Source organism: Lolium perenne, chromosome 5, assembly GCF_019359855.2.
Source record: "Lolium perenne isolate Kyuss_39 chromosome 5, Kyuss_2.0, whole genome shotgun sequence".
Lineage (NCBI taxonomy): Eukaryota > Viridiplantae > Streptophyta > Magnoliopsida > Poales > Poaceae > Lolium > Lolium perenne.
Genome location: NC_067248.2, coordinates 38,439,784 through 38,511,872, shown reverse-complemented (window position 1 = coordinate 38,511,872; position 72,089 = coordinate 38,439,784). Strand labels below are relative to the sequence as shown.

General features: G+C 44.5%; 2 protein-coding genes across 2 annotated transcripts; both read right to left on the bottom strand.

Annotated features, from left to right (window-relative positions):
• Positions 1–40,088: 40,088 nt before the first annotated feature.
• On the bottom strand, positions 40,089–46,007 carry LOC127298552 (K(+) efflux antiporter 3, chloroplastic). The gene is made up of 18 exons (XM_051328404.1): positions 45,542–46,007; positions 45,363–45,464; positions 45,197–45,277; positions 44,716–44,817; positions 44,490–44,567; positions 44,207–44,275; positions 44,037–44,087; positions 43,164–43,277; positions 42,960–43,061; positions 42,726–42,860; positions 42,260–42,441; positions 42,036–42,171; positions 41,881–41,952; positions 41,695–41,796; positions 41,445–41,606; positions 41,231–41,320; positions 40,976–41,128; positions 40,089–40,891 (listed from the first exon to the last, which is right to left on the bottom strand). The coding sequence occupies exons 1-18, from the start codon at positions 45,878–45,880 to the stop codon at positions 40,658–40,660; spliced, it is 2,304 nt and encodes a 767-aa protein (XP_051184364.1). The 5' UTR covers positions 45,881–46,007; the 3' UTR covers positions 40,089–40,657.
• Positions 46,008–47,622: 1,615 nt separating this feature from the next.
• Positions 47,623–57,162, bottom strand: LOC127298553 (serine/threonine-protein phosphatase BSL2 homolog). Its single transcript, XM_051328405.2, has 21 exons — positions 56,600–57,162; positions 55,903–55,963; positions 55,662–55,740; positions 55,460–55,539; positions 55,283–55,377; positions 55,073–55,172; positions 53,940–54,009; positions 53,276–53,377; positions 53,086–53,167; positions 52,271–52,450; positions 51,048–51,315; positions 50,688–50,931; positions 50,337–50,507; positions 49,912–50,150; positions 49,481–49,565; positions 49,301–49,399; positions 49,013–49,212; positions 48,863–48,938; positions 48,643–48,778; positions 48,421–48,557; positions 47,623–48,325 (listed from the first exon to the last, which is right to left on the bottom strand). The coding sequence occupies exons 1-21, from the start codon at positions 56,982–56,984 to the stop codon at positions 48,239–48,241; spliced, it is 2,976 nt and encodes a 991-aa protein (XP_051184365.1). The 5' UTR covers positions 56,985–57,162; the 3' UTR covers positions 47,623–48,238.
• Between the last annotated feature and the right edge of the window lie 14,927 nt (positions 57,163–72,089).

Here is a 72,089-nt window from a genome sequence, read left to right as displayed (position 1 = left end):
GGTCACTTTGCATGATCATGCCCTAGTTGAAGAAATGTGCAATATGACTAGTTTAACTAGTTGATATTGTCCAAAATTTATTAAGTAATGCATATGAAGTCTTATGCTTCATTTAAATTCCTGTCTCCAATGAATTCATGTGATGTTTGGACCCCTGGCCAAACTCACTTATATGAATTACTTAGAGATTTAAATCATATGTAGTGTTATTAAATGGTATGGGGTATTCTACCTCATTTAAATCTATTTCTCAAATAATGATAATGAATGGTTGACCTGAGTCAACATGATTTCATGTATGATTGTTTGAGAAATTAAATCTTAAAAAGATTTCAATAAGAGAGAAGTGTTTCTCCAACCCTAGATGGAAATTATCATTTCCATGTAGGGAGAAGAAATTATTTTCCTCAAGCCTTACAACCAATGCACCCTAAGTGTAGTTTTTGTGTGAATAGAATAAATGGGTGTAATTACACTTGATGTTAGAATAGCCAATGAATTGTTGAGGTGGTACAATCACCTCAATGGTAGTTGCTAACCTAGTTACCACTATGTGTTAAATCTTATGAGAGGTTTCCTTCTCATTTAAATCTTGTTCTCAAGTATTTCAACATGAGGTATGGACCATGGTCTATATAATCTCATATTGAGTATTTGGTGACCTTAAAATCATGACCCTTTTAGTATTAAATTGTATGAGGTTGGAACCTCATTTAAATCTTTTTCCTACATGATGAGTATGAAGAGGTTGACTTTGGGTCAACCTAGGTCATATTTTGTTCATGAGAGGAAGTTATTCCTCTAATTAATTAAAAGAAAACACCCAAGTTAGTATGAGAGGAAATTATTTTTCTTGAATAAGAAGAACACATCCACCCACTTAATAGTAGTGTGTGATGCTAGTTAAAGTTGAGTGAAGCTTGTGTGTAAGTAGTTTAGTATGTAAGTTTGGTATAATGATTGTGTACCCGTATTCGTATTTTAGACGCTAGTACCGGAGACCATCAGGAAGAGGAGGACTTCTACAACAAGGAAGGAGAAAAGAACTTAGACCCCCACTCTCTACCAAGGCAAGCTATGGTCTATGAGTTTTTGCAAGCTAGTATCACTGATATGGTTTGCACGCTATACTTTTGTTGCAAGCTACTATTCTTGCAAGGTGCCAAGCCCCCTTGGAGCAAGGCACCATGTTGCTTATATTTTCTTATGTGAACCCATCCCAAGTTTTGACTTTGCCAAATTCTTACTTGTTTTCTAAACCAGTTACTTTATAGTTAACTTTGGTCAGAGTACAAGTTGGTTACTAGAGTAGTAAAGTTAGCCAGCTTTTACCTATCCAAACTAGGCCTTTGCAAGTTGACATCACTGCAAGATGATAATCTTGCAGCTTGCAAACCTCACTATGAGCAAGGCCTTACCTTATCCACTTTATACCTATGCTCCTGATTTCCAGTATTGGCTTTACAAGCTTTTATACTTTGGTTGTATCAAAATACTTTTTGATTCATGATTCACTTGGTTAGTCTTGGACTAGTACAAGAGTATCAAACTTAGCCTAGAAGCAAAACAAAATACTTAGCATCCCCTTTGGCATAGATGCTATTGCTGTTTTGAAAGTGACTACTCCATTCGGGAACTGGGAACTGAAAAGATTTCGAAAACCTTGGAATGACGAGTCATTCTATTGAGAGATTTTGAAGGAGTTTTTGAAACCTTGGAATGAAGAGGCATTTTCCATTGAATGATTTTTGAAGGTGAATATGATCTGTGAATGACTTGGTGAAATTTACAAAACACTGATGGTTGGGTTCGGATGCGATACCATTCCAATTTTTCCGTACCCCCACAATACCTGAATCTGGGTAGGGCTTAACTGGAAGTTTGTGTGTCCTAGTATGGGTTCCCTCTAAACAAGCGTCATCGGGGTTATGCCAAAAGCTGCCTCTACCACAAAAGAAACGATACGATATGATGCGAAATGAGGTGAATGTCCGGCCCAAGCCCTGTGCGGTTCCTGTGGTATCTGTCTTCACTGGGAGGCCAAGCTCATGGGGAGAGGTGCCTATACTAGGGTATGTAAATGAAAGGTTATGATTGGTAGTTCGCGTACTGCGTACGATAAATCAGGGCCAGTTACCCCTGATGAACTATTGCAATTGTTGTGGCACAAGTGTAGAACCTCTGCAGAGTTAAACCTATTCGAATAGCCGTGTCCTCGGTTATGGACAGTTGGAAAGGCCATACTGTTCCGTCATCAGAACTTTTTGAAAACTATGAATGGTGAAGGGTGATTTATGATTTTGAACTTGAATGGAGACTTTGACTTGGAATCACAACCTGGTTGTGGGAATGACACTAATGTTCCCACTTGAGTTAGGTAGCACAGCAAGAGTTTTTACAAAAAGGTTTGTGAAACAAAATTTGCTTTACGCAAAAATAGACTAGCGCTTAGCACCCCCTTACTAGCATGGTTAGCACTTATTTTAGTATTAGTTTGCGAGTACTTTAAAGTACTCACGGCTGTGTCCCTGGCTATTCAAATGGCCAGATTATGAAGCAGAACAACAGGGTGAAGAAGATGACCCGCAGGACGCCCACGACAACTAGGGAGCCTTCTGACGTCAGACGTTGGCCTGTGGACTAGAGAGTCCCTTCTACGTTACGTTTCCGCTATGAAACTATGAACTTGGTGAATGTTGATCCCTAGATCGACTCTGTATGTACTATGGGATCAGGTGATCTCTATTTGTAAAGACGACTATGGTATGTAATGAATGATGACTTATGATATTCAACTGTTATGTCTCGCAACAACAATATTCCTGGGATTGCGATGTATGGCATGACAGGCATCTGGACTTAAAAATCCGGGTGTTGACAACTTATTCGTGGTAGCCTATATTGGTCTTCATTATTTATCCCTTGTTGGCTACATCAATTCTATGGAGGCACTTATTGTGAGTTTGGGTTTTCTCAAGGCAAAGGTATGACAAATCTACCCAAAAGCTCTTTGCATGATCATGTGTTGCCTCCATAGTGTGCATATGCTATATGATCTTGTCAAATATCCTTGTTGCATCTGTCCATGGTTTGTAGAATCTAGGGGGAGTTGTTCCTCTAGGATGTGTGCATTTGTATACAAATGCATATTCCAAATATGCACACATCTAGGGAGAGTTCCGTCTACTTTTGCAAATCAAGAACCTTATCACAATATCTTATTCTATATTGCAAATTCTTGTGTTGTCATCAAACTCCAAAAAGGGGGAGATTGAAAGAGCAAGATCTATATCCCGTGTTTTGTGTGTTTGATGACAACACTTGAAAGAATTTAACCGTGCGCAAAGATTGTTTTTGTTAGATTTGCAAGTGCACGGTGCCCTCGCTGAACACGTCATGATCGGAGGACTGAAGCGTAGCTTATAGGTTTTCTGGTTTTGTGTTTGTGTCGCGAGGTAACATGGTTGGCGAGGAAAAGAGGAAAAATCAGTTTCTGCCAAAGCGGTACTACCGGTACCTGTAGCGGTAGTACCACTACCCGACCGGTACCGCTCCGCAGTACCTCTGGAGGTTTTACACTGAAAAGTTCCACAGTGAGCTTTGTGGTACCTCTGTGGTACCTTGAGCGGTAGTACCGCTTGGGAGCGGTAGTACCGCCTCAGTACCGCTTAAGTACCGTAACGCGAGTTACGGCACCACCGTTGTGGTACCGCTTTGGTACTGCACGTGATCCAGTAACTCCCAGAGGCCATTGTGGTACCTCAAGCGGTACCGTAGGTGGTAGTACCGTTGTGTGTCCACGTGGCCAAATCTGTGGGAAATTTCGAATCCAGAGCGGTACTACCGCTTGCCAAAGCGGTAGTACAGCTTAGGCAGAAACTGAACATAACGGTTGGATTAAGGGGACCCTATAAAAAGGCCCCTTCTTCCCCAGCTCGTTTTTAGCTCTTCTCTCTCTCTCCTCCATTGTTGCTGAGCTCAATCCTTGTGGATCTCCCGACCTACCCAATCAATCTTGCCCAAATTCGGAGGAGTGGTGGAGGAGGCCCCGATCTATCAATCTACCAAGAGAGAATTTACCAATTCGTGCTAGTCCTTAGTGGATCTTGTTGTGAGGGTTCCTATGGTGGGATCTTGGAGGAAGTGCACATATGGAGGCTAGCTTGGTGTTGTGCTAGCCCCATAGGTTGTTGGGAGCCTCCTAGTGTTGTGGAGCTCGCCCCAACCTTGTGAAGGAACCACCGCCTCGACTGGTGCCTTAGTGGAGAAGGGGGAGCCCCTTTGTGGAGCTCTCTTGAGGAAGAAGGTGAGACCTTCCTTCGTGGTGTGGCCGCCTAGCCTCTTGTGTGAGGCTAGCACCTCCTCAACGCAGACGTACTCCCTTTTTTGGGAGGAAATGTGGGAAACAAACCTCGCCTCGTCTCCGCGCCCTCCGGTTGTTCCGCTCCTTACTTTTACTATCATGTTTGGTTCCTTTACTTGTTGCACTTGTCTAGGATCATACTAGGATCATCTTGAGCTTCAAAGCTATCACCTTTACTTCCGTTGCACTAAAAATTGAAAAAGGCTAAAACTTAGTGTAGCGTCCATTCACCCCCCCTCTTGTTCGCTACGATCCATTCACTGAGGCACGTGCGCCGCTAAATAATGGTATTTCTGTGGTGCACCGACTCTCCACGCGCTACAAAATGTGACATTTCTGTGGCGCACCAACTCTCCATGCGCCACGGAAATTTAGTGGGCCCCGCGGCCAATTACTGGGTTGACCAATTCTGATTATTTCTATGGCGCATGGAGCTACCATGTGCCACAAAAATTTTCGAACCGTCCACGCACACCCCCTTCCCCCAGTAGATCGCCTTCTTAGTGTTCAAAAAAGCACAGAAAATTATAAAAACTTTAAAAAATCCTTTTAATTGTACTTATATTAAGAGGTGCACTTGTAGGGAAAATTGGAAAAGTCGTGAATTTTGATGTATTTTGCAAAAAAAAAATCATGAAATTTTCAAATGGCTTTTCTGGTTGCATAAGAAGTCAGAAAACTACACATAATATATCATAATTACCGGGAAAAAAATTTACATCTGAATTGCACGCCGAAGGCGGTTCTGAAATTTACATAATTGGCATATTCGAAAATAGTAAAAAAAATTAAGGCAAAGTCAAGATTTTTTCCTGCAAAAATAAAAAATACAAAAAATAATTCTTTGGCACACTAAATACACATGCGTCATAGAATTTTTTTCAAATTTAAAATCCAACGGCGCCCTTTCCCTCTCTCTTTTGTCCTCCTCCTCCACTTCTCTTCCATTTCACCTTCTCCTCCACTTCTAGTTCCCCTTCTCCTCCACTTTCCCTACTCTCCTTCTCCTTCCTCCTCTCCTCCACCTCCAGCCTCCTCCACCACCCATCGACCTCCTCCTCCATACTCGGCGATCTCCTCCTCCTCCACCCACCCACCCACCACTTACGGTCGACCTCCTCCTCCTCCTCCGCCCACCCCACCCACCTCCAGCGACCTCCGGCTAGTTTCAAAAAAAATCCGGCGAAATTCTAGCGGCCCCAGATCTGGCTGCCATTTTTTTAAAAATTCAAAAAAAAATTATGGGCGCACCACCGCTGCGTGCACCACAGAAAATTTTCTGTGGAGCATGCCTGCCTGGTGCGCCACATAAATGTCACTTTCTGTGTCACATGGGTCCGTACGCCAAAGAATTCACATTTTTATGGCGTGGATTTAGTGGCGCACCCTCCGTGCGCCATAGAATTCCAAAATGGTGCGCCACTAATGAGCCTTTTCCTACTAGTGTTGATAGGTAAACCAAATCAGTTAGTGGCATGTTTGCTCAGCGGGTTGGCCTGTTTATTTAGTTAACCAGTCAAACTAAGCAAGTTGAACCAGCCCGCCTACTAAATGGATCGGCTTGCCTACTAAACGGGTCAGCCCGTTTAATAACTTGACATGTAAACCAAGTCAATCGGCCCGGTGTGCGTGCTAACTGGGCTGACCTAGTTAAGTGGTTGACTGATCAAACCAAGTCGGTTGGCTCGGCTCGTAAACTAAGCGGACCGATGTTGACAAGGGATTAACTTATCAATGCCTACAGGTTGTAGACTAGGGTTTAGTTGGAAGTAGAGGGCAAGTAGATCTCGAGGGTTTCAGCCGAAAAGTACTCGACGATTAAGAAACTAGGGTTTGCGTGAAACAATGAATCGATCCTTTCTTTGTCCCTCGACTCCCCCTTATATAGGAGGCGGAGCCGAGGGATTCGTAGTACACAATTTACAGAGTCCGAGAGGGTTTCTGACCCGTCCCGTAATAATTACAAGTTGATATTCCTAATACAATTCTATCTTTCCTTAATACTAATTGGGCTTCTAGGCTTCATATTCTTTGACTCATGGACCTTCAATAAACCCCGGGTACCATCTTCGGCAGGCCCATTGGGGATGCCTATGTCAGATGTTGTCATCTTTACTGGGTCGGACTGCTTAAGGAGTAGCAGGCCTTGTCTGGGCATGTCATCTACCACGAGTAGCTACATCTCTTGCCCCACTCGTTCTTGCAGGATCTTGCACTGCTGCCATAGGTCGTGGACTATTTTGCCTTGCTGATCCTTCGGGAGGCGTGCCTGCAAATGTTGTGCCCATCACTCCAACACCTGCCATGGCCATGTTGTACAATGGTTCCCTTAGGTCTCCAGGAGGTGGCCTGGATGCGAGTATAAAAGCTTGTGTTGCCATGTACCCAGCTTCTGGCGTTTTGGGAATAATGTTCCCCCTTGTGTCTATGGACATGAAGGACATGTCGAGGTTTTGAACTAGATTCTCCCTTTCAGCCTCAGGTATGTTCTGCAGTCGAGATCTTGCTCTGTTACGAGCTGCTCTGTGACTTTCTCCCGAAGTACCTGATTGTCGACTCAAGTCCGCCCTTCGCCTGCTTGACGCGGAAGCTGCGGCTTGCCTCCTGTCTAGCTCAATTCTCTGTTTTTCGAGTTCCCATCTAGTACGAGCAAGTCTATATTGATAAGTTTGTGACTCTTCAGGTGTCGCCGTTATAGTCATTGGCTCTGTGCCATCCATGGCTCTTGCAACTCTGTCCCATACTGCCTGCGGAAACTGTACCATCTCTCGTGTTCCAAGCCCGATATATTTGGTCCCCAAACCTCGCGTGAGATCTGCGGGATCGACGTACGGGTTTCCCTCGTCGTCGAAGTTCTCTGATGTCTCCTCCTGTGGACGACTTGTTTCTCCAATTGCATAGATTTGATGGTATTTTGAATTTTGAACTTTGTCGGGATTGGTGACACCATCATATATATTGGTGAAGACCTCTCGAACAATAGTGGATCTGTCGATGAAGTTGAAGCTGTCGATGTTACTCGAGTCATCGCTTATATCGGAGTCCGCAGATGACTCGAAGGACATGTCGCTGAAGATCTTGGCGAGTTTTTCACTTGCCATAGTGTTGATGAAGCGTGGCGGCGAAATCTCCTCGTCTCCTGTCTCAGTCGACGACGTGGAGTTCGAAAAATTGGAATCGATCTCCGATAATCCCAACGAGATCGGAATATCAAGACGATATGATCCTTCTTTTTCGACGCGGAAGTGGAACTTGCCAAACGTCATCTCCATAGGCTCCTCCAGATATGCATATGCATCCAAACGGGAGGGCGGGTGAGGAACAAAATCTACTAGATCAGTTTTGATCTGTTTACCTCTATCCATCGCGTTGCTTGCTACCGAAGAAGTCGACGATCTTGAACGTGCCATCGAGATCAGCTCCTTGTCGCCTCTAATTCCCACAGACGGCGCCAATTGACAAGAGATTAACTTATAAATGCCTACAGGTTATAGACTAGGGTTTAGTTGGAAGTAGAGGGCAAGTAAATCTTGAGGGTTTCAGCCGAAAAGTACTCGACGATTAAGAAACTAGGGTTTGCGTGAAACAATGAATCGATCCTTTCTTTGTCCCTCAACTCCCCCTTATATAGGAGGCAGAGCCGAGGGATTCGTAGTACACAAGTTACAGACTCCGGGAGGGTTTCTGAGCCGTCCTGTAATAATTACAAGTTGATATTCCTAATACAATTCTATCTTTCCTTAATACTAATTGGGCTTCCAGGCTTCATATTCTTTGACTCGTGGACCTTCAATAAACCTCGGGTACCATCTTCGGCAAGCCCATTGGGGATGCCTATGTCAGTAGCCCCCGAGATTTTTCTTGAATCGAAGAATCAGGGAAAATCTCCAACTTTATAATCATCAAACAACCTTTCAAAACATCATATAGCTTTAGACATTTATATATTGTACAGGGATAATGGTAATTGGGGCTAGTTCATCTGACGGATCAGATACTAGTTAACTGCTCTAGTGGCAATCTGCAAAAACCTACTTCAACATCACGTCCCTGGACATGATCTCGGGATACTGGTGTTAACTCGAGATGCGCCGCTTAAGGTCTTACCATTTGTCGAGTCCCAGTCACGTTTTATTGGGTACTTAACGCGTCCGTTAGGATTTTTCTTATTATCTGTTGATACGGAAAAAAGTAGCAAACCAACATCAGAGATGGTGCCACGCCGCTCAGAACGGATTTGGGGTCTTACCTTCGCAGAGTTTTGCGGTATTCAGAGATTATTCGCGGCTTTGGCGCTCTGAGAATATATTGTCGAGTGCTTTTTCGGCTGTTGGAATAGCACGTTTTATTGAGTCAATGGATGACTTATCTTGTCTTCCCGATGGGAGTATATGGAGAGTTATTTGTATAACTCGAAATATGCTCATTATACTTTTTATAATGTCATCGGGCACGCGAACAGCGTTCCCGATGGGAGTAGCCCCCGAGGCTATAGCCAAGAACTTGTACTTGGTTGTAGGCTCATCGTTTCAATATCTGTTGTCGCTATATTGTCATGTTGCCGAGTTCTTCTATCTTTATCGGGTGCGCGACCAGCGCTCCCAATGGGAGTAGCCCCCGAGGCTATGGACAAATGCTTGCATTTGATCATAGGCTCTCGCCATTTCTATTTTGCCATACCCGAAATCTTCCTTTTTCAAAAGTAGCCCCCGAGCATTTGATCAAAAACTTGTATTTGATCAAAGGCTCTCGAGATTGCCAATAGTCCTTTACCGTCGCCAATTTCCTTAACCTCACAGCCGAGATTTTCACTTGGTAAGGTGACATCAGTGCTGACGATAGCCACGACCACTGTATCAGGAAGACGCGAGTACTGTCCTTTCTCTGACCTGCAGGCCCAAAACCCACGACACGTTGACACGTTATCGTAGTGGGGGACACACGTCCTCCACTTTTTCTGGCACGCGCGCTGTAGCGTCTGTTTAGTTCCATCACAGTAAAAATAATGTTTTACCCCTTAGGCCACGTGTAAATCATCAAGTCCGTTCGTAGATCATCCAACGGTGCGACGTTTTGACTGTACCTACTATAAATAGCCATCGTCTTCCTCCGTCAATCCCCTTCGCTGCGCTGCACCTCTGTTCTCTCTCCAAAAAATCTCCCATTGCACCCCATACTTCCTGAGCTCAGCCATACTCTCCCTCACGCCTTCGCCATTGTTGATGCCACCCCGCGCAAGACTCACCAGGCACAGCACACCGGAATCCAAGATGGCAGCACAAGATCTGGGGACAACGGAGTGGGAAAGGTCGAAGATCTCCAACCAGGACATCAACTTGATGAAGAATCTCGGGCTGATGAACAAGAAAGACACTCTGCGCTTCCCCAGCGAGGAGAGCTACCCGACGCCTCCTACCGGATATCGGGTTAGCTTCGTTGACCACCTTATCCGCGGCCTCTCTGTTCCTATCCACGATTTCCTCCGCGGTCTTCTTTTTGTGTACGGGTTGCAGCTTCACCAGCTGACTCCAATTCCATCCACCATGTCTCTATTTTCATTACTCTTTGCGAATGCTTTCTCGGAGTCCATCCTAATTGGGCTCTGTGGAAACGCATCTTCTGCCTCCATCGTAATGGCTCCCACAACATCGCCTACAACATAGGCGGTGTTGTTATTTGCGTTTGCCCTGATGTCGAATACTTTGACGTCAAATTTCCCGACGCCGTTCAAGGGTGGCGCAAAAGATGGTTGTACGTCCACGAGGAGTGCCTTGACTCAGTGGAATATAATCGCTCCTTTTGATGGAGGTGCCGAAATTCTTCGCCGCCGGTCCTGGGACGCGGAGGCCACTGAAGAGGGGAAAACAGCGATAGAGGCGCTGATGTCTCGTATCCGCAAGCTTCAAAATACCCGTGGCAAGGAATTTTCGGGTATCCTAATTACAGCATATTTCCTTAGGATTAGAGTGCAGCCTTTACAAGCTCGCAAAAATCCCCTCTGGATGTACGCTGGCGAGGAAGATGTCGACCGGCTCTCCAAGGACCTTACTGTAAAGGACTTGGAGAAGCTTGTCCGAAGAATTTCGTCGCTCAGCAAGAAAGATGCTATTCCATCCTCTTGCCGCGTGGAGCCATACAGCGGCACCAACGCCCTCCACAAGGTAAATTTTATCGACTACTATTTTGCCCTTTCGAATTTTTTAACATTTGTCGACTACTATTTTGCTAACACCCCTTATATAACTTCTTGTCGACATATCTTGTCCTTGTAGAATCATCAAGTTCTAGCTTCTCTTCCTCCTCTTCCTGAAGGCGGGGAAGTCGAAGAATGGGCTGTTGTCACCAACGACAACCAGGGTACTTCTCGCCCTGAGAGTGAAATCGCGGGTTCCCACAAATCCGTGGCTTCCTCTGAAAGAGAAATTGATTCTGAGGCTTCCGAATCCACGCGTTCCCTCCCCTCTGCTGCTTCTCCGACGAACAAACGGAAAAGGGATGAGGTCGCAGATTCCGGTGCCTCCAAGGCTAACAAGGCCCCTCTCGAGGAAATTTAACCCGAAGAGGAGGAAAGACCCTTCAACCCTTACGACGATGCCCTTGTTAGCTCGTGAGTTTCCACCAACTATTTCCGTTTACCTCAATAATTTTGCATGTCTTTGTTTCTCATATTTTTCCTTGCTTCTATAGTGGCGACGAGGAGGAAGATCTTCCTATTGACGTGACTGCTCGAACGAGCACATCTCGTACTTTAGTTATCTCCGAAGCTCATCCTGATGCGGATGAGACCTCGCCTCCTTAGCAAAATATAGAGCATCCGACTCCAGTCGCGAGCCCCCGTGCCTCTTCGCCAAAGAGAGCTAGGATTGAACCGGTCAAAGAGTCTAATCTTTTGATTGGTGATTCTGCGACTCCTTCGATGGATGATGTAAGTCCTCCTTTCATTTATGTTTCGAAATTTTCAGCGCTTTCGACTCTCCTTTGGTTTTTGCTTTTGCTGTCGAACTTTTGCTTCCTATGTTGATTTCTCTTTCTCTGTTTTCCCTTTCAGCCTTTGATGAAGGAATTTACCCGTCTTGGTACCCAATTCATCGGGTATCGTGACCGTGCTAAGAAGCTTGAAGGTACTCTTTTCTTTCCTCTTTCCATTGAATAGGTTCTCCTTCGTTATTTTGTCGTGACATTTGCTATCCTTTGTTTTGCTAGATACTCTTGGGGAACCTTGATGGGATTTGTAGCATAGAAAACAAAAAAATTCCTACCGCAAGAATGTAAACAAAGCCAAGATGCAATCTAGAAGATGGGAGCGACAAGAAGATCATGAGACTAACCCTCGAAGATTTCCAAAGCCTACGAGATTAGATCTCGTTGTTGCAGAAGATGATCACTTGCCGCTTTCGAAAGCGCGTAGAAGATCTTGACGGTGCCACAGTCGGGCAGCACCTCCGTACTCGGTCACACGTTTGGTGTTGATGAAGACGTCCTTCTCCCTGTTCCAGCGGGCAGCGGAAGTAGTAGATCCTCCTCAGAATCCCGGCAGCACGACGGCGTGGTGGCGGTGGTGGTGGAGAACTCCGGCAGGGCTTCGCCGTAAGCGCTACGGGAGAGAGGTGTGAGGAGGGGCGGCTAGGGTTTGGGAGAGGGGAGCTGGGGCGCCGGCCTCAAGGGGCTTAGGTGGTGAGTCCAAGGTGTAGGCAGCCCCCTCCCTCTCCTCCTCATTATATAGGTGGAACACCCAAGGGTTTGCCCAAAGATCTGAATAAGACCCCAATTCAAAAACTGCCATATGGACGAAACTTAGAGGGACAGGGACTTTCCCCTTCCCCCCTTGCTTGGCCGGCCAAGGAGGTGTAGTCCACCATGGACTCCACCCTCCCACTTGGTTGGCTGGTTAGGGTGGGTGGAGTCCAACCGGGACTCCACCTTCCATGGTGATTTCATCCGGAAGGTTCTAGAACATTCTAGCGCCTTTCATAAATGTACCGGATCATTTACAAACTTGGAAAGTGACTTACTATATATGAATCTTATTCTCCGGACCATTCCGGACCTCCTCGTGATGTCCTAGATCCCATCCGAGACTCCGAAAAAACTTCGAACTCTATTCCATATTCCATATCTATACCTAATAATAAAGGGAGGATTGTTTCCTTGGTCCAACACTTTTTTTGGACCGATTTGCCCTTCCACCAAATTACATATTACTATCAATACCACCAATAAGTAAAAACGGTTTTTTTGTTTGTCCCACATCCTCCATCGAATCGAAGCAGAGTTGGATCTATATACGCCCACTTTTGTGTGCTGTACAGATAACGAGCCCCGATCGTCCAGAACACAGATACGAAACCATGCTCAAGAAGGATGGCTTCATGGGGACGCACGATGAGGATACAATGAACTACTTCCACAGCATTGATGTATAGTGTGTACTCGGCGCCGGCGACCCAGCCGATCGGCTCCGGCAGCATCGGACATGACCTGAGATCTCCATCATGTTCACGCACCACCAAAAGACCTTCCTGGTCAACCAGGACATGCCACAGCCCCAAAACGCTTGCCGATTTTGAGCTTCATGCGTGGGCTTGACCTCTGTGATGGCCCCTACGACACGCCATTGTCCTATTGTGTGCTTTCCAGGAGGACTTAGGCACTTCGCGCGGTACATGGAGCTCAGAGCCCCCAACGATCGGCCACCACCGGGCACCGTCGAAGTATGGCAGGGGCTGTACTCGCGCACAGAGTCCAGCGAAGATGGGACCAAAGAGTCTCAGCGGGAACTGGGATCCGGCGTGCTCCGCAGTTACAAGTTCTCTTGACTTCAGCAGACGAAATACACCGGTAAAAGGCCCCGAGCTTCGTCTGCATTAAACCTGCTGCTTGCCGCCCGATGCCCTCCAATCACAGTAGTTTCCACTCCTGCTACGTAGTGGAACAAGTTCTAGAACTTGAATTTGCAAGGCAAGATTCGAATTTCTCTGAGCAGATTAGCAATTAATACACAACAGTTAGCCTACTCGACTGAACATTAGTAGAAAGCACGCTCGAGAATCGAGATAGAAACGTAATGCCCCGCTCTGTTGTATATGTGGCATGCACATGTTTGTGTTAATGCCCGTACTGGTGTATACAAACGCAAGAGAGCGGTGCATCAGGCATTCGATTCGTGGGCAGTAGTGCCACGCAATGTTCAAAAGAAACTTAATTTCCGTAGTCCATAGCTTATTGAGTGTTATGCAATCAGATGCAAACATATGAGCAAGTAAATTATAGCTATTTGGTCTAAATAAAACGTTGTTTAATCAGCATCAAATATTATTGACATACCACTAAGATATACATGGGTCCTCTAGATTGGCAATAGACATCAGTTGATAGATTTTGGGGCAAACTTTGCCTCGCGCTTACATTTTTTTACTAATAGTTGATTTATTTCTTTCCCATCCATTCTTGATTTATTTCTCCACCGTTGCAATGTAGGGGTATTTTGGCTAAAGTGAATTTCTTCACGGCATAGAACATATTCAGTAAAATTTAACCCGTCGCAACGCACGGACAAATTTCCTAGTCTACTTAAAACGACATCAAACCTTAAGTGTGTCACCCTACTGTTCGTGAACTATGCAGACATGGTTGAGACTTCTCTCCGACCAATAATCAATAGCGGGATCTGGAGATCCATAATGGCTCGCACATATTCAACGATAACTTAGTGATCGATTGAACCATTTACATACGATACCGATTCCCTTTGTCACGCGATATTTTACTTGTCCGAGGTTTGATCATCGGTATCTCTATACCTCGTTCAACCTCGTCTTCGACAAGTACTCTTTACTCGTACCGTAGTATGTCATCTCTTATGAACCATTCATATGCTTGCAAGCTAATCAGACGACATTCCACCGAGAGGGCCCAGAGTATATCTATCCGTCATCGGGATGGACAAATCCCACTCTTGATATGCCTCAACTCATACTTTCCGAATACTTAATCCCACCTTTATAACCACCCATTTACGCAGTTGCATTTGATGTAATCAAAGTACCCTTTCGGCATAAGTGATTTACATGATCTCATGGTCGAAGGACTAGGTAACTATGTATCGAAAGCTTATAGCAAACTGAACTTAATGACGTGATCTTATGCTACGCTTATTTGGGTGTAAGTCCATTATATCATTCACCTAATGACATAACCTTGTTATTAATAACATCCAATGTTCATGATCTTGAAACCATGATCATCTATTAATCAACAAGCTAGTTATACAAGAGGCTTACTCGGGACTCCTTGTTGTTTACATAACACACATGTATCAATGTTTCGGTTAATACAATTATAGCATGGTATGCAAACATTTATCAGAAACACAAAGATATATTATAATAACCATTTTATTATTGCCTCTTGGGCATATCTCCAACAGTCTCCCACTTGCACTAGAGTCAATAATCTAGTTAACATTTGTAAAGATATAACACCTTGGCCTTCTAGTGCTTTATCATGTTTTGCTCACGGGAGAGGTTTTAGTCAACGGATCTGACATGCTTAGAAACGTATGTATTTTGCAATTCATTTGCGTCTCAACGCATCACTCATTTTCCAAATGAGTCGGCATTAATTGTATATGTTCGGTCTTCTGGTGGAACCTTAATTCCGCTGTCTGAAATATGTCACTAATATTGTCACACACAATATAGCTTCAAAGTTTTGACACTATCAAAACTACACCGAGTTCTCAAAGAACTTTTGGACTTAACATCTTTATTCATTGTCAAAACAATGACATACTCTGCCTTCGTTTGTAGAATCCGTCACAATATTTAGAACTCTTCTAAATCTAGCATTGTGCTACCTTTTAAACAACACTTAGCCTAATTGAGGTTTGAAATTTATTTTTATATGTGACCAAACTATATCGGTGCAACACCTTACAGCGATTTGTTTGTCATTACCCCATACAAAAACTATATATATATATCCTTGGTTCTTCTAAAGTACCCAAGGATATTCTTACTGTCGATCAATGATCATCACATGAATCATTCTGGTACATGTTCATAACACTTTAGAGCACAGAATATCTGATTGTGTACATATTAATCGTGATCTAAAATCACTCATGTGTTTTTACTCATTGAGTGTCAGATACACTCAAGTTTTGTTAAACCTTCACATGAAAAGAACACCTTCTTAATATTTCTATATTGAACTACTTCAATATCTATTCTATGTACTTTGACTTAAACTTATTATGTGTTTCAATCTATCTTCATAGATCTTGACACTAAATACGTTTCAGTCCATATCCTTTCATTGAAGTTAATTCTCAATGAAATATTTTATAATCAAGTATATAATTACATCATTTACAACCAACTATATGTCATCTACATAAAGTATTATAAATATATCTTAGCGCTCCCACTTATTTTCTTGCAAATGCAAGCATCTTCATCGTTTCTGATGAAATCAAAAAACTCTTTGACTATTTCATTCGGTGAAGATTCCAACTCCGCGATACTCACTTCATCCAATTGAAGTTTGTATACCTATCTAGTATTCCACGGACCAGCAAAACTCTTGGTTGTATCTTGTATACACTTTTAATACACACTTCTGTTAAATAATGTATTTTGCCATCCTACTAGCATATCTCATAAAAGAAATATGTAGTGATTACTAGACTAGAATAATCCACATAGACTATAAGCATCGCTACAGAAGATCTAATCTTATCGTAGTCAACTCTTTGAACTTTGTCGTAAACAATCTTTCGACAAGTCGAGCTTATTCGAGGATACTCCATCCAAGTCGATCAATTTTATAGATCCATTTACTTTCAAAAAGTATTCATCTATCTTGGATTTCATGGCGTGTAGCCATTTTAACGGAGTTAGGGCCCATCATAACTTCTTTGTTTGTAGTTGGTTTATCGTTGTTCAAAACCAATCCTTTGTCCACAAATCATTTATTTGATCACAAAGTAAACCATACCTACAAGGTTCAATATGTACTTCGATCTCCATGGCTAAAACACTTTGTAGTCATGGGAGCCATGATCGTCATGGCCGCTTCCGGAACCATTTCCGATGCTGCGCTACTCTGATCATTATGCTCAGGTTCATAAACCTTATCAAGTTCTATTGTCCTCCCACTCAAATACTTCACTAGAAAACAATTTCTTGGAAATAAGCAAGTAACATTAACAAACACTTTTGTCTTTTACTTCATAGTGGGAAGAATTCCCAATCAATCCTCTGGGATAACCAACAAAGACATTCATCCGATTTTGTTGTAAACTTATTTACATATGCTATGCATACCAAAATTTAAGAAAGGACTATTAGGGTTTATACCCATGCCATAACTCGTATGGTGTCATTTCAACGGATCATGATGATGCTCTATTCAGTGTAAAAGGGGTAGTCTCTCAAGCATAATCCACAAAAATATAATGGCGTCATATTATTTTATCTCGTCATTAATCCAACAAGGTTTGGATACATCTCTCGGATACTACATCATCACTATGATACTCCAAGAAATGTGAGTTGTAGAACAATTTCATAGCTCTCTTAGATGTTCGCTAAAACTCGTAATTCAAATATTTCCTCCATGATCCAATCATAGATATTTGATTTTTCTATTACGATGATTTCCACTTCATGCTGAAACTTATTTGAATCCATTCAAATGTTTCAAACTTCTTCCTTATCGAATATATCCACATATATATACTCAATTCATTGTTGGAAGTTTTCATGAAGTAGAAGAATCTCCCGCACACAACTGTGCCCAGTGAACCATATACATCATCATGTATGTTTCCACTACGTTAGTTGCCCGTTCAACTCTTGGCCTATGAACGGTATTTCAGTCATTCTCTTTAGAAGAGATTTGCAAGCGCCAATCGATTCAAAAATCAAATGACTCCAAAAATCCATTTGCATAGAGTTCCTTCATGTGTTCCTTTCTAACATGACCTAAATGGCGGTTCCACAAATAGGTGGAATTCAAATCATTTGCCTTATAGCATTTTAGCGTCAGTGTTATGTATGTGTCTTTCACCATTAAGATTTATAATAACTTATCCATCGTACATGGAGTAATGTCATAATTTGAACAACTCATTGTTTTCATTTGACCAGAGCAAAATAACAATTATTAAGTTCTTTATTATAAATTCTAAGTGCTAGGTAGAATGTCAACGACAAACATAATAACACTTTATTATATTCCAGACGTGCATTATTACCATAATCCTTATCAGTCACTTAGGCCATCGTATTCTTGTATTGCGTTTGTGTTGTATGACATCTCATACCAACCAACCTGGTACAAATACCCAAGAATTTCATTATGTGACCAAACAAGGAATACATCCATAACATGTATATCATCTATATACACCTGAGCTAGACTTTCTAGTCTTTTCTTTCTTTCTGCCAAAATATCTTTTGTAGTTTCTCTTTTAGCTTTCTTCATTCTCAGAAAACACTTCACCTTCAAAAACTTAAAGGTCCATTGGTCAAATACCAATAACCTTGAGGTTCTTACTTTGAAGTTGATCATCATATGACAAGTGTTCCAGATTTCACTATTAGTAACTTTGTAATATGATGAACAATTTCACTCATAATTTTATCCATCATATCATGACGACTTTCCGAGACCATGTCTGTACATGCTAGGCTCGTAAAGTTTAACCTTAGTATTCGCTTATGCAAATCTGTCTTGCACCCGTTGTATGCACACGTAGAATCTATAACACCCGATCGTCACGAGATGCTTCGAAAAGACGAGTCGTAGCAATGGTGCATACTAAGGACGATCACTTCATGGATATGCGAATATTGTTAGTGCCCAACTTAGTTGGATGATTGGGACGCCTGGCGTCTTCAACCTTCGTACATTCCCATAAAACTTATGAGTTTATGTAGTCTCACTAGATTATATTCTATCATCTTGTAATAAGGTCTTAGATATCACATATATCTCATACCTTGCTTATTTCTGAAAACAAACTTTTCAGCTCCTTAATTTTCAAACAGATTTGAACTTCAAGTTTCACGGAGACAAGATGACTTTAGGTACTAATTGAAGCCATTGCTCTTTGAATCAACAATGTGAGGTTTACTAAAATTTTGCAATAGGACTTAATCATTTCTTGATTCTTTAACAATACGGTACCAGTCCGTAAAGTTACTTGTCAGACTTAACAGTATTTCTATCTCAATTACAAGACTAGCGCATGGTAGAAAACGGATGCCAATTCTACAAATTAATTCAAAATACTATTCATACTATGTTTATGATAATTAGTTCATGTTTTAATCTAATTACTAATGAACTCCCACTTAATACAACATCCCTCATAGTTGTTTAGTGGTACAAGATCCATATCCACTACACCAAAACCGATCATCACGTGAGATGATGTAGCTTCAATGGTGAACATCAACATGTTGATCATATCATCCATATGACTCGTGTTCAACCTTTCGGTTTCCTGTGTTCCGAGGCCATGTCTGTACATGCTAGGCTCGTCAAGCAAACCCAAGTATTCCGTGTGTGCAAACATGGCTTACACCCGTTGTATGTGAACGTAGAATGTATCACATCCGATCATCACGAGATGCTTCAAAACGACGAACTGTAGCAACGGTGCATACGAGGGGAGAACACTTTATTATCTTGATATTAATGTGAGGGATCATCTTATAATGCTACCGTCGCGATCTAAGCAAGATAAGATGCATAAAGGATTAACATCACATGCAATTCATAATGTGATATGATATGGCCCTTTAGTCTTTGCACCTTTGATCTTCATCTCCAAAGCACGGACATGATCTCCATCATCAACGGGTATGATCTCCATCATCGTCGGCGTAGCGTCGAGGTTCATGGCGCCGTCTTCATGGTTGTTCACCTCATGTACCAACTATTACAACTACTTTGAAATAATACTACAACATGAAATATAAAGACAACCATAAGGCTCCTGCCGGGTACCACAATACAATAATGATCATCTCATACATATTCATCATCACATCATGGCCATATCCCATCACCAAACCCTGCAAAAACAAGTTAGACGCCTCTAATATGGTTTGCATATTTTACATGGTTTAGGGTTTTCGAGTAAGATCCAATATACCTACGAACATGAACCACAACGGTGATACTAGTGTTGTCAATAGAAAGAGTAAATTAAATCTTAACTATGGAGGGAGAGATAGACACCCGCAAAGCCACTTATGCAATACAAGTTGCATGTCGAGCGTGGAGCAAATCTCATGAACGCGGTATTGTAAAGTTAGCCCGGGCCGCTTCAACCCACCATGCCGCAAGATGCAAAGTACACAAACTAAAGACAACAAAGCATCAACTCCCACAAAACCATTGTGTTCTACTCGTGCAACCAATCTATGCATAGACACGGCTCTGATACCACTGATGGGATTCGTAGCATAGAAAACAAAAAAATTCCTACCGCAAGAACGAAAACGAAGCCAAGATGCAATCTAGAAGATGGGAGCAACAAGAAGATAATGATACTAACCCTCGAAGATTTCCAAAGCCTACGAGATTAGATCTCGTTGTTGCAGAAGATGATCACTTGCCGCTTTCGAAAGCGCGTAGAAGATCTTGACGGTGCCACAGTCGGGCAGCACCTCCGTACTCGGTCACACGTTCGGTGTTGATGAAGACGTCCTTCTCCCCGTTCCAGCGGGCAGCGGAAGTACTAGATCCTCCTCGGAATCCCGGCAGCACGACGGCGTGGTGGCGGTAGTGGAGGAGAACTCCGGCAGGTCTTCGCTGTAAGCGCTACGGGAGAGAGGTGTGAGGAGGGGCGGCTAGGGTTTGGGAGAGGGGAGCTGGGGCGCCGGCCTCAAGGGGCTTAGGCGGTGCGGCCAAGGTGTAGGCAGCCCCTCCCTCTCCTCCTCATTATATAGGTGGAACACCCAAGGGTTTGCCCAAAGATCTGAATAAGACCTCAATTCAAAAACTGCCATATGGACGAAACCTAGAGGGACAGGGACTTTCCCCTTCCCCCTTTGCTTGGCCGGCCAAGGAGGTGGACTCCACCATGGACTCCACCCTCCCACTTGGTTGGCTGGTTAGGGTTGATGGAGTCCAACCGGGACTCCACCTTCCATGTTATTTCATCCAGAAGGTTCTAGAACATTCTAGCGCCTTTCATAAATGCACCGGATCATTTCCAAACTTGGAAAGTGACTTCCTATATATGAATCTTATTCTCCGGACCATTCCGGACCTCCTCGTGATGTCCTGGATCCCATCCGAGACTCCGAACAAAACTTCGAACTCCATTCCATATTCCATATCTACTTAAAACGACATCAAACCTTAAGTGTGTCACCCTACGGTTCGTGAACTATGCAGACATGGTTGAGACTTCTCTCCGACCAATAACCAATAGCGGGATCTGGAGATCCATAATGGATCCCACATATTCAATGATAACTTAGTGATCGATTGAACCATTTACATACGATACCGATTCCCTTTGTCACGCGATATTTTACTTGTCCGAGGTTTGATCATCGGTATCTCTATACCTCGTTCAACCTCGTCTCCGACAAGTACTCTTTACTCGTACCATGGTATGTCATCTCTTATGAACCATTCATATGCTTGCAAGCTAATCAGACGACATTCCACCGAGAGGGCCCAGAGTATATCTATCCGTCATCGGGATGGACAAATCCCACTCTTGATCCATATGCCTCAACTCACACTTTCCGAATACTTAATCCCACCTTTATAACCACCCATTTACGCAGTGGCATTTGATGTAATCAAAGTACCCTTCCGGCATAAGTGATTTACATGATCTCATGGTCGAAGGACTAGGTAACTATGTATCGAAAGCTTATAGCAAACTGAACTTAATGACATGATCTTATGCTATGCTTATTTGGGTGTATGTCCATTATATCATTCACCTAATGAAATAACCTTGTTATTAATAACATCCAATGTTCATGATCACGAAACCATGATCATCTATTAATCAACAAGCTAGTTATACAAGAGGCTTACAAGGGACTCCTTGTTGTTTACATAACACACATGTATCAATGTTTCAGTTAATACAATTATAGCATGGTATGCAAACATTTATCATAAACACAAAGATATATTATAATAACCATTTTATTATTGCCTCTTGGACATATCTCCAACAAAGCTAAGAAACGCGCTGATGCTCTTGCTCTTAAGTTAGAGCAAAGCGAAAAAGCTCGCAAGAAGGCTGAATCAGATGCTGCTGCTGTCGAGGGTCTTCGAAAGGGACTCCAGGACGCGGAAAATGCCTTAAGCGAAAACATAGCTCAGCAGTCTGCTCGTGAAAGAGAAATCATCACTCGTTTGGAGTCACAGAGCCGACGTTTTGTTAGTAAGTACTCTGACCATTTTAATTTCTTCGGGTAACCGTGCTTTTCTTTGCGCATTTTTTGACAAGTTGTATTTTGCCTCATCAGGGAAGACGCAACAAGATTATGATCTCGAGAATCCTGAAGGTGATCGCCTTCTCCACGCGCTCTCCCTCCTTGAAATTCATGGAGACGAGGCGCGCCAAGGCCTTGCTGACGCTAGGCCGGGTCTGTCACGGCTTTTTCCCTACTTCTTCGTGAAGAAATAAGAACCCGACACTTTTATTGCCCTGGCCAAGTGCTTCAACTCCCAAGAAGATCTTGGGCTGGGTCTTCATCAAGAAAGCTTGAATATTGGCGTTGAAGGCACCATCGCATTGGTTGCTGACAGCCAACAAGACATCGACTGGGCGAAGGTTGGTGATGCGAAGAAGATGGATACGAAGAGGTGGCAGTCTTTGATTAAGGCCGCCAAACCGAACTCGAAGAAGATCCTCTCCTTCCTCGGATGCAAACCGACTCCTGCCCCTAGTTCATCGAAGCCGGAGGTCAAGTAGACCATCCTGTCTCTATTTTTTGTTTTGTTTCTCTTTTGATGTTGTCGCCGTAGTAGCTTTGGCGACAACTGCCCCGTTAGTTCACTAGGAACCCTCTTTTGTAATACCCATGTAAATATCTGATCCAATCAATGAAAAGCTATGTTGCCGAATTATTGATATCGAAATATTTCTCTCCAGTTGATTTTTGACAACTATACCGTGGTGCCTCATTCTTCGGATGCATTACCAGCTGCGTCCTACTCGAAAAGGTCCTCCGATGTCGAGTTTATTGGAGGTTCTTCGAGTGCGGCACAGAATGAAGACTTGGACGATCTTCGACAACAACTGCAGTCGATGAAAAAACAAGCTCCCGTGATAATGAAACAGTCTCGAAGATCGTCTGAAAGGGAAAAACTTGATGTTCAACAAGCTCGAGAAGCCATGGCGTTGAAGGAAACCGCGGTTGCTGAAGCTGCTGAAGCTACATCCCGGGAAAATTATATGCTTCAACTGATGAACGACTCCAGCTTGGATATGACGGGTACACTTCTTTGAACTTGGTCATATTATGTTTTTACCGTCTGTTCTTCCTCTCTAATGCTTTCGTTGAAAATAGGTTCTTTTTTGGATACTGCTACCGAAGATCAGCGTGTTGAAGCTCGATCCAATGTGCTTCTCAAGCTTGCCCTGGAGCATGGTTCTAATTTCTGGGTTACACCTGAACGTACCCGCCAAATCGTTAGATTTCAAGATCGTGCGGGTCAAGTCCGTGATTTTCTCGACTTCTGCACGAGAACATTGTCTTTAATTTATAACACCATGTTTCCGCGCAACAAAACGCCGGAAACTCTTCCTGCTCTGATGGATAAGTTCCGGGATGCCCCTCGAATCCATGAATTTGTGCGGGCCCAACTGTCTGCTGGAGCAAGATTTGCCATTATTATGCTACAAGTCTGCTACCCGAAATTAGACATGACTCGAATTGTATCCAAGTGCCAGGCCAAGCTGACGAGGAGGAGGAGGAACATCGACAAAATCAACGATGTTGTAACCCCTGTAGCACAAGAGATGATGGATGAACTGCTTCGGCTAGATGCCGAATTCTTCGTGAGAGGTAGCTATGCTGAACATAGAACTGGCGCTGCAAACAATGAAAGGGTAAACATAGATGATATACTAGGTGGCAACTGAAAGTTTACTTATCCCTGTTGAATTTTTCTTGATGATGAGGTTATGTATATTGTAAATACAATCTATATTGCAAAGCGTCTTTAAGACGTTTTTTTTCTTTTTCAATCAAGCCCTCGAGCCTTTTGTTGGCCGGTGCTCGAGCTATTTTTACGCCATGGTGAATTACTATTTTGCGGGAGTTTATATACATGTTGTTGCGGCGGGTTATGAGCCCCCGAGCCTGTCGACAAAAAAGATGTATATCACCAATATCTTTACTATATTGCAGCACCGCGAGCCCGCCTCATTAAAAACCTTTCAGCCCCACTCGGTGCCCTGAAAGGAATAGAGTGCGTCTGAAAACTCGCGGGCGTTTCAGTACATTGTATGTTTACAGAGAGGACTATATTTCGATTTCAAGCGTAAAAACTCCTAAGTTGTGCCACGTTCCAGGGATTTGGCTCGGCGACTCCTGTCTTCTTGTTCTTTATTCTGTACGCTCCTCCTTCAATGACTTCTGTGACGATGTATGGGCGAACCCACGGCGACTCGAGTTTCTCATGGTTAGTTTGCATGAGCTAAAGAACTAAGTCGCCCACCTGGAAGGATCTTGGTCGCAAAAGTCGACTGTGGTAATTTTTCAGATCTTGCTGGTACTTGGTAACTCGTGATAGTACTTCGTCTCGAGCTTCGTCGAGTGCATCAACATCATCCTCTAATGCCTTTCGTGAAGTTTCTTCGTCATACTCCGCCACTCTTGGAGAATTGTGCTCTATTTCTATTGGTAACACTGCCTCAGCTCCATGAACCAGAAAAAACGGTGTTTCCTGTGTCGCTGTATTTGGTGTTGTTCGGATACTCCATAAAATGCTGGGCAACTCTTCTGGCCATGTGTTTCTGGCTTTTTCCAATGGTGTGAGCAGACATTTCTTGATGCCATTGCAGATGATACCGTTTGCTTTTTCGACTTTCCCATTGGTTTGCGGGTGCGCAACTGATGCAAAGTGTAGTTTGATGCCTACCTCTGCGCAATAAGCTTTGAATTCCTTAGATGTGAAATTGCTACCGTTGTCTGTGAATATGCTATGAGGGACTCCGAACCGAAAGACGATGCTTTTCACGAACTTAATTGCAGATGTTGCATCTGGTGAATTTATCGGTTTTGCTTCTATCCATTTTGTGAACTTATCGACAGCTACGAGCATATACTCGTATCCTCCTGGCGAGGCCTTGTGCAATTTTCCCACCATATCGAGGCCCCATTGAGCAAAGGGCCATGACAATGGTATTGGCATCAACTCTGCTGTTGGGGACTGTGGTTTTGCGGCAAACCTTTAGCACGCGTCACAAGTGCGTACTATGTCCTTTGCATCCTCGATTGTTGTTAGCCAATAAAACCCTGCTCTGAAAACCTTGGCTGCTATAGCTCGACTGCTTGCGTGGTGTCCGCATACTCCTTCGTGTACATCTTTCAAAATTAGCCTTCCCTCCTCGGGTGTGACACAACTTTGTAACACTCCCGAAATACTTCGTTTGTACAACTCCCCTTTGACCATAGTGAAGGCTTTAGAACGTCTGATAACTCGCCTTGCTTCAACTGGATCGTCGGGTATTTCCTTTCTTAAGATGTATGCTATGTATGCTTGCATCCAAGGATTTTGTATCATCATCACTACGTCTGGTTCCTCTTCTTCTTCCAGTGATGCTATTTTAGCCCCCGAGGGTTTCTCATCCTTCCCCTTCTTCTGCGGTTTCTTCGGCTTGGTAGATCTCTCGGCTATCTCCTCCCAAAACACGCCAGGTGGAATCGCCAGGCATTGTGACCCAATGTTTGCGATAACATCGGCTTCATCGTTGCTGAGCCTGCTGATATGATTTACTTCGCATCCGTCGAATAACCTTTCGAGCTCGTTGTATACCTCTTTATATGCTATCATGCTATCGTTGACTGCGTCGCATTGATTCATCACCTGTTGGGCCACCAACTGTGAGTCGCCAAAGATTTTTAGTCGGGTTGCTCCACAAGCCTTTGCCTTCTTCATCCCGTGTATGAGTGCTTCATACTCTGCTTCGTTATTGGATGTTTTTGGAAACGTCATCCGCAACACATATTTCAGCTTGTCACCTTGGGGTGATACTAATATCACGCCTGCTCCTGCTCCTTCTAATCTCTTGGACCCGTCGAAATTCATAGTCCAGGTTCTCGACAAATCTGGAGGTCCCGTGTTTTGTAGCTCCATCCACTCTGCGATGAAGTCTGAGGATCTGCGACTTTATTGCTTTTCTCTTCTCGTATGTGATGTCCCGAGGGGAAAGTTCTATTCCCCAAAGGGAGACACGACCCGTGGCTTCTGGATTGTTTAGTATGTTGGATAAAGGCGCTTCATTGACCACTATTATCGGGTCTGCCGAGAAATAGTGTCGTAATTTTCTTGCGGATGTGAATACTCCATATGCCAACTTCTGATACTGTGGGTACCTCTGTTTTGAAGGCGATAAAACTTCGCTGATGAAGTATACCGGCCACTGCACTCCGTGGAGTTCTCCTTCTTCTTCTCTTTCGACCACTAGTACTGTGCTTACCACCTGAGGTGTGGCCGCTATGTATAATAGGAGAGGCTCCTTCTCCCTAGGTGCCACCAGGATTGGTGGTGTCGAGATTGTGCGCTTGAGCTCCTCGAATGCTCTGTCTGCTTCTTCGTTCCATTGAAATTTGTCTCCTTGTTTGATTAGAGCGTAGAATGGCAACGCCTTTTCTCCTAGCCTGGCGACGAATCTGCTTAGAGCTGCGACTTGCCCAGTTAGCTGTTGTATCTCCTTCAGTTTTGTTGGCTTCCGCATCGTTACGATGGCTTGAATTTTCTCTGGATTAGCTTCAATTCCTCTTGCTGAGACTAGGAAACCGAGAAGTTCTCCCGCAGGAACGCCAAAGGAACACTTTGTCGGGTTCAACTTGAGGCAGAACTTATCGAGGTTATCGAAAGTTTCCTTCAGATCCTAGATTAAAGTTATCCCCTTCTTTGTTGTTATGACGACATCGTCGATGTATACTTGTACATTTTTGCCAATCTGTGTTGCAAGGCACTTCTGCATCATCCGCTGGTATGTTGCTCCCGCGTTCTTCAAACCAAAAGACATTGTTTTGTAGCAGAACACGCCATAAGGCGTTATAAAATCTATTTTGACCTCGTCATCTTCTTTTAATCTGATCTGGTTATAACCAGAATATGCATCCAAGAAGGAAAGACGTTCACATCCTGCCGTGGAGTCGATAATTTGATCGATCCTTGGGAGGGGAAGTGATCCTTTGGACAGTGTTTATTGAGACACGTGAAGTCGACGCACATGCGAAGGACCTTTGTGTTTTTCTTCGGGACCAGTACGGGGTTAGCTACCCACGTGGCCTCTGTATGTAGTTTTTTGATAAAGCCAACCTCTCTTAGTCTATTGATTTCAGACAGCATGGCCTTGCGGTTTGGTTCCGAAAAACACCGCAAAGGTTGTTTATTGGCCTCGCCACTGGGTCCAAGTTAAGGTGGTGCTCGGCAAGTTCCCTGGGTACTCCTGGCATCTCAGCTGGACACCATGCGAAGATTTCCCAGCGCTCACGGAGGAACTCGACGAGCGCGCTTTCCTATGCGAGATCCATATTTGCTGCAATAGATGTCGTCTTCTTGGGATCTGTCGGATGGATCTGTACATCCTTAGAATTCTTGGTGGTGCTAAAGGTTGGTTCCTTGAGTGGCCTCCCCACGTCCGGTAACACATCATAGTCAGTTGTGAGCCTTGATTCCATATATTCTGCTTGCATCCCGAAGGTTTCCGATAATCGATGAAAATCCCTGTCGCACTTATCAGCTAGCGCAAAACTGCCTTTTACTGTAATTGGTCATTTGGGTCCGGGGATCCTCCCATAAACCTGGCATAGGCTGGTCGTCCCAACAAGGCGTGGTATTGTGATGGGAAGTTGACAACCTCAAATTCCAGCCTTTCAATCCTGTAATTTTCTCGGGTTCCAAACTGAACGTCGAGATTGATTTTTCCCAGCGGATAACTCGGCTTGTCTGGTGTGATCCCATGGAAGCGTGTTTCAATTGGTTTCAAATTTTCTAAGGAGATGTTCATCTTCCTCAATGTATCTGCGTACATAAGAATTAAATTGCTGCCTCCATCTATAAATACTCGTGAAACGTCGAAACCTGCGATCACTGCTGGCAAAATCAATGCTGATTGCCCTGGTCGAGGAACTTGCTGCGAGTGGTCTGCTATGGTGAAGCCAATGTCCTGCCCCGACCAATCTAGGTACTCAATTGTTGGTGGGGCATCTTTTCTGCCATGAACACTTTTCGCGAGATTACTTTCTGAGCTCTGTTGGATGGCCTGGCTTTTTGAATCATCGAAACCGCGCCATTGGTGTTGAAATACGGAGGTGGGTTTGGAGCTGCCGCTATTTGTAACTGATGTCGATTTGCATCTGTAATTGCGGGAGGAGGCGGAAGGTGGATCTCACTCCTTGGCCCTTGGGGGTTTCTATTCATTGCTTGCGTATTTGCTTGCCCTGCAAACTTCAGCATTGCTTGAAAATTTCGACAGTCCTTCTGCAGATGTCCAGACTGCCTTCTTCCATTGACGTCGAGATAAAAGTGCATTTGGCATGGTCCGTTTAAGAGGTCCTCGGGTGAGACGTACGGTCTCTGAAACCTTGGTCCACTATTTTGTCGGGAATCATCCTTGTAATCGCTGCGCTGCTCACCGCTCCTCTGGTGATCATCTCGATTGTTTCGTCCACTGTTTCCTCGAAAACCAGCCGATATCTGGCTAGGGGCGTCGTAATTTGAGAACTGCCAACGAAATCGTCGCCTGTTTTGAAAATTTCGACTGCGGTCCTCTTCAGGCGACCTATGCCGTTTGTTGTGAACAGCATCTTCCCCATCTGCCCACCTATTTGCTATCTCCATTAATGCTGATACTGACTTTGGGTTGGTTCTCCCCAAGTCTTCGACCAAATCTCCCCGTCGAATTCTAGCCACAAACGCATCTATTGCTCTCTCGTCAGATATGTTCTCTGCCGAGTTTTTGATGATGTTCCACCTCTGGATGTACTTTCTCATTGATTCATCGTGCTTTTGTCTACAAGACCTCAACTCCTCTAGTGATGCGGGATTTTTGCATGTGGATCAGAAATTCGTGACGAATATATCCTCAAAACTGTCCCAACTGTCGATGGAACCTGGAGGCAGCTTCTTTATCCATGATCGTGCGGCTCCACTCATGTGTACTTGAATGCTCTGCATGGCTGTTGCTCTAGTTCCACCCATTAGCTTCACCGTCTCGAGATAATCAACTAACCAATCCTCAGGATCTTGCAGGCCGTCGAATTTTTTGTAGTTATCGGGTAGTTTAAACCCTGATGGAACTCGAGTTTTACAGACTCGTCTTGTGAAACACGGGAGCCCACACATATCTTCTTCATTGACCTCTGGTGAGTGCCTGCGTTCCCTTCTATCTTGTCGCGCTCTGTCTACCCTTGCCTGAGTAGCTGCATCTCTGGCCCCACTCGTTCTTGCAGGATCTTGCACTGCTGCCATAGGTCGTGGACTATTTTGCCTTGCTGATCCTTCGGGAGGCGTGCTTGCAAATTTTGTGCCCATCACTCCAACACCTGCCATGGCCATGTTGTACAATGGTTCCCTTGGGTCTCCAGGAGGTGGCCTGGATGCGAGTATAAAAGCTTGCGTTGCCATGTACCCAGCTTCTGGCGTTTTGGGAATAATGTTCCCCCTTATGTCTATGGACATGAAGGACATGTCGAGGTTTTGAACTAGATTCTCCCTTTTAGCCTCAGGTATGTTCTACAGTCGAGATCTTGCTCTGTTACGAGCTGCTCTGTGACTTTCTCCCGAAGTACCTGATTGTCTACTCAAGTCCGCCCTTCGCCTGCTTGACACGGAAGCTGCGGCTTGCCTCCTGTCTAGCTCAATTCTCTGTTTTTCGAGTTCCCGTCTAGTACGAGCAAGTCTATATTGATAAGCTTGTGACTCTTCAGGTGTCGCCGTTATAGTCATTGGCTCTGTGCCATCCATGGCTCTTGCAACTATGTCCCATACTGCCTGCGGAAACTGTACCATCTCTCGTGTTCCAGGCCCGATATATTTGGTCCCCAAACCTCGCGTGAGATCTGCGGGATCGATGTACGGGTTTCCCTCGTCGTCGAAGTTCTCTGATGTCTCCTCCTGTGGACGACTTGTTTCTCCAATTGCATAGATTTGATGGTATTTTGAATTTTGAACTTTGTCGGGATTGGTGACACCATCATATATATTGGTGAAGACATCTCCAACAATAGTGGATCTGTCGATGAAGTTGAAGCTGTCGATGTTACTCGAGTCATCGCTTATATCGGAGTCCGCAGATGACTCGAAGGACATGTCGCTGAAGATCTTGGCGAGTTTTTCACTTGCCATAGTGTTGATGAAGCGTGGCGGCGAAATCTCCTCGTCTCCTGTCTCAGTCGATGACGTGGAGTTTGAAAAATCGGAATCGATCTCCGATAATCCCGACGAGATCGGAATTTCGAGACGATACGATCCTTCTTTTTCGACGCGGAAGTGGAACTTGCCAAACGTCATCTCCATAGGCTCCTCCAGATATGCATATGCATCCAAACGGGAGGGCGGGTGAGGAACAAAATCGACTAGATTAGTTTTGATCTGTTTACCTCTATCCATCGCGTTGCTTGCTACCGAAGAAGTCGACGATCTTGAACGTGCCATCGAGATCAGCTCCTTGTCGCGTCTAATTCCCACAGACGGCGCCAATTGACAAGGGATTAACTTATCAATGCCTACAGGTTGTAGACTAGGGTTTAGTTGGAAGTAGAGGGCAAGTAGATCTCGAGGGTTTCAGCCGAAAAGTACTCGACGATTAAGAAACTAGGGTTTGCGTGAAACAATGAATCGATCCTTTCTTTGTCCCTCGACTCCCCCTTATATAGGAGGCAGAGCCGAGGGATTCGTAGTACACAAGTTACAGAGTCCGGGAGGGTTTCTGACCCGTCCCGTAATAATTACAAGTTGATATTCCTAATACAATTCTATCTTTCCTTAATACTAATTGGGCTTCCAGGCTTCATATTCTTTGACTCGTGGACCTTCAATAAACCCCGGGTACCATCTTCGGCAGGCCCATTGGGGATGCCTATGTCAGATGTTGTCATCTTTACTGGGCCGGACTGCTTAAGGAGTAGCAGGCCTTGTCTGGGCATGTCATCTACCACGAGGTTTTAACCATTTAACGACATTACCAGCCAGTTAACTATGTCTGCCACGTGTCAGTTAACATGATGGTGTCCCGAAACTCTTTTGCCACTGTCAAATTTGGCATTCCCTGCTCTACATTCCCTCACTTCCATGAACTCACTATATCCTAATCCGAGCTCCTGGTGTTGGGGCCACGCATGCGTCTGTTAGATGTATATATTCGTATATTGTAGTTTCCCCATAAGTTAGGGGGCTTCCAACATATTTGCACCTGTACATGTACTATATATTGTGGTCTTTGGCCCCCTGGTAATACAAGCTGTCTATTACCCTAACATGGTATCAGAGCAAAAATTGATCCGTCCGTGACAGCTCCTCCTCCCGGCCGCCGCCCGGCTCTCCGGCCGCCGCTCCTTCTCCGGCCGGCGCCCGGCCGCCGCTCCTTCCCCGGCCGCCACCCAGCCGCCGCTCACTCGCTGCCTACCAGCCGCCGCTGCCTCTGCCTCCCGGCCGCCGCCCGGCTCTTGCTCTCTGCCCGTCCGCCTCCCGGTCGCTGCCTGCCCGTCCGCCGCCCGTCCGCCTCCCGGCCGCTGCCTCCCGTGTGCCCGCCCGTCCGTCTCCATTCGCGTGATCTGAATCGCGTGTTCCGTCCCGTCCAGTAAAAAAAGAGCTATGTCTTCCTCGTCGGGCTATCTTGCGATTCCTCGTTGCCCGGTGATTTTTGATGGCGCGAATTACCCTGATTTCGCTGCCTTTATGCGCGTCCACATGCGCGGTCTTCGTCTTTGGGGTGTGCTTTCTGGCGAGGTCCCCTGTCCGCCGCGCCCCACTGCTCCTACGGCGCCTATTCCACCGACGCATGTTTCCCTTGCCCCCGATGCTACTCAGGAGGTCAAGGATGCAGCCAAGAGTGATGATGATACTGCTTTGGCTGAGTATGATCGGAAGGTCCAGGAGTATTCTACCGCTGTTGTGATGTACCGGCTGGATCTGACTGACTACACTCATTGGATAGATGAGGATGCTCGTGCTGCTGCTGTTCTCACTTCCAGTGTTCTGCCTCAGTATGCTGTTGAGTTCATGGGTCTTCCCACTGTTGCTGCTCAGTGGGCTTTTCTTCGTCAGCGCTATCAGCCGTCTGGGGATGCTCTTTACCTATATGTGGTTCGCCAGGAGCATGCTCTTCAGCAGGGTGATTCCACTATTGATGAGTTCTATACTCAGAGTGTGCTATCTGGCGTCAGCTTGATTCTCTTTGTACAGCTGTGTGTGCCACCTGTCCCTGCCGTTGGACTATGCGCGCAGATCTGAAGTTTCAGCGCGTATTTGAGTTCTTGTCGCGGCTCCGCAAGGAGTTTGAGCCTCGTCGTGCCCAGCTGCTTTCTCGTGGTCGTGTTCCGCTCTCTGAGGTACTGTCTGAGCTTTGTGCTGAGGAGACTCGTCTTCGTGGTGCTTATCTTCTTGAGGTTCCCTCTGTACTTGCTGCTCGTGGTCCTCCTGTGTCGTCTGCTCATGGTCCTCCTGTGCCGTCGACTTCATTGCGGTCTCCAGTACCACCGATACTCTCTACTCCTTCGGTACAGGGCCAGAGTCATCCTCAGCAGCCTCGTGGTATGACAGCACCTCCTCGTCCTCCCTGCTCCTACTGTGGCAAGCCTGGCCACGATGTCTCTAGCTGCTGGAGGAGGGATCCCAGTTTACGTCAACAGTACCATGCTCGTAAGCAGACTGGTTCTTCAGGATTTTCTGCAGTTGCACTCTCTGACCAGGACATTATTCGTGGTCTGCTCGCTGCTACAGGCTCTTCCTCGTCGGGTACTAGCTCTTCTGGCACCGCGCGACCACCATCTTCTACACAGTTAGGTACGTCATCCCCGTGGTATCTGGGTTCTGGAGCTTCTTTTCATATGACTTATGCGTCTTCTATTCTTTCTGCTCTTCGCTCTCTTATTTCTCATGTCCGTGTTATCACGGCTGATGGTACCTCTCTTCCTGTTTCCAGTCGAGGCACCCTCTCTACTCCCTCTTTCTCTGTTCCTGACGTTTCTCATGTTCCTAGTCTTAAGATGAATCTTTTTTCTACTAGTCAGCTTAATGATTCTGGTTGTCGCATCATTCTTGACGCTGATTCTTGTGCTGTTCAGGGCCACCGTACACAGACCCTGGTTGGAGCTGGCCCTCGCAGCCTTGAGTCTCCGGGGCTATGGGAGTTAGACTGGCTTCGCGTTCCATCCGCTGACACTTCATCTGCCAGATCTCCTGTGGTTGCTGCTTCCGTCCCTGGCTCTTTTCAGCAGTGGTATCATCGTCTGGGTCACCTTTGTGGATCTCGTTTATCGTCATTAGTCCGTCGTGGTCTTCTGGGGTCTGTCTCAGGAGATGTATCTTTAAACTGTCAGGGTTGTAGGTGAGGCAAACAGATTCAGCTTCCCTATCCTACTAGTGTGTCTGTATCTCAGCGACCTTTTGATTTAGTTCATTCAGATGTTTGGGGTCTGGCTCCCTTTGCTTCAAAAGGGGGCCATCGATACTATATTTTATTCATTGATGATTTTTCACGGTACACCTGGTTGTTTTTTATGCGCTCTCGCAGTGAGGTGCTCTCTATTTATCAGCGCTTTGCGGCCATGGTTCGTACTCAGTATTCCACGCCTATTCGTGTGTTTCGTGCTGATTCTGCAGGTGAGTATATCTCCCAGCACCTGCGTGGTGTCCTTGCTGAGCAGGGCACCCTCGCTCAGTTCTCGTGTCCCGGCGCGCATGCTCAAAATGGTGTCGCCGAGCGTAAGCATCGTCATATTCTTGAGACTACCCGTGCTATGATGATTGCTTCCTCTCTTCCGCCGCATTTCTGGGTTGAGGCTGTCGCTACGTCGACTTACCTCATTAACATTCAGCCTTCTGCTGCCCTTCAAGGTGGCATTCCTCTCGAGCGTCTCTGTGGTAGTTCTCCAGACTACTCGACTCTTCGTTTATTTGGTTGTGTTTGCTATGTCCTCCTACCTCCTCGCGAACGCACCAAATTGACCGCTTAGTCTGTTGAGTGTGTTTTTCTCGGATACAATGATGAGCATAAGGGCTATCGTTGTTGGGACCCCGTTGGTCGTCGGATGCGCATCTCTCGTGATGTCACGTTTGATAAGATGCGTCCCTTCTATCCTCGCCCCACCTCTAGTACTTACCCGGTGGATGATATATCTTTTCTTCTATTTCTTGATGCTCCTCCCGCTGTCCCTTCTCCTCGACCTCTTAGTTCTGATGTGCCCCCTTCGACCTCGGCGCCATCCTCTCCTCCGTCTAGTTCCCCTAGTTCTCCTCGTTCTCCGGCTTCGGACCCTTCCACTGTTGTTCCTTCTTCCTCTTCTTCTGATGAGTCGTCTTCCGCCGATGAGCTTCCCTCTTCACGGCCTGTTCGTCAGCATCGTGCTCCAGACCGTTACTCTCCTAGTCAGTATGGTCTCTCTGTTGCCTCCGAGCCGACTTCTTATCGGGATGTCGAGCGTCATCCTGAATGGCAGCTTGCCATGGCTGAGGAGATTGCTGCGCTTGAGCGCACTGGCACCTGGGATCTTGTTTCTCCCCCTCCTGGTGTTTGTCTTATCACGTGTAAGTGGGTCTATAAAATTAAAACCCGCTCTGATGGATCTCTTGAGTGCTATAAAGCGCGTCTTGTGGCTCGTGGCTTTCAGCAGGAGCACGGCCGTGACTATGATGAGACTTTTGTGGCTCATATGACCACTGTGCGTACTCTTCTTGATGTCGCTTCTATTCGACGTTGGTTTGTGTCCCAGCTTGATGTTCAGAACGTTTTTCTTAATGGCGAGTTGAGTGAGGAGGTTTACATGCAGCCTTCTCCTGGGTATTCTGTTCCCGATGGGATGGTTTGTCATCTTCGGCGTTCTCTTTATGGCCTGAAACAGGCCCCTCGTGCCTGGTTTGAGCGCTTTGCCTCTGTGGTGACTGCTGCTGGTTTCTCTCCTAGCTTTCATGATCCAGCGCTATTTGTTCACAGTTCTCCTCGTGGACGCACTCTTCTCCTTCTCTATGTTGATGATATGATCATTACTGGTGATGATCCTAAGTATATTGCCTTTGTCAATGCTCGTCTTCGTGATCAGTTTCTTATGACTGATCTTAGTCCTCTTCGCTACTTTCTTGGGATTGAGGTCTCCTCCACTTCTAATGGCTTTTCTATCTCTCGGGAAAAGTATATTCAGGATCTTCTTGCTCGTGCTGCTCTTGGGGATGAGCGCACTGTTGAGACTCCTATGGATCTTAATGTTAAGCTTCGTCCTACTGATGGTGATCCTCTTCCTGATCCGACACGTTATCTCCATCTTGTTGGGAGTCTTATTTATCTTGTTGTCACTCGTCCTGATATCTCTTATCCTGTTCATATTCTGAATCAGTTTGTCTCAGCTCCTACCACCGTTCACTACAGTCATCTCCTCCGTGTTCTTCGTTATCTTCATGGCAAGATCACTCGTCGCCTTTTCTTTCCACGTTCCAGCTCTCTCCAGCTCCAGTGCTACTCGGATGCTACGTGGGCGAGTGATCATACGGATCGTCGTTCACTTTCTGCTTACTGTGTGTTTCTTGGTGGTTCACTTGTTGCTTGGAAGACGAAGAAATAGGTAGTGGTTTCTCGTTCGAGTGTTGAGGCTGAGCTGCGGGCTATGGCCTTGTTGATTGATGAGGTGACAAGGTTACAGTGGTTGCTTGCAGATTTTGGGGTCTCTGTTACGACACCCACTCCACTTTTGTCTGACAGTACAGGTGCTATCAGTATTGCACGTGATCCGGTCAAGCATTAGCTTACCAAGCATATTGGTGTTGATGCTTTTTATACACGTGCTCAGGTACAGGCTCAGGTTGTTGCGCTTCAATATGTGCCTTCAGACTTGCAGTTGACGGATTTCTTTACAAAGGCATAAACCAGAGCGCAGCATAATTTTTTACTCTCCAAACTCAGTGTTGTGGATCCACCATGAGTTTGAGGGGGGGTGTTAGATGTATATATTTGTATATTGTAGTTTCCCCATATGTTAGGGGGCTTCCTACATATTTGCATATGTACATGTACTATATATTGTGGCCTTTGACCCCCTGGTAATACAAGTTGTCTATTACCCTAACAACGTCAACATACATGTGTCTGGCCGTCCATGAGCAATCGAGCGAATGCCCCTCTCCTCTCGCAAGCTCGATTTTCTCGCATGAAACAATTCTCAAGCTCATCCTCCTTAACGAGAATCAACATGGGTCGAGCCCCTGACGCCTTGTGTCGTGGCATAAATAAAACTGCCACCACCACTTTTGTTTCCCCCTTCTCCGTCGCACTGGTAGACCCGCCCGCCTCGCCTCCCCATCCTACCAGAGCCATCGCCAGCCCGTCACCCTCGCCTCTCCCTCAAACCTTCTCCATCTTCGGTGAGCCCTCCCACACCCACCCACGCCTTCAACCCTAAGCCCGCCGGTCACCAGAGACTAAAAAGAAGCTCACCATCGCACTCTAACCCACCCCACCCTAAGTGTATTCCTAGCCTCCGCCGCCGGCAACACTGCATGCGGGCGGCACTTTTGGCCGTCTACAGCAAGATCCATGGGTTGTCTATATTTGTCCGGGAAAAATTGTTCCCTTGTGACGTGCCTAGGCTTCGATAAATTCCTGGATCCGCCATTAGTCGTGCGTACATGCCGACGCGCCGAGCGAGACCTTTGGGAAGGTAGGCTACCGATGTATGCATTACACGGCTTTCCCATGGGCGAAGCTAGGATTGAGACATGAGAAACCATGAATATAGTCCATAAATATGTATTGAGTCTTATAGATGGCATCGACACGTGAAACTCAAAACGGAGGCCGAACTACACATAGCTCTTTAATTTCAAACACCAAGAATTCATATTTCAAAGTTAAAAAAATCTGAAGCAAAGTTCTAGATGTAGCTAATAATGTATACTACAAACGTGTAAAATTTCAATACAAACTACTTTGTATCCTAGTCCAGAGGAACATGAAAAAACTGATAGTACCACTATAAAATTTGTCAGATTTGTTCACATTTGTGTAGCCTAGAATAATATACCCTTCGTAAAAATTTATAATTGAAATTTAAATATTGGATTAATTCACTTGCAAGTATGCATCTCATAATCTATACTCCCTCCGGTCTCTGGAGTACCTAATAATAAAGGAGCTAAGGTTTCTGCCAAAATTTTCGTCCAACTTTTCGTTGGACATATTTACCCTCCCACTAAATCACATAGTACAGCCAAGTGACACGGTACCGGTTCGCCCATTTTATTTCCTTGGGCCTCCGCTCCCCGAACGATCCCCGCGCCGCTAGCTCCCCAACGTATGCCCGCAAACGCGAATCCCCCGCACCAAATCCGTCTCCGCGCCTGCTCCCGGACGCGCGTGGTCAAGGCCGGGAAGCTCGCAGCTCCCAACGCCACATCCCGGCGCGGGCGACGTCGTCGAGCATCTGCAGGGGCCGCGGGCCACATCCCGGCGCGGCGACGTCGTCGAGCGTCTGTAGGGGGCGCGGCGGGCGGCCGCGGCCACATCCCGGCGCCAGCAGCGTCGCTCAGCCGCATGGCGACGCCCTCCTGGCTCTTTCTGCGCGCCGCCGCCGGAGGGAACCCACGCGTCGGCCCCTGCCCCTCCGCACGCACGCCATCTCGAGGTGTTTCGCTGTTCACGAGGTGCTCCGTTTAGAGGCGATTGGGGAAGATCGTGGAGGATGGTGGTAGGGGATGAGGAGTGCAGGTGGAAGATGAGTTGCTCCTTGATCTAGATTCACCGCTTCCTCCTCTTTTCCGGCAGAAATCAATGGGGGAGGCGCTGGACAGGAGCAACATCGGCGCTTTCTCTAGCCTGGAACTGCGAGCACATCCACGCGAACATTGGCATGCTTCACGGTACCAATTAACTGTAGCAACAACACGGAGGTCAACGGGGAAATTCTCCAAATCAAACCAAGCAGCTTGACAGTATCTGACTCGATCTACAGAATCAGTTCATACAAGTTTCAAAAACTGAAACAAAGCAGATCCATTCACTTACCAGATAATACTGTCACGCGCAATTAGATAGTAAGTCTCGTGCTATCTAGCTCCGTATTATATATGCTATCAATCCCTGAGTTCTTTGACAGTGTCTTCCAAGAACGACTGTATGTTCGAACTTTAAGAACGACTGTATGCATGTTCGAGTTCTTTGACAGTATCTAACGACGACAGCAACATGAAGTGCTTTGAGAGGGAGACAGTATCTTCCAACGACGGAGTATTTAGTCAGTTCTTCGGCGTCGTTCTCCCATCTTTCGGCTTCTTTGTGTATTGCTCTGGTTGCTTTCATTGGATTCAAAACTCAGGAGCATTGCGTCGCATAACTGGATTGCTGAGGTCCGTCAACTGCTGCTATTTTTGCTAGGAAATACTGGGATATGCTGAAACTGAACTAAGTTGTCTATGCAAAAGTTAGTTATGATTTATTGATGATAGACACTTCCCTAGAATACTTTACATGATTTTATTGTGTGAAGATGCCGTTGTTTCTTTTGTGAAGTAGGTGCAGGCCGCAGTGGAATGTCAGTCAAAATATAAAAGGAGTTTAACACTATGGGATTGCTGAATCTGATATAAATCAACTTAGATGTTTTTGAAACAGCTTCAAGCACCAGAGAGGAAGACAATAGAGGGAGACAGCCAGCAATTAAGGTCATGGCTATGGTGGAGGAGGAGAGAAGGAGGGACATCGTCGTTATATAGTGGAGTGGTTGTGGGGATTGAAAAGAAGATATGAGAATAAACCAAATAAAAATATTCTACCACCGATTTGTAGTAAGACCGAGGAAGTAGTATATTTCAGAGCATAATTCAAAACAGTTTATTAAGAAACAAAACAACAATGAAGTATAGATGAATTTAAAAAATTGAGGAGTAAGTTTGATTAAGTGGGTCAATTGACTTCGAGCCAAAATTTAAGTGACGACGGTTTCAACAAAAAGCTAATTTTAAACTTTGGATACATTGTTTTGTAATCATCGTCCTTTGATCCGTGAGACAAAGTGTATATGAGACACGGGTGTTACCCACAATCATTGCAAGTATGCAATCTAATATTTTTAGGATAAAACATATGGCTGATGGTAATAAAAAGGAGAAATGTCGACACATAGTATTATTTATTGAAGTGATTGATTTCTTCCGGTGCATCGCACGGGCACTTTTCCTAGTACATACTAATTCCTTAATCCCATTAGGCGTCTGAGATCAAAACGCGCCATGCACCGACCACCGACGTAAACTCAACGCTGCGCGAGTTCGAAACCGTTTCGGTCTCGTCCGTCCCGCCCAACCATAAGTATCGAGAGCCGGCCGAGGACTGCCGCACACAATTTCGACAAGAGTAGGAATCTTTCCGATCCAACAACGATGGCCACCGCCATGGATTCCCGCAAGCGCTGCGTCGCCGCGTTCCTCGACGAGCCGTCCCCGGCGGCACCCCACCTCGCCAAGCGCGGTCGCTTTGTGCCCTGCGCCGCCTCCATGGCTCCTCTGCCGGTGCTGGCGCCGTTCGACCCGCTCGACGCCTTCCGCCGCGTGTTCCCGGACGCCGACCCGCGCGGCCTGGAGTCCTGCTTCGCCGCCTCGGGCCGCGACATCAACGCCGCCGTGCAGGCGTACCGCGCCCAGCAGGCCAGGGACGCGCTGGCGCACCACCTCGCCTCCGCGGCAGCGGACGGCGACGACGAGCGCTGCGCCGGCGTCCTCGTGGAGCAGATGGGGGCGGCGACCGACGTGGATGACGCCAAGAACCGCGCGACGTGGATGCTGGAACTGATCAGGAACGCCGCCGCCGAGCGCGCTGCGCGCGAGGCCGCGGCGGAGACGACGAAGCTGCGCGAGGCGAACGCTTCGCTGAGGGAGCATGCGGAGCTCGGCGCGATGGAGACGGCGAGACTGTACGAGGAGAACGCAGCGCTGAGGGAGCGCACGGCCGCAGCGGAGCGCGACGGCACGGTGCTGAAGCGCGGCGTGCTGGCGCAGCAGAGACGGTACGAGGAGATGGAGCGCGACGCGGCGGCGATGAAGAAGAAGGTTGCGGAACTGGAGATGGCCAACTACGTGCTCAACGTCCGGCTGAGGGACGCCGATGGCTGCCGCTTCCAGGCAGCGTACCGCGGGCCCGACGTGTTCTAGCTAGGGCTCATCTCTAGAGATCTGTTTAGTTCCAAGATCCACGTAGTAGTTTTTACAAGATTGTTTGCTTGTAGTGTGGGCAAAGAAGTCAAGTATGATGACGAAATACAGCAGAGATCCAAGAAGCAAGTGCTTCAGGTTTATGCAGAAAAGGATGACTTGCCGCAACAGTTTACCAACGATGCCAAATATTTTGTCTAGTATACAGTCATTTATGTGCGTATGTGCTTGTCCAGGAAAACTTTGCGCTTTTATACAAGAAGGAATCAGAGAAATGCGATGCTAGAGACGATAACAAGTATCTATCTAGCTATACAGGTGACTTCTACTTGCACAGAGCCAACGATCGCTCTGCAAAAAATGCGTTCGCAATTCTGAATGCCGATAGGTCTACCCGATCTGTCAGTCGCAACCTAAACGCAATATATGCAGCTGCGGAGTTCAATCTTCCTGTTTACCCAACTTTGCTTGCGCGGATTCAATTTGCAAGCTGCAAATTTCAGCCCGCGCAAGCGGCTTATGAGGTGATCGTATCCACGGACTGCGCCTTCAAGTTTCAGTGCCTTCAGTCTTCAGATGTGCTGTACAAAGAGCTACTACCTATATGAACTTGTTGATCCTTTTTGACCTGGAACTTGTTGATCCTTGCAACAGAAGAAGACCAGAAGTTTGACTGTCTTTCGTTTCAACCTGTGCCTTGATGTTCCATCATCTCCTTGCTTCCGCTGGGGGCTCCACCATCTCATCGTCGTCAGCGGTTTCCAGGAGACAGTATTTCACACCATCGTCAGATTCTACATTGCCGTTCAAATCAGGTATGGGACTCTCCGGAGCCGCTTTCATCACCCGCACCTCTGGGCGTCTGCTTAGACCTAGCGATTGTTCCCGGGGAATCATTCCCGTACCGTTCCCGTTGGTCTCAACCAAGTCCGATACTCGGACCTGCAAGCGGTATTTTAGGTCATATGGTGAAATGGAGTACAAAGAAAAAAACAAGAGCATGCTTCTAGTAAGTATATAATGAACCTGAAGCGACTCCATTGTATCTTCCTTGACATTGTTGAGTGCTTCCTGAGCCTGTAACTCCATCGAGTCTCTCACAAGCTTACTCAAAAAGGATACATCATCAGACATGACACCCAACCCTTTCATAAGCATCGAGCCCAGTTGCAAGCTAGTCTGCAGGAACAGATGAACAAGAGCAAAGAGTTGATGAGAATTTTTAGTTTCATATCCATACAGAAAGAGGTTCTCTTTCGACACATATTGTTTCTACATTACCTCAGCATTTTCCAGAACAACATCTGTTGCACCTGCTTTCTTCAGATCTAACAAATGCGATATGTCTTGAGCCCTAACATACACAGGAACCTGGTAGAAAGGGGAACATCAGAGTTGTTCATGCATCGCTAAAGGAATGCACGAAAAGCAGGTGTTAACTTGAAAATCAGATTATGAATTCTCGCAAGCATGAAAGATGTATAGCTTATTTTACCGCAGGAAAAGCTTGCCGCAATCTGTCGACGGACTCAACTGTCTCTTCCTTCCCGGTGTACATGACCATGACAGCTTTAGGAGAAGATATTCCAGCTGATTGCATAACTGCAGGGCGTGAACCATCTCCATATAGCACTGGAAATCCTGATTTTCTAGCTGACTGGTAGGGAATGAACACATATGCTTTAGCTCAACATATGAAGGAAGACGCATGAACTCTTATACCAAAATATTCTCTTAATGCCAACCTTGACCACAGCAGGATTTAGATCAAATGCTACGTACGGCCATCCTTCTGTATCTTGCTCGAGCCCAAAAGATAACGGTGCAGCCAAAAACTTTGCAAGAACCTGTATGCAAAATATAATAAAGGTATATAATTATTTGGTTGGCCAGATTTAACAATAAAGTAAGGAAAATATGATACACGACACCTGTCCCATTTCTCCAAAGCCAAGAATGACAATAGGTTCAGTGGCACCATAATTCGCCACCTCAGCTGGTTTCTGTAAGAGATTTCCATAAGAGTTCACAAAAATAAGCTACAAGTACACTTGATGTGAAAGTATAAAACATGGCAGTCACATACTTCTTTTGTTTCAGATCTCTCATCAATTATTCCTGCTGCTTTTTTTCCAAGTTCATTGAGAAACGGAGTTAATGCCATAGACAACACGACAACAATAATGAGCAGCTTATTCAGCTCAAGCGGTAGGACGCCAAGCCTAGAACAATCAAGGTAATCAAGGCCGAAAATAAGATGGTTGAAAAAACATGAACAACAAAAAAGGAAGACTCCAAAAAAAAACTGACCTGTTCGCCAATGAAAATACCACAAACCCAAACTCGCCTCCTTGAGAAAGCAGCAGTCCTATCCTTATGCTTTCTTGAAGAGTTAGCCCGACTCTTGTTCCTAATGCAGTAGTTATCAATGTCTTGATTGCAATCAGGCCAGCCAACAGCGACAGAACATTAGGCCACTCCCGGATAAGAAGCTGCAACATATCAGGAAAAAAACCAAGGCATAATAAGGACCTGTGATGTTGTTCCACTGAAGAAGAGAAAATAATGCAGAAATGTTACTTCCAAATCTACTTAAGAAAAACATGTCACACCAACTATCTGGAAATCTTTTCAAAAAAAAACTGTCTGGAAGTTGCAATTTAGGTCTCTCCTACACACATTGCTCACTTAGACACATGAGACATGAACTAATGTTACCTGATAAAGATATTGTAATAATATTGTTTGAAAAAAGATCATGGGAATGTAGTTTAACCTGCATGTCGATGGAAGTTCCTGTAGTCACGAAGAACAATCCAAGCAGCAAGCCTCTGAATGGCCTTATGTCAGCTTCAATTTGTGTACGGAAATTTGTTTCTGCAAGGAGAGCGCCAGCAAGGAAAGCACCTAGCTACATAGGGCAGAAGTTTAACAATCAGCAAATAAGAAGGATGGAAGATCCATAATCTAGATATTTGACTTAAGAATTTCAAATATGTGGATGGCTTACTGTATCACTAAAGCCCAACCACTGGGTGAGAAGTGAGGTTCCTGAGACAGTGAGAAGACAGAGGGCAACAAATGCTTCGGAACTCCTTGACTCTGCAACAAACTGCAGGGAGGATTATCCAGCAGCCATTGTATAGTGAATCAAGAGTTGACTATCAAAAAAAAAATACAGACTTCTATACGGAAAAAATAGAAAGCAGCAAACCTCAAAGATGCGCCTGATAACTAATTTCCCTCCAAGGGAAAGTATGCCAAGTCCACCAAGTGCTTTTAAGCTTTCAGCTACTAGCATAGGCCACATACTTGTCTCCACAACATTCTGCAATAAATGTGGAGTTAGTATTCCTCTATAGCCTAAATAAAGTGGAAGTTGACATGTTGCAAAGGCAGTGCTCGTTTCATGCTTACGGACTGATGGAGTAGTTTACTAAGTAGGAGAACATAATGAGAATGAATATGTGTATGATTCCTATGTACACTTGTGTGCTTCTATATTGATCTGCAAATATAATGTACCTACTCGCTTGCTAAAGCATGGTTGGTTTTCTCAAACACCCATCAAACACAGAGAAGGCGTGATGCGTACAAACTACCCAAAGGTTGCTTTAACGAAACAATCCAAGGAACTGCAAATAAGTATCTATCATGAACACTTGTCTTAAGCAAAGTTGTTCTTTTCTCGTGAGGTATCTTAAGCAAAGTGATTGCAGTGAACATAATCTTCCACGGCAGGCAGCGGACACAAATATAGCTGAGTGCCCCCCACTCAATTTTTGAAATTCCTGTATAATTTATTCACACTTGAAGGTAAAAGTTTCAAAAAAAAAATTGAATTTGTACTACAAGTGCCCCCAGTCATCTTATCTGCTCCCACTAAAGTTTGTGTCTGGGTCCGGCACTGCTCCACAGTATTACACAGATCCTAAGGTCAAATTAGGATTCCTAGTTAACTTATATTATCCTTCAAATAATCAAAAAAAAACGTAAATTATATTTTAATGACGAAGTATATCAGGTGGATATTGTCGAGTAACTTTCATGTAGCCTAATATATAGCAAGTGCTAACCTTTTGCATACCTGACTCTCTAGTACAGGAAGTATGACCAAGAGAGGAACAACTGCAATATCCTGCATTTATCAACAGAATATATTCTTGAATGAATATACCATACACTCCTTGGAACAATATGTTGTTCGAAGGGGACAGTTCAGAGAAAGAAATGGGAAATGGGGCTTCAATTAATCACCTGGAGGAGCAGGATTCCCAGTGTAGCTGAACCAAATCTTGTTGCAAGCTCACCTTTCTCAGCAAGAAGCTGCATACGACATAAATAAGAACTTCACATCAATACCCTGTGTGCTAACAGTGTACCATTGAACCAATTGCAATTTCCCCAATGTAGATAGCTATCAATGCACCCCCTTAAAAAGTTCATCAATCAGAAAAACTGCCTAATGATATATTGTTTATGCCCCTAAACAGCTTATACATTAAGTGATCAGTATTCAGCGAGTAGAATTAATGTACACCTGAAGGACAAAAGCAGATGAAGATAATGAGAGGGCAGCTCCAATTACTATCGCTTCGTCGACGCTCCGGATATTCACCTGAAGATTCAGATTAAATCTAAGTATTAAATACAGTAGAATAAACAACAGAGTTGGCACTGGTAAGGAACATTTTGGTAAGGGAAAGTAATCTATGCATTTGTGGAGATACTCGTAAATTTGCGATCGGTTCAAGAATGTTCCTTACCAGATCAGGTTTTGAATTAAAGAGGAACTGCAGGACTTTTGTCCCGATAGCACCATTAGGCGGAAGCTCAAACGCCGCGAAAGCCAGTGTTGACAGAAGGACCTTCAGAATATAGAAAGGCCTAAGATCAGTCCCCATGGAACACACCAAAATCCCGCGCGAAGGTCAATGAACATATCCAGAGAAATGAAATGTGGCCAAGAAAATTTTATTCCAAGTCAAGGTACATAATCAGAGAAGGCTTTGCCTACCAACAGTTATTAGTATACTACTACTATTTCTGCAATGATTCCGTGCAAACGATTGTTTAGCCCGATCAATGCAGACAGTTACGGTTGTTAATTCCCAGTGTGTATTGTAGTACTACAAAACTAGTCAGAATTCTAAACTGTCATGAGTAGACATTGAGAGCAGATGATTGGTGGGACAGGCGGGACAATTAGGATAAGGATAACAATTCGGTGATCATGCAGATGCGTACCTGAGGCAAACCCATCCCGAATGCGAACTTCGCGAGGGCTTTGAGGCGAGAGAGGGAGAGCTCCAGCCCCATCTCGAACAGCTGCAGAGGCAGACAGGCAAATCAGTGACAAATCCTCTGAAATTCAACATACTAGTAGTATGCAGTACTGCAGTAGTGCGCTTACGAGGAATAGGATTCCCCACTCGGAGAGGAGCTTGACGTCGGTGAGGTTCCTGATGAGGCCGAACTGGTTGAGCACGACGCCGGCGCAGAAGAAGCCCAGGATCTGCATGCGCGCATTCGATCGAGGTAAGCGAAGGTGGGAGGATTTGGGATGCGAAGAGCTAGGATGGGGGGACTCACCGGGCTGGCCTTGACGACGCGGAAGGCCGGGACGACGAGGACGGTGACGCCGAGGAAGGTGAGCGTGTCGAAGCCCAGGTCGTTGATCACCTCCACGGCGGTGGCGATCTCCACGCCCACCCCCGCGCGCACCCGGAACGCCGCTCGACGCCGCCGGCACCACCTGCCCGCCGCCGTCTCCCCGATCCCCAGGCGCAGCAGGGACGACGCCCTGCTCCTCCCGCGGCGGCGCGGCGGCTGCAGAACGCGGACCGACGCCGTGGTGGTGGGCATCATGCTGGAGGAGGACCCGCAGCGGCAGCGCGCGGGGAAGAGGGCGGCGTGCGCCGCCACCGCCATGGCGCCAGGGCAAGCTAGCGCTAGCTGCTTCGCTGCGGCGTGCGTGGTGTGGCGTCGTCCGCTGTGCGCGCGCGGGAACTCGGGAGCTATCCGGTGGGAGGAAGAAGAAGAAGATAAGGGGGAAGCTGAGGCGGGCGGAGCGCCGCGCGGGGTGTCCTCCGCCTCTCGTCGCTGTCGCTCGCCGGCCCGGCTCGTTTGCCGTCCTCCATGCTTCGCCAGCCACTGATATTTTACCACAACGGTAGCAAGTGAAACTGGGACCCCCAGTAAAGGTAAAAATAAAAAAATTCCGTGAAAACTAAACTTGGATTTTGAAAATTTAATTTATTTTTTTGCGGATGATTATTTGTTAAATTTCATGCGCTAGCCAACGGAACTAAAAATCCGAACTGATGAAAAGGTTTAGTCAATCTACTTAAACACTTCAACATTGTTTTAGAGTTTCCGCTTGCACTTTCTTTGAAATAGGGAGTGGTGTTTTGGCATCCGGGAGTCAAAATATTTTTCCGGTGGCAGGAGCATATGCTCCCATGTGCCGAATTGAGTTTCTGAAACAAATGGAGAGACAAAACTGGCGGGTCCTTTTACGCTATTGCAGGGTTTAAATATCCTTCGTCACTTTCTCCAACATCTTCATAAATAGAGTGCCCTATAATAAGGCAACCATTTTGCTGTAGAATTATAATTTAACCTTCTCTATTGCGGGGAATTCAATTCGGCTCCCAGCTCTACAAAAAAAAAATTCGAAGTGTCAAAAAAAAATTTGACAAAAAATTCTACATGTACATCTCCACAATATATGTGACTTCGTCAAGTTTCACGAAAAACCAATTTTTTGTGATCTATGTAAAAAAGAGAAAATTTATCTTGTGAAAAGTCTTATTTTTAGCACTAAATTTTGTCTTTTTACACACCTCACATGACAAGTCGATTTTTCATGAGACGATTTTGTCAGCGCGTAGCACGTGAATATGTACGGACGAATTTTTTTTTCAATTTCTTAAAATTTTAAATGTGTGCAAGATACATTTCAACATAAAGAGAGCATATGCTCCCATGTTTCAAAATACCACTCTCACCACTATTAGGATGAGACTAGCTCAATACTGTGAATCTCCCGATTTTCAGTAAAGTTAGGAGATAGCCTTTGAGTATTTTCTTCTCGGAAGGGTGATACTCCACCCTTGAACAACCATTTACTTAGAATGTCAATGTTTTTAGCCTCCAAACCTTCAATTTTGACGCCTCATGTTCTTTTGGGCAATAAACCACATTCCATCCAGCCGAAAGAACCTCCATCAGATATAGTCCAAGCTTTGGAGTTCACCTTTCAGAACTTGGACGAAAGATAGCATGTAAAGCACCATTTTGCGGCTATCCGAATCAATATCACTAATTCTATCACATAATATGTTTCATAATAATGTGTTCATTCGGTACCAATAGATGTTGAGATTTTTTTACAAGCTTGGCCAAACTGCACATTTACTTAAAACATGAATAAATAGACATGTATATATAGATGGATGGAGTATCTCCAACACATGCTAGTTCCATATAGAAAAATACCATTGAATGGTTTGTCTTTGAGGACACTTGTACTGCTCTCATTGCACACTGACAAATAAAATGCTTCCCCTATGTATAAATTTCGAAAAGGACTGCTAAGCCCATCCACCAAAATAAACAGAACATAGATGGAACATTCACTAGACCTGCTGTAAATTAAATTAACTCACCAATTCTGTTCACCACCAAAAACCTTTAATTAAAAATTAAAAAAGAATGGTATTGTACACAAGCGCCAGGGACAGAAATTACAGTGGGAGAAGGTAAATAAGTGATACCACCACTATTATACAAGAGCTGGCAGACAGGCCCTACAAGGCTACAACAAATAAGTTTTACTCCTTTGCCCACCCCATACTTTTGAAACATGTGAGAAAAAAAAATCTAGACACAGGAAAAGAATACCTAGTACAACACTATTCCCTTTCTTCCCCTCCAATTTGTCAACAAAACACACATACACCCCACCCCTATCTGCAGGCATCTGAGTATATACAGGTGAAGCCTGGCAGGCAGGATCTATCGATGATAGACCGATGGTCATCGGCTCATCTACTCTTCTCATGTCTAGGGAAAAAGCTTGGAGAGCTCTGTCTGTGGGAATTGGCAAAACATTCTCCACCTTCAGATCGCTAACAGTCGCTCCCCCGCAGATGATTTCCTGTTGCCATTGTTGCACGATAACATGTCACCTGGGCATAGATCATCTGCATGTGCGCAGAATTGGTAAATATAGCAAAAACCCACTGGCACAGACTTTGAAAGGATCACTTCCGCACATCGGAGCTGCTATATCCATGCAAGTGAGCCTCGGTCATTGTTGGCTGCTTGAGGGCGGCCCCTGGTTGGGGTTGGTGGCCTGTTGGCATTTAGTTCCTGAGTTTTAACACAAAGGAGTTAGAAGCGGGCAGACAGCGTTATGATGGCCTAGTGAAAATACATTAGTATCTTTTGATAAAGTGGCCTCTTACCTGCATCCATGTGTCTTCGATATGCTCTGGGGAGGTCTCAGGTGATGTCAAGGCAGGCGGCAAAGGATGAATGAGTTTCGGGACAACCACGAGATCCCTTCCAAGAACTAAGATTGCACCTGCGTTGTTTGCCGTACCTGTGCGCATACCATATGAGCAATGGGACCAATCCAACTGAAAGAGATGATTGGAATAAAGCATGAAAGATTAAGATGTCCATACCACAGTAGTTTGTTGCCGAGAAGAGAGTAATCAAGTGACCTTGAGCGAAACGCTCAAAGCCATCCATCACACACTCATGTGCTCGCACAATCAACTGTAGGTCATTGTTGTTGCAGAACTCCATAACACGGTCAGGCTGTTGTAATACTGCACATTAGTTTTGTAAACCACAGGAACCAATATAGAGAAAAGATCTAATCAAAACACAGATGACATTTACCCCAAAGGTGACAAGACCTGGACCCCGAGCATTTGGTCTGAGTCCTTCGACGCTGTCATTCTCAGTTGGATCCGACCTTTAAGCATATATAAAATGTTAAATGGGAACCTTGCAGTAATAGTGACAAAAAGAGTTGTTCAGTTTGCTGACCATAGAAGATCCATTAGAACAACTGAGCCTGCTTCCATGGTAATCGGTCTTTGAAGATTCTCAATTTGCTCTATGTGGTTAATGGAGCGCCCAATACCACCATGCATGCAGATTATTTTCTTCTCTATTAGGGCAGCCAAAGGAAGCCAATTAAATAACCTATTCACACGATGCCAGGTCCAGATTCCATCCCGCTCACCCTAATTTTGAAATTAAAGAACGGCAAGTTAAGTACAAGATACAAATATTGCCAAATAAGAAATGCAATATGAAAAGATGAACCATTACCATTCGCTCTATGCACTCTATTCGGAACCCAAACAGAGCATTGATATCTGCTGCCTCATGATTTCCCCGAATCAAATGTACGTTTTGAGGATATTCAACCTGAATTTTACAACAAACTTGGCATTACAATTTGAAATAAATAACAATTAATGGCATGTTCACAGCTTGATATTTAGTTACCTTCAGAGCAAGGAGAAGAGTAATAGTCTCCAAACTATGTTGACCACGATCAACGTAATCTCCCAAGAAGAGGTAATCAATGTAACTGAGATTTCAAGAAGATGCATATGAGACCGAGAGAACATTTTCAGATTCAAGGAAGCTTCATGCACAAATCAAGACGAACCAACAGGGCGAGGAACCCCCGTTGTATATTTTATTAAGATATTAAGATAGAAGTGAGTCTCGAACTCAGGCTGTCTAGCACACCGTCACATGTGCTAGCCAGTAAGCCCCTGAGCCTTCCTCGATGCACAAATCAAGACATTAGGAGCACATCTTATAAAAATCAATTTGACAACAAGAGATACTAACAAATCCCCAAAAATAGGGAAGAATGAGGAAAACAGTATCACAGTAACAACAACTAAAAAGATCAACAAGGTACTCACGCAATGTCTCCTGCTGTTGAGGGAGAACCATACTCGTCGAATAAGCGCATAAGGTCACCAAATTGACCATGCAGATCACCAAATATCTTAATGGGAGCTTTAAGCTTTATGACGCTTGGTTCACTTGAAAATATTCTTTCAGCACTATCGCATAGATCTGCAATTTCATTACAGTCCAAGAAGAACTGTCTTCGCACAGGGGGCTTCCAACCACGAGGTTTAAGGAGAGATGCAATTACCTGGTTAATTGACCCAAAAATAGAACCTTAAAGGCAGAATAAAAAAGGGGATATCCTCTAAAGAAGTTCAATCTATATATACCAGCAGCTCTCTCACAAAAAAGGAGGGTGTGCTAAATAACCTTACAGATTCTACAAATCTAAAACAAAGTATATTCTAGCTTTTGTTTCTGAACAGTAGAATACCTTTTTGGGCACACTATTAATAGACATTTGCCGATCCAGTAATTTTCTAGCCGCAGTTGCATTCTCAGGAGTGCCATAGATAACCCTTCTTCCTTCGTTTTCAAACTGATCAATTGACAGCTGCCTAACCATGCCACCTAAGGCACCTCCTGTTTCTGCTGCTACCACAACCTACAAAACACAACAAAAAAAAATGTTGTTAAGCATGCCCACCAAGCAACTTGACGTAAACTATTCAGAAGAGGAATAATCTATCAGTTGAGGAATAATCCACCAAGAAAAATAAAAACAACCTGAAGGACATAGAATTAATAAGAACAAAAACTCAGACTAGTTGTATTTTCTACTCACTGCTCTATGGTGTAACCGAACCCCGGGAGGTGGTGTTGAATTGTTTGCAAGAGCAACATCTGGTTTGATGAGGCTTGAATGTTGCTTCCCACTTGGTGTGGCATCTGGAGACTGCTCTCTGTCAGGTGAATGCTCCATCTCACCATTAACTTGCCTGGCTTTTACAGCAGCTAAAGTAGCACTGATTGCCTCAGCCTCTGCAGCAGATGCTTCAACCAAATAATCAACACCTTTACTTGATCTCCTACGCAACAAAACAAAAAACAAAAAAGAGTTTGAGGAACACATCTCATTATGCAGATCGGCAGACCATGCAAAGAAAAATGGTGAGCACAAGTCTAGGACAGAAATGATGCAAACCTCTGTCCCTGGATCACAGCATTCTCAGGGCTTATATCAGTATACACATCCCCATTAACAGGAGGAGCAACTGGGGTTCCAAGAACCACAGCTCCATCAGCAGTTGTCTCTGCAGTTGTTTGCCCTGTTTGTTCATCATTGTAAGCAAACCTGCCGGGTGCTCCTCCAGCTTGCATGTTAGCGGCAGCGGCAGCTGCATGGTTAGCTGCACTTGTTGTCTCAGCAGCAGCAAGATCTTCAGCAGCAAGAAGATCGTCTAGCAGCACACCTGTGGTAGCAATTACAACCGAAATTTAGCATCAATAAACGGAAAAAAATGAACCTATGTAATTCAAGACTGAAAGAAATAGAGAACTACTGTTCCCAGCTATACTCAACAAGCAAAATCAACAAAAGTGAACAAAAAACAAAGAGCACAGATAAATTGTAAGATAGCTAGACTGCGCTGTATTGAAATCTGAGCAGGAATTGAAAAGGTTTGGCCATACCACCTACCAAATTCCAATCAGTCAGAACAAGAACTACTACCAACCCTTCAGAAAAAGACCAACCCAGAGTTATGGAGTTGATTTTTACTAGGTTTTTCTAATTACATTATGAAAAATATGCTTCGTTGAAATTATGCTTCCCAAATCCCAAGTGAACAAAATAGGAGAGATTCAGCCATCGTACGGTGTAATTTGGTTTGAATTAGCGGTCTATTGACTCTGCTGACCCAGATGTCAACTCTGAAGAAACATGTACATGCCATAAGTTTACAGATAACTCAAGGTAATTTACACCCAGAATACGAGGTTTTAATCAAATTGATGTAAACTAGGAATGCGTTAACCTTGAAGGTTGAACAGTTTTGCCCACCTTTTTTGAGAGAGGAAAAAGGGATATGCAAGCACAGTAAAATCTAAGTAAGTATGGGGCAATCGCCTAATACTTGACATTCCTATTGTTTTACCAACAAAGAAAAGGCTTAGGAGGAACATCATAGCAGCTGAACAAGTAAAGATGCCTCAATAGATAAACCTCAGAATGACATGAATATTTTGTGAATAGCCCAATCATATGGCTGCATCGCTTATAACATCAACCGGCCATGAGACTTCAAAATCACACAGGAAGATATCGTGATGCGAAAGAGCACTACTAAGTACTAACGCGGCTCAAAGGGACTTGCAGGGGGACTCGCAGGAAAACAGAAGAAAATTCATATAAACTGAGGTGTTTACCTCCTCGTAAACCTCCATAAATGAATATCATATCACCAACTGCGGCAGCTGCATGCCTGCACCTTCGTGTAAGCTCTCCAGAAGCCTCGCCACCTGCTGCATCCGCACTATATCTTCCTGTCCTTGGAGTTGTAACTACTGATTTTGTGTCGCACCAAACTCCAGCAGCAGTGTCCAACACTAAGAAAGACAGAATGGCAGAGCAAATGAGGATTGGAAATAGTTATGCATTCGAAGATCTAAACCAAGTAGTCAATGCTGAAACTATCAAGTACTTGAACAGAACATCTACTTCCATTTAAAGGATATTGCACATATAAGTAGTAACAGCATGCACATGGTTTTTGAATCGAGACTCAAAAGTGAGTCGCCTGAGGCTGCGACTCATGTATAGTCGACCAAAAACGCTGTATTGTCGCCATAAGTCGCTGTATAGTCGTGAGTCGCCGTGATTTTGGAAAACGACTCGGCGACTATACAGCGGCTATTCAGCGACTATACAGCGACTCAAAAACCATGAGCATGCATATTTCCATGTTGAATAAATAGTGAAAATCATTAAGCAAGAAATGGTCACATTAATCAGCAGGGAGACAACATAAAGGTCAACAGTTCGGCATAGTAAATGATCCAAGAAAGTTATTTGCTCTTAATTCTGAAATGAACTTCCTGCCAATTATCACCAAATAAATTGAGATCAATTTTTCTTAAGTTAACACCGGAAGAGATATTTTACTCAAGTTTCATGAATTTGAATTCACACCAAAAAAATATGTAAATAAAATGATAGTAACTTCAAGTACTGAAAATAGAACCTGCCACGCTTGACGAGTCTTCTACCATGCGACCGCCTCCAAGAGCCCCTCCTGAGACATGAAGTCGTGCATTGACAAAAACCTATAGCATGGATAAAATAGTAATATTGCATTGCACCAAACAATAAAGTAAGATCATTCTCAAATTAAACAAATAAAATGAACAAAAAATGGAAGATTGGCAGCTTACAGCAGCATGTTGATATCTGGGTGATGGAGAGACACCAGGGGCAATTGCCCACTCCCAGCGCCCATCCCTATGCTTTGCAAGACCATACGCACTTGAAAGGGGCTGGTGATTTAGCAAAGAGAAGTATAACGTTAGCTGTGAAGAGTATGCTGGGACACAATTGTACAAGACATCAGAAACAGATTTCATTGCCTCTAAAAAAAGGTTGAATACTGTAACCCTAAAAAGGACTATGACAAGATTTTTTTTTCAGGGAAGGCCCCCCTCAGGTGAAAATAAGGTTGTTTCAGATTCAGTTTAACTCCCACATGCAGGACTCTGCGGGCTGATAAAAAAAAAGTGATTTTACAAGTTAATTGACTAAAATGTGCACATCAGGACGGACACATTAATCGTCTAACCCTATGCTGCAAAGAAGCGCATGTCTGTAAGAGAATGCACCACTGGTGACTTTGTACAAGCATATAGTGCTTCTGACTATCACTGACACATGAAAAGTACATGAGCCCTTGCTGTGACTATAATCAGGGAAATGCATACCATACATTCCCATCAGAAGAAAATTCATAAATGATCCAGTAACAAAAATATACCCAGTCAGTAATTCATAAATTATGCCCCATACTCCTGAAGAATTTACTGCCAAAAGTAGTATGTCACTTACCACACTATTAGTGTCCCTCCCACCACAAAGCAAAAGAAGTCCATCAGAGCGGGCACTTGCAGTTGCATACCTGAATAACAACATTATACAATACTGCAGTCAGCATAAGGATATCAGAAAGGCGGTCGGTATTTTTGGTTACCGGGGTTGCTGGAAAACACCGCCCAATTTTCGGACGGAATTTTTGAACAAGTTTTGAATTTGAATTTACTTGTTAAGTTAATAAAGTTAAGAACCTTTCAACTAACAGATTAGCTTGGTTACTCTGGTGGTTGATAATGTAGCACCCTTACTAGTGGTTAGAGGTTCGAGTTTTGTGCCCTTAATTTTTATTTGCAAATACGTCTTAGGCTAATAAACAATTGAAAAAATCTAAAAAAGGTAGTTTGTCAACAGGATTCGAACTCCCGATCTACAGCATACCTGGCCATGGGCAGTCCGGCCCGAGGCCCGGCCCAAAGCCCGGCCCGAAAAACTCGGGCCTGGGCCTAGAAATGTTGGCCCGACACCCGGGCCGGTCCGGGCCTGGGTAGCCCGAAAAGGCCAATTAACACTACGGCCTGGCCCACGGCCCGACGGGCTTTGTGGGTAATTGGTCGGGCCGGGCCGGGCTTGGGCCTGAATTTTGTGCGGCGGGCTTTCCTCGGCCCGGCCCGAGACATGGCCAGGTATAAACTGTATCATACCGGTAAGCTACGGTGCTTGTCCATGTTCAGTATGCAGTACACACCTTTATATACAATGCTCCGTTTGAACTAATCCAGAATTTATTAGCTGGTAATAGGATTTACCACGAGGGGTCGGTAAAACTGGTTACCGGGCGGTAACCGCGGTAATTCGTCTGGTAACCGAAATCTTGATCATAACAATATCAATGAGCTATATATGACTAAGATTTACCATAACTGCCCGAGCAAAATAAAGCACTGTACTGATAAATAAAATGTAATGCTGCATATAAAGAGCTATTGAGAATAAAGGCACGGTTTCATGCACCGAAAGCTATCTCATTAATATACAGCACTACAACAGCATCTTGCTAATAACTACTGCAAGATTTCAAGACAATTACGCCATAGAAGTTTTTCTACTCACTGATTTAACTGTATTTAAGAGGAAAAACTTCCACTTACATGCACGGCGGTGGCCCTTCACCTTCTGGTTCAAGTTTCCTCCATTCATATGGCTTTGCAGCGGTATCAAGGGCCCAAACATCTGCCAGTGGACGCTTTCCTGAAATAAGTGTATTGTTAGTGTTGAAATTTGAAACCATTAGGACAGAACAATCTGTAATTAACTAAGTACAATTCTAGGCCAGATAAACACATATGGAAATAGCCTACCATCATTTCCACCAATTGTCAACAAGAACCGCTGCCCAACCAAGGCCATGACATGTCCGTATCGTGGACCAGGACCAGGCCCTTGAACCACCACTCTACAAAGAAGGTTAAGACCCTCAGTACGTGTATGTAGTACCAAAAGAAAATCTGAAGTTATAATAGTGGAGTGAAAAACACCTGTGCCATCGTGGACGTTGTTGTGTAAGATCCAGAACATGGAGGTCCTCTGCAGATAAACCAGCAGGGCCTATACCACCCTGCATTGCGGCAAACAATGGGAGAATGAAATTATTAGTTTCTACTGGCACTGACCTGGAAAAAAAATGACGCACCTACTAACCTAAAGGCTAAAGAAAAAAACAACTTAAATGTAAAGTACCTGAATGACCACCATGGTTCCAACAGCAGTCGCTACATGGGCAGCTCTTGGTGAAGGAGGTTCTCCCAGTGGAGTAAGCCTGACAAAATTGTGTTTTGTATAATCAGAACAAATAACTATACCAAGATAAACATCAATCTACCCAAGAAATGCCCATGGGATCTATAAAACTTAGGAAAAGAACACACACACAGCACTGAATCACCAAATTGAAAAATGTTACTAATAAAAACCACTGCACCTGGTCCACTTATTTGATAACACGTCATAACAGTGAACATCTGCGGTAGCCCCAGCGAGACCTGCAATCAAGGAGATCGATAAGCAAATCAAATTTGTGCATGACCAGATTGACAAGCAAAGGAATTGATTTGGGCATAGTATACTCTTTCTAACACTATATTATAACGCCACAACGAACTAGGTTGGACATTACAGAGACTGCAATCTCCCGAGCACGATCTAATTGTATTCGAGAACTCACGTTCGTATACTATGTTTGGCGCGTCAAATAATATGTGAGCGCTATATTTGGCCTTCCAAGTAAGAACCTGAGCACAGAGTTACGCGGCGCCTTAATGTCAAACTCATTATTACTATCCAAACAAAGGTAGCACCTCAAATTCCCGCGGTACCATTAATTAACCTAGTCCCGCGCAAACCAGCCACAGCACCAAGCATCCAGTACCCTGAATTCCACCTCTTAATGAGACTGGTACTCTAGATTCGCAATCCGGCCTAGATTCTAACCGCAAAAATCCAGTCTTTTTCCCTCCTTCCACTCGGAAGCAAGATCACCAACTAAACCATTTCCTACTGTTTCAGTTCCCTTCAAACTATGGCGGCTCTAGACAACAACATACATAGGCTAGAAAGCCTATGTATCCAGCGAAGCCATTTTGAAAGTGAAAAGCAAGCTCAGGAAGAAAGGGGCGTACGGATCCCGGCGCTCCCTGCGGACGAGGGCGGCGTGGCGGAGTTCCCCTCAAGCGCGGTGGCGCCGCCGAAGAGGATCAGGCGCTGGCCGATGTAGCCCGGGGAGCCCTCTTCCCCGACGGCGGGCACGGCCGTGAGCGTGTGGCCGCAGCGGCAGCCCGGCCCGTCCTCCTTCTTGTCCATGGCCGCGTCCACCACCGTGTACCCCGGGGCCGGCCTGGGCCCCGCCGTGGCCGCCGCCGGAGCTCCAGCCGGCTCGGGAGGCGGGGACACGGAAGGGGTCTCGGCCCCGCTGCCGGAGCCGCCGACCTGCACCGTGACGGAGGCGGCGGTGGCGGCGTCGGAGTCGGAGTCCGACTCCGTGGCCATCCGCGCGTCCACGTCCATGGCCGCCCGCCGCTGCGCCTAGGGTTTTCCGCAGGCCCGAGATTTCCCCCGCGCGCGCGCCCGGGGGAGCTGCCGGCCGGCTCGGTGCGCTCCGCCGCTCGCCGGCGGGCTCGCTGTAGGGTCCGCCGCCGGCCAACGCGAGGCGAGGAGAGGAGATGGGATCGCGAGGAGGAGGAGCGTGGGGCGAGCGCGCGAGCCCCTGGGGATTTGGGAATTTGCGTGGGGACGGAGCAGATGGGAGGGGCGGCTGCGGGATTACGGCGGAGCTCGGGGACCGGAGCAGAAAATGTCGCGGAGGGAGGCGGCTGACTGACGGAGACGGAGAGCGACGTGGGAATGTGGGGGATATTTCTATGTGCATTTCAAATTGGGCGCCTTCTAGTTTATTTTAGAAAAAAAAAACATTTTTTGAATGCACGCCTGTTTTGAAATGAGGCGCATCCTAGTCTAGAAACAAAGCTCGAATGGAAATTTAGCTTTTCTTTTAAGGAAAGACATCATGGCGAACTTTATTAGTTACTACGAACCATCGAAGCATCATCCGCCAAAACACCAACAAGAGGCTCCTTTTGCCAAACAATCGACGAAGGACCCTCAGAGTGGCTAGCTAAAACATATGGAGCCATAATGGCTTCCCTAGGACTATGAGAAAATACAATTTTAATTACGACGGAGTAAGATACATTTCTCATAAATAGCAGTAGCCGAACCCAAACCATTCCCGCCATTTCTCATCACGTCGATCATGTCCATGCAGTCGGAATTGACTTCGATCCTTTTACACTCCACCCCACCTAGCCCGCAAAGAGTAGAACGTCGCGAAGAGCTCTTGCCTCTGTCGTCGATGGATCAGATATGAATGGGATGCCAGAGCAGTTTGTCGCCAAGAAAAAACCCATGTCATCTCTAATGATAGCTCGAGTGCTCCCGAAACCGAACTAGTTTCCCACAAAAAGGGAATATGTGAAACCACCGGAGCACCTCTACAAACTTTCACCCCTAACAAGTTTCCCACATTCTCTTCAAATTTCAGGAGGTTAGTGAGTCCCTCCGCACACAAGAAGAACAGATACAGCGAAAGGGGATCCCCCAAGCAGAGTCCCCTAGTTGGATAGATAAAATCAGGGTAAGAGTTATCCATCCAAACTTGGTATCTCACCGAAGAAACACACACCATAATAAGATCCACCTAGCGTGTATCAAACCCAAGGAGCACCAATATTTTTTCCAGAAATCCCCACTCGACTCTATCGTAAGGCTTGTGCATATCTAGCTTCACCGCCCATGTTCCATACTTTCCCAAACCTCTTATTTTAATGGTGTAGTAAGACTCATACGCCACCAGTATGGCAGTATGTATGTTGTCCGTAATCAGTTTTACTGGCACAATGCCCTTTGTGTCGGTGATATTATTTATGGGAGTAGTTTTTTCAGTCTATTCGCAGCTAACTTTGAGACCACTTTGTAACAGTGTTATTGTTACATATATAAACTTATGGGACTGAACTGAGTGGTGGGTTCTGGATTCTCCACCTTCGGTATCAATACAATGGTTGTATTGTTCCAACCTTCCGGGATCACTCGTCAGTTAACCGCTAACAAGACCTCGTCCATCAAATCTTCACCAATGATATGCCAAAAATGTTTATAAAAAACTATGTGTAGTCCATCGTGTCCAGGTGCCTTAAGATCACCAATATTGAACAACGCCCTTTTTTTCAATGCCTCCCTCAAGTACGTAGCCATCAACATCGCATTCATCTCATTAATAACACAAGGATTCACCTTATCGATCACCTCCTGATTAGGATCTTGCACACCTGTGTTTTGTTCTTTGTATGACCTTGTTAGGATTGATGCTTGATATTGGACAATGTACATTAGATGCAACCATAACTCATTCTCGCTATGGTTGATGCTATTTGTGAGTTGGTGGTTGGTGGCTTTCTCTTCCCATACCGACCCTTTGTGTCGTCTGTAATCATTCATGTACACATCGCTAGTTCGGAATCTCTAAATCTCGCAAATGCTAGCATTAGACGACCCATAGTTTGAACCGTTTACTTTCCCTGCTGCACATGGATGTTGGCAGTGGTGGATCCACCATGTAAGCATTGGTGTCAAATGACACCAATGACTATTTACTAATCCTCTAGGAATTAGTTGCTTACTCCAACAAATATGCGATAAACCACTTTGCATAGAAGAGTGACACCAACCATATATTGTTCTAGCTATGCCCCTAGATGTTGGTTTATTTGTATTTTGTTATCATGCCGGTAATGGAATTCGGTCCCATTGGGATTGCTTGGAAAACCAAACAATAACTCATTCTCGCGTTACATAGCAAAAGGGGGTATCTTAAAGACAAAAATCACAAGAGCAAGTGGCCATTGGGTTGGAGCGAAAAATATGACGGATGGAGAAGTAAAAGGTGGCGGTGATGAAGACGGAAAGTGAGGAGATTTTTGTGGATATCTTCACTTTGTTAGTACTCATGCTTTTTTTAAATGACGCTCGTTATGCGATTTTAGTTTGTCTTATAGGTCTCTAATTTTATGGCATGTTGTGTTTAACTTTACTTTACTAGGTGTTGGATATTAATTGTCACATACAAATGATAGTAACTATCATAACAACTGAAAGTAAACTACTTACATAGCATGAAATCTATATTGTCTTCAATGTATCTAATGGCCAGTATATATAAGCATGTGTTCAATTAGAGATAATCTTGAGTGGACCAGGCGTACATATTATTATGACTGGTAAGCCGGCTCAACTTCAAGTATATATGATATATATTATATACATATAAGATTTACATGTCTACTGGCTAAAAGACAAAAAAAACATATTTATCTCATGTAGGCGACATGTTCCTGTCTGGGGTATTACAAAATTAGAGCTTGTGTAGAGGTTGACAAGGTTGTTTACCTTCAAACACTTAGAGATGGTAATATACAGTATTTTTATAATGCAATCTCGGGCACCCAGTGCTCCTTTATCTTCATAATATGTGGTGATTATGATTTGGTTAGAGCACACATTTGCACTAAGTACTAGAAGATCGCCCAATAACTAAGAGTAAATTGTTCTCTTTTCATTCTCTCTCTTACTAAGTTTTAGAAAAAGTGACCCCTTTTCATATGCCTTAGGGCAAGTACAATGCATAGACGCTTAATCAGGTGCTTAGGATATAAAAAATTGATGGGACATCACCTAGCGCCCGTGCAAGCATCTCCCTCTCCAACGCTGATCGCGATGTGCAGGCGCTGACTGATGACGCGTAAAGCACACGCCCGTTGGGAACCCCAAGTGGAAGGTGTGATGCGTACAGCAGCAAGTTTCCCTCAGTAAGAAACCAAGGTTTATCGAACCAGTAGGAGTCAAGGGCCACGTGAAGGTCGTTGGTGACGGAGTGTAGTGCGGCGCAACACCAGGGATTCCGGCGCCAACGTGGAACATGCACAACACAATCAAAATACTTTGCCCCAACGTAACAGTGAGGTTGTCAATCTCACTGGCTTGCTGTAAACAAAGGATTAAATGTATAGTGTGGAAGATGATGTTTGTTTGCGAAGAACAGTAGAGAACAATGATTGCAGTAGATTGTATTCAGATGTAAAAGAATGGACCGGGGTCCATAGTTCACTAGTGGTGTCTCTCTCATAAGATAAATAGCATGTTGGGTGAACAAATTACAGTTGGGCAATTGACAAATAGAGATGCATACATATCATGATGATTACTATGAGATTTAATCAGGGCATTACGACAAAGTACATAGACCGCTATCCAGCATGCATCTATGCCTAAAAAGTCCACCTTCGGGTTAGCATCCGCACCCCTTCCAGTATTAAGTTGCAAACAACAGACAATTGCATTAAGTATGGTGCGTAATGTAATCAACACAAATATCCTTAGACAAAGCATTGATGTTTTATCCCTAGTGGCAACAGCACATCCACAACCTTAGAACTTTCTCACATCGTCCTGCATTCAATGGAGGCATGAACCCACTATCGAGCATAAATACTCCCTCTTGGAGTCACAAGTATCAACTTGGCCAGAGCCTCTACTAGCAACGAAGAGCATGCAAGAACATAAACAACACATATATGATAGATTGATAATCAACTTGACATAGTGTTCAATATTCATCGGATCCCAACAAACACAATATGTAGCATTACAAATAGATGATCTTGATCATGATAGGCAGCTCACAAGATCTAAACATGATAGCACAAGAGGAGAAGACAACCATCTAGCTACTGCTATGGACCCATAGTCCAAGGATGAACTACTCACACATCAATCCGGAGGCGGGCATGGTGATGTAGAGCCCTCCGGTGATGATTCCCCTCTCCGGCAGGGTGCCGGAGGCGATCTCCTGAATCCCCCGAGATGGGATTGGCGGCGGCGGCGTCTCTGGAAGTATTTCCGTATCGTGGCTCTCGGTAATAGGGTTTTCGCGACGGAGAGTTTAAGTAGGCGGAAGGGCAGAGTCGGAGGGATGACGAGGGGCCTGATACGTCTCCGACGTATCGATAATTTCTTATGTTCCATGCCACATTATTGATGTTATCTACATGTTTTATGCACACTTTATGTCATATTCGTGCATTTTCTGGAACTAACCTATTAACAAGATGCCGAAGTGCCGATTCTTTGTTTCTGCTGTTTTTGGTTTCAGAAATCCTAGTAACGAAATATTCTCGGAATTGGACGAAATCAACGCCCAGGGTCCTATTTTGCCACGAAGCTTCCAGAAGACCGAAGAGGAGACGAAGTGGGGCCACGAGGTGGCCACACCCTAGGGAGGCGCAGCCCCCCCTTGGCCGCGCGGCCCTGTGGTGTGGGCCCCTCGTGCCGCCTCTTGACCTGCCCTTCCGCCTACTTAAAGCCTCCGTCGCGAAACCCCCAGTACCGAGAGCCACGATACGGAAAACCTTACTGAGACGCCGCCGCCGCCGATCCCATCTCGGGGGATTCAAGAGATCGCCTCCGGCACCTGATGACCCACAAGTATAGGGGATCGCAACAGTCTTCGAGGGAAGTAAAACCCAATTTATTGATTCGACACAAGGGGAGACAAAGAACACTTGGAAGCCTTAACAACGGAGTTGTCAATTCAGTTGCACCTGGAAACAAACTTGCTCGCAAGGGTTTATCAGTAGTAACAGGTTTATAACGATAGCGATAGTGAAATAACGACAGAGAGTAACGAGACAAGCGGTAGTGACTTTAGTAAACAGCAGGATTAAAATACTGTAGGCACGGGGACGGATGACGGGCGTTGCATGGATGAGAGAAACTCATGTAACAATCATAGCAGGGCATTTGCAAATAGTAATAAAACGGTGTCCAAGTACAAAGCAATCAATAGGCATGTGTTCCATATATAGTCGTGCGTGCTCGCAATGAGAAACTTGCACAACATCTTTTGTCCTACCAGCCGGTGGCAGCCGGGCCTCAAGGGAAACTACTGGATATTAAGGTACTCCTTTTAATAGAGTACCAGAGCAAAGCATTAACACTCCGTGAACACATGTGATCCTCACATCGCTACCATTCCCTCCGGTTGTCCCGATTTCTGTCACTTCGGGGCCATCGGTTCCGGACAGCGACATGTGTATACAACTTATAGGTAAGACCATAAACAATGAATATCATGATGAAACAATAACATGTTCAGATCTGAGATCATGGCACTCGGGCCCTAGTGACAAGCATTAAGCATAACAAGTTGCAACAATATCATCAAAGTACCAATTACGGACACTAGGCACTATGCCCTAACAATCTTATGCTATTACATGACCAATCTCATCCAATCCCTACCATCCCCTTCGGCCTACAGCGGGGAATTACTCACACATGGATGGGGGAAACATGGCTGGTTGATGTAGAGGCGTTGGCGGTGATGGCGGCGATGATCTCCTCCAATTCCCCGTCCCGGCGGAGTGCCAGAACGGAGACTTCTGGCTCCCGCGACGGAGTTTCACGATGCGGCGGCGTTCTGGAGGGTTTCTGGCGACTTCGACTTCTCCCCTGGCGTTTTTAGGTCGAGGCGAATAAGTAGTCCGAAGGAGGGCGTCGGAGGCCGGCCGAGGGGGCCACACCACAGGGCCGCGCGGGCCCCCCTGGGCCGCGCCGCCCTATGGTGTGGGGCCCTCGGGCCTCCACTTCAATTGCCCTTCTGGCTCCGTTAGTTTCCTGGGAAAATAGGGCCTTCTGCATAAATTCCGAGGTTTTTCCCGAAAGTTGGATTTCTGCACAAAAACGAGACACCAGAGCAGTTCTGCTGAAAACAGCGTTAGTCCGTGTTAGTTGCATCCAAAATACACAAATTAGAGGCAAAACAATAGCAAAAGTGTTCGGGAAAGTAGATACGTTTTGGACGTATCAACTCCCCCCAAGCTTAGCTTATTGCTTGTCCTCAAGCAATTCAGTTAACAACTGAGCGATAAAAGAACTTTCACGAACACATTTGCTCATATGATGTATATATTCTCATGCAATGGCTAATACTTAAGCAGTTCATAATGAGATACATGCAAATAAGATCATCTAACAGCTATGTCAATCATGGAGAGGTACCAACAATTAATAATGAGCATCATGAATCATGTATATGAGCAAAATTGCAATGTTCATAAGAGAGTATGATAAAGTGGTATCTCGCTTGCCTGTATTTGGTTGGCAAAACATAAATGCCCGGGCACCTCTGGAGTTCATAGAAAGACTAGAAGTAGTGATTGTCGAAAGATAAATACATCAAAGTTATACCACAATCAATCATATTTTGAGACAAGCATATTATACTAAGAATGATAGTTGTGCTCTCAAGATAGTGCTCAAAGAAATAATGGAGACACAACATAAAAGTAAAAGATTGACCCTTCGCAAAGGGAAGCAGGGATTAACATGCGCTAGAGCTTTTCATTTTTATAAAGACAGGAGTAAAATTATTTTGAGAGGTGTTTGTTGTTGTCAACGAATGGTAATGGGTACACTAACTACCTCGCCAACCGGACTTCCAAGAGCGGCTCCCATGAATTATTTTTATGTTTATGCGGCACTCCTTCCAACCTTTCTTTCACAAACCATGGCTAACCGAATCCTCGGGTGCCTGCCAACAATCTCATACCATGAAGGAGTGCCCTTTTTTATTTTAGTTTTATTATGATGATGACACTCCCCCCAACCTTTGCTTACACAAGCCATGGCTAACCGAATCCTTCGGGTGCCGTTCAACAATCACAAACCATGGAGGAGTGTCTAATTAAGTTAATTAATTCGGGACTGGGAATCCCATTGCCAGCTCTTTTTGCAAAATTATTGGATAAGCGGATGAAGCCACTAGTCCATATGAGAGTCCGTCAAAAGTAAATGACAAGGTTGAAAGTTAAACACCACATACTTCCTCATGAGCTATGAAACATAAACACAAATTGAGAAGCATTTTGAAGGTTTTAAAGGTAGCGCATGAGAATTTACTTGGAATGGTTTGAAATGCCATGCATAGGTATTTATGGTGGACACTCTGGAATAACTTGGTTTTCATGTGGTTGGAAGCACGAGCAGCGTTCCCGCTCAGTACAAGTGAAGGCTAGCAAAAGACTAGGGAGCGACAAATCAAGAGAGCGAATGCTTGTCATAATCATGCTTGCGGCAAAATATATTAACGGAGGCATAAAAGTGATACAAGAACTCTGAAGCAATATAAATCATCGAGGCTTAATTGACTTTTTGTTCAGTCATATGCATGCGTGAGCATGTGCCAAGTCGATATAAATGAATTATTCAGAGGAGGATACCACAGTGCCATACTTACTTATGAATAAAACAATGCAAACAAACATACATGACATGCTACTCATATTAATAAATTGGAGCTAAACATGAGAGATCATGAACTACTAGACTTTCTCAAATAACACATACCTCACGTGAACCAACTAAGCATGCTCACATGGATGAGTATATGTACAAAAATGAAAACAAACAGAGTTCATACCAGCCTCTCACCACAATCAGATTGTCGTAGATCGTCATTATTGCCTTTTTACTTGTGTAGCTTGGATAATATGAAATGAAAACCACGCTCCAGCCACCGAAGACCATTGAACTCATAAAGAACTTTACAAACCAAAGAAGAACAGCAAATATTTTTGGTGTTTTTGAATTGCAAATAAGAACAAGAGGAAACAAACAAACAAAGCAAAATCTTTTTGGGTTTTCTTATAGCAAACTAGCAATAGCAAATAAAGTGAAACAAATGCAAGAAACCAAAGCAAACAAATGGTGAAGATAAACAACAGAAATATTTTTGGTCTTTTTGTATTTTGGGGAAGAAACAAAGCGAAATCAAGAAATAGCAAACTAAAAGAAACACAGAAAAGCGAAATGGCAGAAATCTGCCAAAACCTGACAGCAGTACAGAAATCGATTTTAACAAAAATCTTACGTTGCTCAGATCGAAAAGTGTTCAACTAATGAAAGTTAGATAATAACCTGGGGAACCTGCACAAAAATTTGCAGCTCAAAATGACGCTCTGGCTATTTTTGACGATTTTTACAGTAACGTTCCAGAATCTGTTTTCAGGCAGCACTTCCCCAAAATATCATCTTCCTCTCATTAGAAAACCACTCAAACGAACAAAACAAGTATGTACAAGTATCCAGCAACCATAATATGCAAAGAATGAGTGATGCCGGTATACCTCCCCCCAAGCTTAGGCTTTTGGCCAAAGTGGAGTTCAACCCCAACAAGGGTCATTGTTCCTCACCGGTGGGTAGTCCATGGAGTAGTCATAATAAAGCTCCTGCGCAGAAGAAAAGCGTGGAGGCTCCGCATATCCACCATGTTGATGCGAGGAACTTGCTGCATCGGATGATGAGTCGAGGTGCTCCTCGACCTCTATGTCGTCTCTTGCATGATGGCCTCCTCTCTCTATGTGTGCATCCAGTGCACCTTCTGTAACCGACCAATCTCCCCTGGAATCAAGGTTAGACAAAACAGGCGCAGGCAATCTTACTAGTTTCTCAGTTTTCTTAGTTATTCTCCAAACTTTCTTATAAAATATCATCTTATAATACAGGTTACCCAAGTTGGAGGAATCTGAAACAAATTCATGTTTAATCATAGAGGCTATGTCAAGTTTTTCTATGGGGAACGGAATATCAAAATGATGAGGTTCTACATTATGAAAAGCTAGTAAACGAGAGGCAATGAGACCTCCACAAATTCCACCTTTCTCACGGTTAGTAGCAAGTCTATAAGCTATTAATGCCCCCAAATTATAAGACCTACTATTTTGCAGTGCTGCAGCTAGAAAAGCCAAATCCGGGATAGAAAGTTTACCACCAATCCTTTTAGCGAGAACGCACTTGGTAATAAAATAGGCAAAGTAGCGGATAGCTGGGAGCTGAATACTAGTGATTTTACCACTTTCACCTGAGAAACTCCTTCCATCGCAAATCATCTTGTAGAGATCCGAGAGTTCTTGCGGCGATCCCTTTATCTTCTCGCATGATCCCCATTGCGGTACTCTAATTGCTGCACAAAAAGCACTAAATGGCAAGTTGACAGCTTTATTGTAAATTTTATACTGGACCGTGGGGTTAGATCGCGACCAATTGAACTTGAAGTTCTGCACAAAAGACATAGTTAATTTCACATATTGTCTTGGCTCTCCTTCAACAAAGTCACTCAGCCCTGCACGAGAAATTAGAGTTTGAACATCTTCAAATATCCCCGCGCTTCTCATGAAATCCGCGCACGGGTAGTAAGAGGGGTATACTCCCTCTTCACGATTGACCATCATAACTTGTTGGACTTCCAATTCTTGCTGGTTCAAGTGATATCTATTCCACTCCATTTTCGAAAAGCAAATGTGCCAAATTTCAGACAGAAATCTGGGCTGAGCAAAGAGATCGAAAAATCTGGAGCTCTGGAGCAAAAACGCGAGTCAGAGGAACTTGGTGTCGATTTTTTCGGGAGAGAGAAGAGTCTGGGAGGAAGAGATGGCAAAGTGGGGCAGAGGGGGACCCACACCACATGGTGGCGCGGCCACCTCCTTGGCCGCGCCGGCCTGTGGTGCAGCGCCCTCACGGTGCCCCACAGGTCATCTTCTGGTGCTCCCAGGTGCCTCGTCGAAAAATAGGACCAACGGTATAATTTTTGTGAATTTTTGAAAACTTTGAAAAACGCACAATTCCGGGTATTTAGTTTATTATTACTGGCCAGGAAAAATTTCGAAATCTTCAAATAACTAAAGAACTTTGCAAATTAAAAGTGCTACAGCAACTAGAGCAAGTGGAGGAAGAAAGAGATGTTGTTTACCTCCTCTTATGCATATAAAAAGTATCCGTTAACAAGGTTGATCAAGTCTTGTCACCAAATAACTTTTTCATAGCATGAGAAGAATTAAACCTCAAATCAATCATGTTACCTTGAATTGTATTGATATGGATCCAATCACAAGAGTTTGATATTCTTCTTTAGGCTCATATATAGGACAATCAATAGTTCCCACTTTGATAGTTCTCACATTAGAAATAGTATTAACTCCACATGCTTTCTCAATCCTCTTGGGAAAATAAACGGTATGCTCCCTATCATCAACATTGAAAGTAACCTTTCCTTTGTTGCAATCAATAACAGCCCCTGCGGTGTTAAGAAAAGGTCTCCCAAGAATAATAGACATATTATCATCTTCAGGCATTTCCAACACAACAAAATCAGTTAATATCAAGCAGTTAGTAGTAACTTGAACAGGAACATTCTCACATATACCAACAGGAATAGCAGTAGATTTATCAGCCATTTGCAAAGATATATCAGTAGGTATCAACTTATCTAGATAAAGTCTCTTATAAAGAGAAAAAGGCATAACACTAACACCAGCTCCCAAGTCACATAGAGCAGTTTTAACATAATTATTCTTGATAGAACAAGGAATAGTAGGTATACCTGGGTCGCCCAACTTCTTTGGAATTTTGCCATTGAAAGAGTAATTAGCAAGCATAGTGGAAATTTCCTCATTGGGGATTTTCCTTTTGTTAGTAACAATATCTTTCATATACTTTGAATAAGGAGGCAATTTAATAGCATCAGTCAAAGGGATTTGCAAGAATAAAGGTTTCATCCAATCGCAAAATTTATTATAGTGTTCTTCTTCCTTTGATTTTAGTTTCTTAGCAGGAAAAGGCATTTGCTTTTGCACCCAAGGTTCTCTTTCGTTACCATGTTTCTCAGCAATAAAGTCTTCTTTAGTATACTTTTTATTTTTAGCATGCTTTTCTGGTTCTTCCTCTACCTCTTCTTTATCAGGAGTATCATTCTTATCATTATCATGTTCATTATCGTGTTCATTACCACTTTCAGTTTCAGCATCAGAAATAGAAATACTATTAGGATCATTAACAGGTTCAGAGGATTCTACAACATTTTTATGTTTCTTCTTCTTTTTCTTCCTAGAATGAGCACTAGGTTCAATGCGTTGAGAATCTTGTTCAATTCTTTTGGGATGCCCTTCAGGATATAGAGGATCCTGGGTAGAGACACCACCTCTAGTTGTTACTTCATAAGCATGTTTCTCTTTAGAATTATTCCCTAACAAGTCATTTTGCACTTTAGTGAGTTGATCAATTTGAGTTTGAATCATTTGAAAATGTTTAACAAGCATCTTAACATCATTGGAGGTTCTCTCCACAATATCATGCAATTCACTAATAGCTTGAGAATTTTCCATTAAATGATTCTCTACTCTCATATTAAAATTTTCTTGCTTAACAATATAATTATCAAACTCATCTAAGCATTGTGCAGGAGGTTTCAAATACGGAATATCTTCCCTAGTAAAGCGTTGAAGGGAGTTTACCTCAATCATGGACGAAGGGGGAATTATCTCACATATATCTTCTATAGGAGGTAGATTCTTCACATCTTCAGATTTAATACCTTTCTCCTTGAGAGACTTCTTGGCTTCCCTCATATCTTCATCATTCAATTTAATTAAACCCCTCTTCTTCAATATTGGAGTTGGAGTCGGTTCAGGCGTAGTCCATTCATCATGATTCCGGCTTATTTTAGCCAATAATTCTTCAGCGTCGTCTGGAGTTCTTTTCCTGAAAACACAACCAGCACAACTATCCAGGTATGCCCTAGACTCAATGGTTAGTCCACTATAAAATATATCAAGTAAATCATGCTTTTCCAAATCATGCTCAAAGCCGAGCTCTAATAAGAGAAGCGAGAATCTTGACCAAGCCTCAGGCAATTTCTCTTCATCTTCCTGATTAAAGTTATAAATTCTCTGCAAAGCAGCATGTTGAGCACTAGCAGGAAAGTATTTGCGAAAGAAAACATCAAGCAGTTCTTTCGGACTTTTAATAGAATTAGGTGGCAAATTATTATACCAAGTTTTAGCGTCATCCTTTAATGAGAATGGAAATATTTTAGCAACAAAGTAAGTACGCATCTTGACATCATCAGAAAACAAGCTACTTAGAGTAGATAACTCAGTCATGTGTTCAACAGCACTTTCTTTTTCAGTACCACAAAAGGGTGTTTTCTCAACAATAGCTATATGAGATAGATCAAGAGAAAAATCATAATCTTTATCCCTAATGTTTATAGGAGATGTGGCAAACTTAGGATCAGGAGACAGTTTATATCTAACAGCATGTTCTGCAAGCAACTTTTTAATTTTTCTTGCATCAGTAGTAGCATTGCATTTTTCAATAAAATCATCATTAAGCTCCACATAATCTTCCTCAGGATCATCACTAAAATAACCAAGTTCAGGTGAACTAACAGGTGTAGTAGCATTAGGAGTTTCAGTATTTTCAATTTGTCTAGACCTAGCAATTGTAGCATCTAGAAAAGATCCCAATGAACCACTATCATCAAGCACAGCAGAAACATTATCAATATTATGAGAGTGTTCAGATTCAGCAGAAGTACCCGCATGCGAAGCATGTGGCGGTGAAACAAGTTTATCAATCACAGATGGTGAATCAAGAGCAGCAGAGGTATTCAGAATTGTACCTTTTCTTGTAGTGGATGGTAATATGGCGATCTTAGTAGCGCGAGGTTTTCCCATGCGGGAGTATTTGCAGCGTACAATCTTAATCCCAGTGAACTTCCAAATAAAGCTATGCTCCCGGCAAGAACGGCGCTTAAAATAGTCTTGATGACCCACAAGTATAGGGGATCGCAACAGTCTTCGAGGGAAGTAAAACCCAATTTATTGATTCGACACAAGGGGAGACAAAGAACACTTGGAAGCCTTAACAACGGAGTTGTCAATTCAGTTGCACCTGGAAACAAACTTGCTCGCAAGGGTTTATCAGTAGTAACAGGTTTATAGCGATGTGAGTAGTGAAATAACAAAGAAGAGAGTAACAGAGACAGCAGTAGTGACTTTAGTAAACAGCAGGATTAAAATACTGTAGGCACGGGGACGGATGACGGGCGTTGCATGGATGAGAGAAACTCATGTAACAATCATAGCAGGGCATTTGCAAATAGTAATAAAACGGTGTCCAAGTACAAAGCAATCAATAGGCATGTGTTCCATATATAGTCGTGCGTGCTCGCAATGAGAAACTTGCACAACATCTTTTGTCCTACCGGCGGTGGCAGCCGGGCCTCAAGGGAAACTACTGGATATTAAGGTACTCCTTTTAATAGAGTACCGGAGCAAAGCATTAACACTCCGTGAACACATGTGATCCTCACATCGCTACCATTCCCTCCGGTTGTCCCGATTTCTGTCACTTCGGGGCCATCGGTTCCGGACAGCGACATGTGTATACAACTTATAGGTAAGACCATAAACAATGAATATCATGATGAAACAATAACATGTTCAGATCTGAGATCATGGCACTCGGGCCCTAGTGACAAGCATTAAGCATAACAAGTTGCAACAATATCATCAAAGTACCAATTACGGACACTAGGCACTATGCCCTAACAATCTTATGCTATTACATGACCAATCTCATCCAATCCCTACCATCCCCTTCGGCCTACAGCGGGGGAATTACTCACACATGGATGGGGGAAACATGGCTGGTTGATGTAGAGGCGTTGGCGGTGATGGCGGCGATGATCTCCTCCAATTCCCCGTCCCGGCGGAGTGCCAGAACGGAGACTTCTGGCTCCCGCGACGGAGTTTCGCGATGCGGCGGCGTTCTGGAGGGTTTCTGGCGACTTCGACTTCTCCCCTGGCGTTTTTAGGTCGAGGCGAATAAGTAGTCCGAAGGAGGGCGTCGGAGGCCGGCCGAGGGGGCCACACCACAGGGCCGCGCGGGCCCCCCCTGGGCCGCGCCGCCCTATGGTGTGGGGCCCTCGGGCCTCCACTTCAATTGCCCTTCTGGCTCCGTTAGTTTCCTGGGAAAATAGGGCCTTCTGCATAAATTCCGAGGTTTTTCCCGAAAGTTGGATTTCTGCACAAAAACGAGACACCAGAGCAGTTCTGCTGAAAACAGCGTTAGTCCGTGTTAGTTGCATCCAAAATACACAAATTAGAGGCAAAACAATAGCAAAAGTGTTCGGGAAAGTAGATACGTTTTGGACGTATCAGCACCCTGTCGGAGAGGGGATTCATCTCCCGGAGGACTCTACGCCGCCATGGTCGCCTCCGGAGTGATGTGTGAGTAGTCTACCCCTGGACTATGGGTCCATAGCAGTAGCTAGATGGTTGTCTTCTCCCCATTGTGCTTCATTGTCGGATCTTGTGAGCTGCCTAACATGATCAAGATCATCTATCTGTAATTCTATATGTTGCGTTTGTTGGGATCCGATAAATAGAGAATACTTGTTATGTTGATTATCAAAGTTATGTCTATGTGTTGTTTATGATCTTGCATGCTCTCCGTTACTAGTAGATGCTCTGGCCAAGTAGATGCTTGTAACTCCAAGAGGGAGTATTTATGCTCGATAGTGGGTTCATGCCTCCATTGATATCTGGGACAGTGACAGAAAGTTCTAAGGTTGTGGATGTGCTGTTGCCACTAGGGATAAAACATTGGTGCTATGTTCAAGGATGTAGTTACTGATTACATTACGTGCAATACTTAATG

Bases quoted from the DNA above. Each gene is read 5' to 3' on its own strand.
- LOC127298552 (XM_051328404.1), bottom strand. From the start codon at position 45,880: ATGGCGGTGGCGGCGCACGCCGCCCTCTTCCCCGCGCGCTGCCGCTGC. The intron at 41,129-41,230 runs GTAATGTAGAAA...CTGTTCCTGCAG, and splicing joins TTGTTCTGGAAAATGCTGAG to ACTAGCTTGCAACTGGGCTC. The intron at 40,892-40,975 runs GTTCATTATATA...TACCGCTTGCAG, and splicing joins ATACAATGGAGTCGCTTCAG to GTCCGAGTATCGGACTTGGT.
- LOC127298553 (XM_051328405.2), bottom strand. From the start codon at position 56,984: ATGGACGTGGACGCGCGGATGGCCACGGAGTCGGACTCCGACTCCGAC. The intron at 55,741-55,902 runs GTGCAGTGGTTT...CAATTTTGTCAG, and splicing joins TTATCAAATAAGTGGACCAG to GCTTACTCCACTGGGAGAAC. The intron at 48,779-48,862 runs GTAAATGTCATC...GTATTACAACAG, and splicing joins CAGGTCTTGTCACCTTTGGG to CCTGACCGTGTTATGGAGTT.